We start from the raw sequence: 72,089 nt of genomic DNA on the forward strand, positions 1-72,089 counted from the left end.
ATTTGATAAAGATTTAGGAGGTTTTTTGATGTAATTTAAGACATATAATGTACACGTATGATAAAAAATTAGTCCCGTTTATTTTTTGTTTTTGTTTTAAGTTCCTACATATAAAATAAATCATTCCATATTACAAAATGGACTGTAAAATCTCTGCAATCTGATCGGTCAATCGTCATGCATTGATTTTTACTGATGCACACTGACTGACTGAGCCATGCGTCCAGTAAAATCTGAACGCATATGGCTCATGAAAGTCTTGTATAGTCTTAGGTGTACCGGACGCATGATGGAGAAAGTGGTTGTATTTAATGAATTTACGGGCCCATTTTATAACACAAATGATGCACAGACCTATATTTCGTGGATCAGTGAGAATTGGATGCTCTCGTTTGACTTTGGAACAGTTCCAAAGTTAAACTCGCGCATCCAATTCTCACAGATTCACTCTGTCCTGTGCATCATTTGTATAGTATCCTACTCGGCGCCCTCTTCTTCGAACAGCTCTTCTTCTTCTTCTTCTTCTGATTAAGTCTGCCTCCTTCAATAGACTGAAGATTTTTGCAGGCTGGTGCTATTTACATTATAATACAATTTATTTACAGATATTTACAAGCACATAGAAAATTTGACGAAAAAAACTAGCCACTGTGATCAACCGTTAGACGGTTTCGAAATGATCCCACAGATGGCGCTGAAACAATTTCTGACGACAGGGAATTCCAGTTCCTTACAGTTCTTGGGAAGAACGAATGGCGATGCGATTCAGTTCTCGAAGTTTAACACAGTTTAACACAGTTTTAGCTGAAGATGAACACATATTTATGCTGGCCGAAATTTCTGGAAGTCTCTGAATCATGATGTAAAAACTGCTCTATACGTTCATTTTGAAGGAGATTGAAGTTTTCTCTTTCACAATTCCAGGATTCCACAGAATCGATATAGCGTGTATAATGCAGACGTATTTTGTTACTCACTCGCAGAATCTGCATAGTATCGTCACAATTGCCCAAATGAAAGTCAGGGTTGTATGGCTAGAGTTTCTTCAAGTCATTTTTTGCAGAACTTTATTACCTATTCCTCTACTTTTCTACCCCTCCTCACGCGTCACATTTCTTCTTTTTTTTTTAACAACAAACTTTCGAAGGTCGCTGTCTCTGTTTTATTTTGTTGTCTGTTCTGTTGTCTTCTTGTTGTGCTAGTGTTGTCTTGTGTTTGCATGGCAATTACCCTGGACCTTAAATTCCCCTGACCCTATAACCCTAATCCTAAACCTGAACCTAATCCTAACCGTAACCCAAACTCTAACCCTACACCTAACCCTAACCCCAATCTTTACTCTAACCTTATATCACTAACCAATCTTAAGCCGGGGTTGGGGGGGGGGGGGGCGGTTATTGCCCTGATACGGTTTGTCTCGTATCAGCCTTTTCTATAGTAGTCTATTATTGTCCTAGTCCCGTTTCATGTGATTGTTTTTTTGTCTGTCACTGTCTTTTGAATGGGTCCCTACATTTTCGCAGATTGCATATTGTTTATTTCACTTTGATTAATTCAGTGTTCATACAACTATTAGGTTTCACTATTGTTGCATACTCATTTTAATTCACACTGTTCTTTTTTCACTATACAATGTATATAAACAATTTGTCACATAGGTATAAATTCAATTGAATTCAATCTTTATTTCCGATTCAATATATAGATAGAAAATATATGTAAACATGATCACATTGTACAAACGTGTAGATATAAAAACAATGAAAACATTGACAAAACATAAAAGTATTATGAAAAAAAGAAAAACAAATAAGGAAAACAGATAGCATATAGGTACATAAAAACACAAGCTCATTAACACTGTGTGTGCAGTTAATCAGAAAATGGTATGTGCGTAGAATGCCAGAATAGGCTTGTTATGTCGCACATACCCCGCGATATAATCATTATAAAAATTAACTCAAATGCTATTATGATATGTACCAAATTAATCACAACAAAGAATATACTTTAAACAACGTACAAATAAAAAGAAGACCCATTATCCATATCCAATATATCAATACTTACTAATCAACATCTTCTTATACTGTCTTTTAAAGATGTTATTAAACTGTACATTAAGTTTGAAATGAAATGAATGTTAACAATATTTTTGTTGTAGAATGAAAATGAATTTGAATTAAATTGAAGGATTGAAAATGAAAGTTCTGGTTATACTTCAAGTCTCAACGCACGATGCGGGCTTTGGTCATTGTGTGTATTAGTTTTACTAGTATAAATATAATCAGACCTTCGGAGATTAACCGGTCTCGGCTTGGTGTGTGCCATATTGGTTCTAAATTCAGGGGTAACATATATTATCATGTCTTTTGAAAATAGAAAGTTTTTGAAGAGGATTATTTTCATTTCATTCTATCTATAAAGTCTATATTACGCGAGATTATGTTGCAGATATTGTCAGTATAGTCAATAATAATAGTGACATTATAGCATTGCTTTCATCCATAGCGTAGTCAATAGCGTGGTAGTCTTCCTCGTATACATTTCTGTCCATCAAATTTAATGAGTTATGATTGTAAGTCCCATATACCTTCCGCAAATTAAGTTTTAACATAGATACATAGAAGGATGCATCCCCTATTCTGCACAACAGTCTCCATAATTTATGAACACCGGCCATCTCTTGTAATTTAATACTGCCCGTGAAGTGTTTATTGCCTTTCTGTCTGTGGGTGGGGAGTATATTTGTTTTTCGTTGAAGAGTATGTCAGGCTATCTTGTTAACGAGGAAGATTTTTCGACTGAACCGCAAAATGTGGAAGAAATGGAAATCTTGCCCGAGTATTCAAGTGTCAAGACCAAGGCTTTATCATAGGACCAGTTTGTCACTATGCCGATTCTGTTGCCATTATTTGCCAATGGAACAATGGAGGTCGAATGCTTTTCCAAGTTTAAGAGTGAAAGTCGTCACAAAAGCTTCTTGATAAAACGATTTCTTAATTGCGGAAGTAAAATGGAAAAATAATGCTCATTAAGACTACACTTAAGACAAAACATTCAAGGAGTACTTCAGTCTCGATGAGTCACTGCACTATGATACGAGGTTATAAACCTTATATAAGATAACTTTAGTATAGCTATCAGTGTCGGTGATTAGCTGCCATGCCACATACTGTGAACAGATCTCGTAGCTAAAAGTGACGGATTTGACTGCATTGTGAATTTCTGTCGGAGTTAACAGTGACTGTTAATATCCAAAAGGTTAGTATTAGTCTATTGTTATATTTAAGCACCCTCTGACAAAGCAGTAAAAAGTTCGTGTCATAAGTGTGAACATAATATTTCCTTGTTGAACGTACAGAGAAATGGTTTGACAGAATTACTCTTTGGATGAGAATTTGAATACGAAGCTAACACCACTGTTGTCTGACGGGAATGATGATAAATGCTAGCAAGGAGACATACCAGCTATTCATCTTCTGCCAAAAATAAAGTCTACAACAATGCCGACAAATAAAATCAGAATAAGTTTAGGAAACTAACTGTAAATAATGTGATGCTTTTGATTGTTCAAATATTTATTTTCCAACGAGCATTTCAATAGGTTTATAAGATTAGGAAGCAAAAAAAAGTATGAGAGATTGCATTGCAGTTCTATGGTGGCCTTTGCACAACTACTGGTATGCGAGGAAAGCAAGCATATTAACAAAAAAATCTTATACTAGTACTATGTAAAATCGGAGGAAGAGACAACACCTGCAAAATAAACCTTAAAAATGTTGTTTAAGACTCTTTGAACAACTGCCAGGCCATTGTGAGTGATCTATGCATATTATAGTACTAAAATAAAAAAAATAACATTTCTTGATTTACTTTAATTTTGTTATTTTTACTTGATGTTTAGAATGAAACAACCCACAAACTTGCTCTTTTTTGTGTGTCTATCTTCACAACAGTAAATATGGCTCGGAGAATATCAAAGTCGCAGTCATTGTCACGGTCTCTGTTTCAAACGCTCTGCCTCGCCATTCTAATACAATCATCACGCTCCGCACCTCTCAACGTCTACCTGGTGTCATCCTTCTCCAGTCCCAATCCCAGGCTGCCTTTCAGACTCATGGCTGTAGATAACACTACTGGTGATGTCTACATTGGAGCAGAGGAGGAGATATACCACCTTGGATCAGACTTTGTGTTGAGAGAAACAGTTGAGGTCGGGTTATGCAATATACAGGGATCTCAGTATCTTGGTGAACAGGACAAGAACAGACTTCTTGTCATCGCACCTGCGCCTACAGAGAGACTCATTACTTGTGGAAGATGTGAGGGCTATTGTGAGATGAGGAAATTGTCCAACATCAGCGATGCTGAAATGTATTATGACGATTACTTTCAGATAGTAGTGGGGAGGGAGGACTTGTCTGTACTGGGAACCGTAAGTCTAAACGGAAGAGAATCTCTTCAGCATTACCTTTTCATGGGCATCACACCAGGATCGGGATCATATCGGCCCTTTGTATCAAGTTACCTTATTGGAACTTTTCATGAGGTTCGAAGAATGGATTATGCACGATACCCGAGTGTAAGATTTGTTCAAGCGATACTGTGGCGTAATCAAGTCTTTTATGCATTACAAAAGACTTCATATCCTTATTCATCAGCATTAGGTCGACTCTGTGTAGACACAGAGGATCCCTTATTTGAATCCTTCACACAGATTCGAATCGCCTGCACAGACCATGCTGGATCAAACTACAACGTGATCCAAGCAGCTCACATTAGTCCTGCAGGATCCCAGCTAGCCGACTCCTTGAGTATCAATAGTACCGATGACGTCATGTATGCTGTGTTTACCAAGGAGAACTCATCACCTGTACAGTCTGCTCTGTGTCTCTACAAGATGAGTGATATCCAGCACAGATTTACAGAAGCTGTAGTTGGCTGCATCACATGCTCATCTATAGCTGACTGTCAAGGGCGATCAGTTGAGTACTTGCAAGGCAATAAATGTGGTGTGGTGAGTTTTATACGGCATAATTATTTACGTGTACAAAAACAACATAGGGCCTATACGTATAATATTGCTCATCAACTAAAACACTGACTTTCAAGATAATCACAATTATAATTATAACAATCAAAATTGAGACAGAACTTCAAAAAAAAACTACTCAAAACTGGCAGTGCTATTGCATGGGATAAAGCACACAATATTTTTTTTCATTCCGTCGAGAAATTGTCAAACGCAGAATAAGACCAATCTCTTGATAATTTCAGCGTTTCCCCAATCTTTTTATTGACCTTTTCCTTTTTACTTCTTACAAGAATGCATCAACAAAATGATTATTTTTGATTAGTCAATCATTAATCTTCTATAGTGATTGGTTTAAAAGTTTCCCTTTAAAAACTTTAGTACACTTTGGGGATTGATAGCTTTCCGAAATCCGTCAAAAATGTGTTTACGAGATATTTTCATTTGTATCTGCATTCTAAGCATGCAAAAGGCCCCATCGAATGCAGGGACGTCGATCCTTGAGAATGGGGGGGGGGGGGGGGGGGGGGAGTAAACATGCCATTTTGTCCCCTAATAATTCCAGAAATGAAAAAAAAAAATCTTGCCATTTGATAGAAAATTGTCATCCAAAGTGTGCACGAGATTGCTTCTAATTCTGAAAATGCAAAATCTCTCTCGCGTGGGAGGGGGATACCCCCTCCCGCCCCCTGCCCCGTTCGGTCCTTTTCCTATAGACTTAGTGCACATTTAGAATGACAGGTTTCAAAATGTTTCATTTAAGTGTGCATCAGATATATTACTTCAATTCTAATAAATTTAAAAGTTCCCTCTTCCTCTTTTTATTTACCTTTCCCCCGTTCGGTTCCCTTCCATTGATTTAGACTCTGCACACTTTGGGAAATGACAATTTTCCGAATATTCTACAAAAGTGCGCGTCAGATCGTTCTATGTCAATCCTAACAATGCAAAAGACTCCATCGTGTGGGAGGGCTACCCCTCCCACACCCTCCCCCTTCCACTGACAACTTTCATATGTCATTCACTATGTCTACACCGTGATGTCGCACACGCGGAACAAGAGCTCAGTCATTCAGTAATGTCTGTGAATATTTATTTTTCTTACTTTTTTGATAGAAAAAAATCACGAAAAGTGTGCATCAGATTGCTGAATTTCAGATCTGAAAATGCAAAATGCAATATGGGAGGGGGGATACCCGTCTCCCACGCCCTCCCCTTGCTTGGTCGCTCCGCTCCCTCTCACAGATATTCCAACTCCAAGCCACCCCCCCCCCACGAAAAAGGATCGACGCACCTGCCCCTCCCAGTCCCTTCTCTCTCTTGGTCGCTCCGTTATCTCTCACATATTTTCCATGTTTTGCCCCACCTCCCCCCCCCCATCATTTAAACGGAACGATGCCCCTGGGTATGATTGCTTTAATTGGCTTCAATCAAGAAACTTGAGAAACACAATAGTTATAAGGAAATATCTACTACATTATCACATACAAAGAAATGGATAACCATATTACCATTTTATTGATTTCATTTGCGCATTATGCAATGCGACACATACGTTTTTGAAAGGGGAGGGGTTCAAAATTGTCTGTCAACCAAAAAGAAAAACAAAATAATAGAGAAGGAACAACAAAAAAGTCGTATTTTTGAGGTGTGATTTTCCACCGAAAGTCGGCTAACAAGCAAAAATAACAACAACAACAAAAAGTTCATTCAAAAAAAGTGCAAACATTCGACCCCTGTAAAGTGGGCTCTCACCCCCCCCCCCCCCCCCATCCCACGGTCGCGGTTGCGCCAGTGCGGTTATGGGCTTGTAATCGTGATTGTATGTGATCGATGGTGACTATCGCCGATCTCCCCCCCCCCCCCCCCCCCCCATCCTCGGCAGTCAAAGCACCAGTCAAACCGAATATAACTTTTCGACTAATAATGATTCGATACAAATGGACCTTTGAAACCCATTTAAATAATAGAAAGAAAGTACGGCTCTATAAAAGTTCTCATACCCTTACATACCACATTAAGAAAAGAGGATTTAATGTCTAGGGTCCAGCAGTACTCGGTGTAGTGAATGGAATAAACAAACTCCTTATAACGAAACTCTAGACCAACCTCTAAAATGGAATTGTCAAAATAAACTTAACATTCGATTCCCGACTTATGCCTAAGTTCAGTGCAAACGTCAAAAGTAGGGTTGCAAGTGAAGAGTGTTTAAAGGGATCATATAGTTTTGGTTGAGACCTAACTTCAGGTTTTTAATTTGTGTGTGTGTGTGTGTGTGTGTGTGTGTGTGTGTTTGTGTGTGTGTGTGTGTGTGTGATAATGACAAACCTTTTAAGATATGTGAAAGAGCAGGTAATTCCAAGAGGAATCCGATGAAAATTGGTTTTGAAATAGCTGCGATATCTAAAGCAGAGCGATCCTAATAAAAGGTGGGACCCATTATTCATTACGATCACTTTGTTTTACTTTGTTTTTTGATGTCTCAGCCATTCCAAAATAGATTTTCATCAAATGAACTTTGAATTCCTCTTAGAATGACGATGCTCTGTACGATTTCATGAGTGGTTTCTTAGTATTTTACAAAAAGTTAAAAGCCCATGCAGTCCTCATCTCCACCAATGCTATTCATCCCTTTAAGGGTTTTTCGTGCTCCGAATCGGTAAATAGGAGGAAGTTGTTCGTGAAGACAAGGGAAGTCTTCCTCTTTCCATTCGTCGACATTTTTCAACATGATGAGACATCAATGGAAAGAAGGAGAGTTCTTCCTTCTTCACAACAAACATTGCACTCTTCACAGCTGACAATCATTAAAATGCCCGAGTACAGCCCTGAAACTGAGTGTAATTCATTAAGACCACAGTTTTATGTGAGTGAAAATGACTAGGATAAGTGCGTTATATAGGCCAACGTACGCTTCTTATCTGGAGTATGAAAAGAGTATTCAGAATTTTGTATGCCAGTACAGTTATTCTCTGTTTGTTGTTGTTGTTGTCATTCTATATGCTGACCATGGCAGTTTCCACAAATACCAAACCCAGAAAGCAGACAGTGCCAAGCTACTGAGTGGGGAGAGGTTTTCTATGCGTATGCCAATGGAGTGAACCCTGCGACTGCTTCAGCAGTACTCACTATCTATGATGTGGAGCCTACCTCTATCATTACTATTACAGAGAGAGACTATACCGTGGCTTTCATTGGAAGTAGAGAGGGTGACTTGTTTAAGGTGGGAGCCTTTTTTTCTACAAACAAATATGCATGATACGTCTACACGTTGCCACACGCGTGTGCATGAACACTTTTGATGTACAATAATATATAACAAAAAAAAAAAAAACGTTGAACGTAATTTTCATCCTGTTTTCTTCCTCATTCAGTTATTCATTTTCTTATTCGTTTCCTTATTCATTACCTTATTCGTTTCCTTATTCAACATATCAATTTCATCAAAATTGTGGATTGAATGCCATGTCTGCCGAGCGTCTACAATTACCAGATGAGTAATGAACCCCTGACCTTGACCCAAAGGGAACGGAGAAAAAGTGCGCTAGATTTTGGCGTCAGCCAAAATCGAGAACATTCGGATTTATTAATAACTCCATATTTTACATCCTGGCGATTATTTCTATAAATTACGTTGGCCCCTGAGCATCGACCTTGATCAAGAAGGTCAAGGAGAAAATGGTGCGGATACCGATTTCAGACTTTTTTTTTTTGTGTGTGTGTGTCCACTTGTACAGATAAAAAAACAAACAAACACGTAATAGTTCAACGACAATTCAAGTACAATGTGACAAAATCAGTGATTTCTAAACTTACTGATAACATGTATAGACATTCTTGTTCTTAAAAAAAAACATTGATTAAAAGAAAATAATCGAGGTATCACTTTATAGAGCCTAAAATATAAGGAGATATCAAAACTTTTCCTCAATAAACCACAACTGTATAGACGGTTGATTCTAGAAACAATTTTATTATACCTATTGTTCACATTTTGTACAATAAATAAATTATTAACAATACTTAACATTGATTTAACTGATTAACCTTTTTACGTTGGTTGTTTCTATCCCTAAATCACATTTTAGAACTATTTTGAAGCACTAAAGATGGGTTTTTGTTTCATCTGCAAATGGCAAATAATGCCTTTAAAGAAATAACATACATAATATTATACGCCCTACGTGTAAACATTTACGTACTTCAAGGTGCAAGTGGGGGAGACCGTCATAAGTAAGAAGTGTGCTTGACTGGAAAGACCGAGTAACACAATATAAAAGAATATTCAGAAATCTAATTGAGGCTGAAGGAGCAACAGCAGTAAAAAAAAAACAAACAAAAAAGAACAAAAAAAAAAACCCGCTTCAGTCTAAGTAGAATATGCCTACATGGATGTACATCAAATTCAGCGCATCAAGTTTAGCATATTGCTATTATACAGAGAAGAATACGATCAGGACAGATAAGGGGATGCCTGAAGTAGAGAGAAGAGAAGAAATTAATATTAACAGTGATGAAGGGTTTGGGTTTGGGGCTATATTTTAGTCGAATCCAAGAAATGATAATTACTTGACGGCATATTTGACGATATTCGATGGCATAATTCCGCTTATCAAATCCGTTCTATACAATTAATCATTCTAGTCATTCTTGATTTTACAAAGGTTCATATATTGACTGATTCATCAGCCTACCAGTATGAAGACGTTCCTCTTGGACAAGGATCTGTTCTTCGGAATGTGTTTCTTGATGAGGACATGGAACAAATCACTGTGGCCACAAGCTCTGAACGAGGCTCGAAGGTGAGAGCATGTGTGTCGTAATACCATATGCTAAACATTGTAATGAATTTGGCGAGATATAATTCAAGGCGGGGGGGGGGGGGGGTCAATCTTGCTTACGTGCGAAATGATAAGAGATAGTAAATGAGATATTCTTAATTGCATAGAATGCAGGGCACGACAGGCCTAAGGGCTTAACGCGGATGAAGCAAGTATAACGTCTAAAACCAAGGAGCTTCAAACATAAATGCTATAACACAATGATCCAATGTAATACAATGTAAGTCAGCCTTAAGCCGTTCTTTCTCTTTTACTTTATGACCATGCAGATATTCAAGCTTTCACTGGCAAACTGCAGTAATTACTTGACTTGTGAAGAATGCATCGGACCTCTCGGTCAAAAAGATGGAGACCCATACTGTGGGTGGTGCACTCTCCAAAGCAGGTAAGTTACCATTGTTAGCATATGTCATTAATTTAAGCTACTCGTATATAGGCCTACCGATTTACTTTACATGCTTTAGGGTATAACCACTCGGTGGGCTGTCACTTCCAAAAAGTTGAAATTGCATTGATGATAATGAATATATTTATGATGATAATATTAATGATGATAATAATAATTATGATTTTAATATTAATGATAATGATAATAATGATAATAACAATAATAATTGTAATTATGATAATTATTATTATAACTGTAATACTTTAACTGCTACTATTACTACTTATCATAATAGTAACGGTAATAGCAGCTCTTTATTAACTCAGGGAAACCACTTCAGTATTTACACAGCTCTCCAAAAAGGCCCTGCCATTGATATTTTCATTAGTATTTTCATATCCTATCTTCTAATATTAACTAGAAGCGTAAGATCATCATGATAGCTCATGATAATCATCATAATCATAGCTCTCCATGAGGACTTTCCCCCAAAATAAGATTACGTGATAACATTTGCCTGTGTCTATTGTTGTGCTGTAGTTTGTTTGCCAACTTCTTTCTTTATCCTCCTGTAGCTTATCCAATATTAATCTTGATACTAGATTTGCCACACTGCATACATGTAAAATGATACGGACAGGCACTGCCTTGCAAATAGATTAAACCTGTTTATATCGGCCACTCATAATAAAAGTAATAAACCTACGTAGACAGCTGGCCACTATTCAGGTTTGCGAACATTTTGATTTTGCCGCATGTAGTGGTCATGTACACGTAAAGATGTGAGGATGCATACAGACAGGTGACTGCTAAGACAACTTTGACCGTACAATGTATTTTATTTTCAAAGGTGCACAAGGTTTGACGATTGCCCTCTAAGTGAGCACGCCACTAGATGGTTGCCTCACGATGCTGCGCCATGTGTGTCTATCTCGGATCTTCAGCCTTCAGATAAGATTGTTTATGATCTACCTGAGCAAAGTGTAAGTATATGTCATGCTCAAAAGAGCCATTTGCTGCTGTAGAGAAAGTATTAATGAACTAGAGAAAGGAAAAGTGGATTGTACAGATACATTAAAAATGACCGTGCTTGCGTTTGTAGCTTCGCTGGTTTTAAGAAGTCTTTGCGGGCAGCCATTAGAATAGTTCTTGATGGCTCCGCTTCATAATCTTATTCGGTTTTATTACGAATTTTCTACAAGTGATTTGTCCTGTGGACTAGATGGCTCAAATGCATTAGACAGTCTCCCGGAGATATGTCTTTTGCTTTCAAATGCTCAAGGGTGACGAAATCGACTTAGTCCTAGATTTGCTTTTCTTATATTCATGTTCCACATTCATGTTCCACTTTCGTTACAGTTCCATACATGAATGTCAATGTGTTTTATGAAAAATTTACTTCGAGTTACATGTGTTTCACTTTGTGCACTCAAATGCATCATACAGCTCTACATAAAGGGTGATGATTTGAAAAGACGACAATCCATGACGATATCTTCTTCTGGCAAACTATTATGTTTAGCAGTTTCATCAAATCGCACACCGCTTTATTTTACTTCTCAAAGTGCTTTATCAAGAATTTTGTATTGCAGACAAATATAATTCAGAGAAGCGGGTTATAAATACATTAGACAGTTTAATTCAGTACAGGGTGACCAAAAACGGCGGCAAGGGCAACAAAATCCATTTAGCAAACGATATGCAGTTTACCAAAACGGTATTCCACATTGCGCAGGAGAGTACTGACGTTTGCAAGATAGACTTGCGTTTTGCATTCGAGTGCTCAAATATAATATGAGGTAGTTGAACATAAATGGTGACGAAAAGAGACGAAGTCGATTTACCCCACAATTGCATTCGCTTATACATTATGATATCACTTTGTTGGTTCCAGTTGAATTCATTTCCTTTTGCTTTATGACAAACTTTCTTCAAATGTCTTGTGTTCTCAAAATAGGAAGTTCTTGATATCTAATATCGAGAAGGAAAACTTTGGTAAAGTGCTGTGCAATTTAATGTAATATTTAAGCATATTTGTTGGCCAAATAGATTTCTTCACGCTTGTTGCCTTTCTAGTGCTTCACCCTCATTTTACAGCAGTTTGATGAATTTGAGCCTCTCTGATTCAAATCACTTGTCACTTGAAGAAAATTCTTCATAAAACACATTGAGAAACTCCCAACTGTAACAAAAGTGGCATATCAATGTCATGCATGAACGAAGCAAATCGTGGACTAAGTCAATTTCGTCACCCTTGCCGCCCTTTATTTTTTTTCGTTAAGTGGTACTTCAGTGTGATTCATAAGCAGAGCAAATTTTTGGGCTAATTCGGTTTCGTCACCCTTGCCGTCTTTCCATGTCACGATTTATGTTACACTGCCACATCTATTTAAGAAATCGAATGCAAAGCGTATGTCTTCGGAAGAGAACTTAGTTCGGATGACACATTGGCAATCATTGAAAAACGAAATAGTATGACGATATGGTATATTACTACAGCATTTTCTTTGGTTAAAAAGATTTCGTCACAATTGCCACTTTTTTTTTCGTTATTCGATAATTAAAACTGTCTGATGTATTTTCCACCTTCTTCTCTATATTCTGTTTCTGTTTAATACAAATTCTTGATCCCAGATACGATTTTTTAAATTCATCAGGTAGTGGTATGTAAAGGGTGACGAAAGAATACAAAGATGCCGAATTCGATTAAGCCACCAGTACGCTCAAATGTTTGTTACTTTGTTTGTTCGTGTGTTCATTTCCATCCGAGAAGATGGCTTGAAAGCTCATATTCAGCACGTTAAGCTGGTCTTCCATGGGGTCCAGTTGGATGTGAGGTGGGACCACTTCACCGGGTTAAACACCCTGCTCTTTGCGATGAATGAATGAAGCGGGATCTTTTACGTGCATGAGTTGTTACTCTCTCATACACGGGACCTCCATTTTATGTCCTATCAGAGTGTTTTGCCTCTTGCTAAAGGGGACGGTATGCTTACATACAACATTGCTCAGTCCAGACTCGGGCTCGAACCCGGGCCCTTAGGATCGTGAGGCAGACGCGCTACCGACTGAGCCAACTCACCGCCCTATATCAAATATCGATATAAAGTAAAGCATTACCGAGAGGTGAAATGCTTCTCCATGTTCTATACGATGGAATTTTTTCCCAAGAGACTCGCTTTGAATAGGATGCTTGAAACACATTGGGTGTAATACATATTGTAAACAAAAACGCTTTTCAGTCTTATATATCAAGTTTTTTTTTTAAATTCCAAATGGACACGCGCTTTCTGATTTCATTCCTGAAGCACACAGAGAGTACACAAAACATTGCCAAAGGTCACGAAAGAAGGCAGTAAAGACGTTTTCTCCCAGAAATTTGTGCTTTCCATACATGAATGCTCAAATACATGAGTCAGATTAATATAAAAGGAGGCGGAAATTAATTGAAAAGGCGGCAAACGTGACGAAATTGATTTAGCACACAATTTGGTTTGCTTATGTATAACGATATGTGCATATGTGTAATATGATATATGTATAATAGTATCTTTTAGATTTATAGACTGAAATATCAGACAGTCGTTAGATTATATCGCTCATCTAATTTGCATGCCAATTGAAATTGCAAATTGAAGCATTAAGATGATTCGCACTTTTGTCAAGTCACTCGTTAATCTTTTGACTGAATTTAGGTAAATGCCTTATTTAGAATGCATTTTGGTTTCCAAGACTCTACACCGTCTGTTTGTAAACATTTTGACCTACTTGAAAACGGGTTATGCTCGTTATTCCGAAGGTTCGTTAATCCGAGAAAACAACAACAACAACAACAAACAAACAAACTAAGGTGTCCACTAACGAATCATCGGTATTACGACTTTATTTCGTTTTCTGATCAACGAACCTTTCGAATAACGAACATTTCTTCATTTCCGGATTTGCGAACCTTCGGAATAACAAAACGTATTTCACTTTCGGCATCACGACCCGTCCCTGTAAGAGAAAATTTGCTCATAATGTTTCTTCTTTTCAACTTTTCTTCTACAACAGTTAAGAATCGTCGTAGAACAACTTCCAGATTTGTTCAATGGCAGCCAATACGTATGTGTATTTGAGTTATATGAGGTACCGGCTGTTACCAATGGCAACAGGATCAACTGTGTGACTCCTCCTGCAAAAGTTTTACCCCCGATACCAGATGGAGGTAAAAGTATCTAGATTGTGACACATTCATCCATATTTACCATTGTTTACCTCATTCTTATAATATCATATGATAACTAATGACACAGCAATAGGCTTCGTAAGGTTTCTTTGAAGTATTAAGAAAAGTCTGATTTCTCGGAAGTGTCTGTTTTACTTTTCACTTTTAACTATTCATTCCAACAAAAGCGGATCACATCGTGATGTCACTGGCCATCAAATCAACTGAAACTGGCGTTCTCTTTGCAACGAGGGATCTCTTCTTCTTTGATTGTAGCCGCATTGTCTCGTAAGTTTGTTATTTTTCAGAGTTGGTATCTTGTGCAGTGTTGATATATTTTTGTTGTTGTTGTTGTTATTTTTGTTGTTGTTGTTGTTGTTGATATTTCATACACTAGCTGTGGCCCGGCGGCAGGAGCCCACTCAAAATTCTTTTTGGTGACAACTAAGGTTTTGAAGTAGATTGTTGCGGCCGAACGGGCCACTAGACAAGTGCTAGAGAGAAACTAGTGTCGAGCGCTGTTTAATGGCATTAATTCTCAACTTATTATTCATAAATTGAAATGAATCACCAACCTTTTTTTCAGAGAGTCTATTCATATGCTTCTAAATGTCGAGCATCACTAACTTTCTAAATAACGTGGATATTACATAATATACCAACACGATACACACTTTGTGTGAAAGTTATTGATTCAGATTTTAAAAAAATGGGGAAAATCACGTCCTTTTTGCCAATGTTAATCATAATCTAATGATTGTGTAGACTTATTCTGTTTCGAATTGGAATTCAGACTTGTTTCCTCGTTTTTCTTTCATTATATAAAGATGTTCCTCTTGCGTCACTCGTCCCTGGCCGTGTGATTGGTGCATCTACGAGAACAGATGCACACCTGAACAGTTCAACCTGTTCTGGTGATAGCGCAGTACTGGGGACGAATGTGAGCGAAGTTTTACGCGCTCATTTCATATCAGATTATGTCCTATAAATGCATCATATAGGTCCTTATACAGTAATGGTAAGCTCAAATTGTCACGTTGCAGGAATATATCATAGAAACTATTATCATGATTATCAGATGAATACAATGAAGATTCATATTTTCATCTGCTCTTCTAGGGCGTTTCCAAACTTAAGGTCCCATTGTGTTGGGCTACCAGATAATGAATGATAATTATAATTATAATGATCTAGTGGACTCTTATATAGCGCTCAACTCGATCATGCCTAAAAGATACTCGTGGCGCTATGAAAAACAGAAATGAGTAGGATATCATAAGTTCCAACTTAGTATCATGCAACGTAAGAACAAACGAGCGAATCATCATGAACCTGCTATTTTAAGTTTATTTGTTTCATTCGATTTCTTTAATCTTGATCTCCAATATAATTATGCTAATGTGCATGCAGAAAAATTAGGTCAATGTTTTTCCTTTATGTCCTTTGCTCTATCGATATCACAATATAGAGTCACTTGGTGTCGGGTAACAGAGGACAGGAATACTGTCCCCAGTTGCTCGGTGTCCGTGAAGAAATTCTTTTGCCCGTTGGTGTCAACACGGCTTACACTCTCGTGGCGAAACATCTACCGACAGACCAGGGAAAGGTATATGAAGTTGAATTGGAGGTTATACAGTCATAAGGTTTCCATTTGACAATTATTATGTTTGACAAAAATAGATCCGACTTGTGATTTGGCTTGGACTCATTTGTATAACTCGTGCTGTGACTCTTCTTAAGGTCTACTGATACACGTTGTATATAGATGAAATGCCCTTGACATTTACAGAGGAGTTCATAATGCACAAATGTACACAAATCGTATAAATGCAAGGGGGGGGGGGGGGCACAATCTACAAGATTCGCTTTGCAGTGGGTCCCCCATCTCCATGCATATGTATATATTCGAAAAATAGTACAATTGTCTTTTCTTCATTGTAACTAATTTCCACACGTATTTTGGCAATTTATGCAAGTATTACAAATGTGTTCTGCTTATACATTGTATATACTTTCTCTGTTTACTTTATGGAAATGAAAATAAATCTTAATCTTGAATCTTGAATCCTCTTATTAATCCGTCACTATAATGCTTGTTTGTATGATCCCCTTCTATAATATAATGTACCTCCCTTTTTGTTGATTACTTGTGTTGAAATTCTTTACTTTCACGTACACTGTGCATATATGTTATTGCTTATGTTGCGATGGAGAAAAAAAATAAAATGAACTGAACTGAACTGAATTTTCCCCTTTGCAATGTATGAATGTTATACTGTAATTGTATTTTGTTGGAAATGGAATAAATGAAATGAGATGAGATGAGATGAAATGAAAATGAAATTAACGGTATTCGATTGAATTTGTTGTGTTCGCTATTTGCATATCACATTTACTCTCAAATCTATGAAGAATATGAATTGTAGAAGTAAGCTAAAAGCAAACTACCATAGAAGGGCTATAACTTTTATTTTTCAGGTCAGTTTCTACGAGTGCGTAATCGAAGTTGAGGGCGCTGAACAGAGTGTTAGGGCAACTCATTTCAATGAAAGCCGAGTCAGCTGTGACGGAGCCGTGAGTTCATACTCTTTTCGTGTTTCTTTTCATGAATTCAGCATTTCATGTTTAGATGATGTGATTTAAAGACGTATGCAGTGTACAACTTTAACTGTATCATTCGGAGTTCACAATTTACTTATATGCATGCTATGACGAATTTCAATTTGAACATATCCGCTGTAAGGGACTTACATTGTTTCTTATCTGTCCCTGTTTATATCCGTTTTTCAGTACGCCTACAACGAGGAACTTCTGCTGAAAAATGTTAGCGTGTCAGTGCGCTGGAACGGCAACAAGAACATCGATGACCTCACAGGCACCCAACGTATGTTTCTTATGTAAAGTTTACGATACACCCAGAAGGGAAGGGAATTAATGCAAAGGAAATTCCTTGAATCATGAAAACATATTCTTAAAGAAACTGCGTCCTACATAGACTTCATAACGGCAGTCTTGAAAATGTGAACATTATCAAACTCGTATACGAGACGAACCTTTTAATTGTGGCAAATCCGTAATAACATATCAAACAACAAAGCCCGTACTTGCAGAATTAATGTACAAAAGAGCCTACCATCATTTAAAACAACAACAACATCGTTTAATTTGAAAAAAAAAAAAACCGATCGTGATTATCAGCACATACTCAGATTGTTTTACATGTAGGTGTTAGTGTAAAGCACAGTTACCCTTGATCGACACTTATCGAGCTTACGGTGTCAGAACGGCTTTGATGAGATGTTTATTATTGAACATGGGTTTGAGTTAAACTACTTTATCAGCACAAACGTAAGAGCAAGATGGTATCTGATTAAACCTATTTCTTTTATCTTGCCAGTGACTCTGTACAAGTGCTCGGTGAACAATGAAAGCTGCGGCCGCTGTTTGTCGCCTGAAGTCACCCCCGCCCGACTTGGCTGCGGCTGGTGTGGCCACGACTGTAATGTCGCTGGGAGTGACGTCTGTAACGCCAACGAATTTCTTAACCAGAACATGTACCTCCAGTGCAATGGGCCTGTCATTACGTCGGTAAGTTGTCAACACAAGACATCTTACTTTTGGTCATAAAAATCTCGAGACACGACACATTAATGCCAATTAACTGGTAAGATGTGCATATTCAAAAGTTGACCCAAATCTAGTGATTTCCTCTTCATAATACCGCCTGTAGCTTAACCATGTCGCACTGTTTCACATTTGCTGAGAACGCAGTATGCCTGTTTGATTTCATGAACTAAATTTATTTTCAGAACTGCTATATATATATATACACATATATATATATATATATATATATATATACATATATATATATATATATATATATATATACATGTTCCTTCTACTTCTTCATCATCTTCTGGTATGAGCACGACTGGGAACGTGTAGGAACAGACAGAAGTTTACCTATAGCACCATTCATTAGTTTTACTTTTCCTAGCATTGGCATTATTCCAGCTAAATATTTTACAATGTCATCAATAACATAAATATCACTACACCGTAATTTTTTTCTTCCTTTTTCTGGTGAGGAGAGATGTGGAACGTTATAGCGTTGCTGTGTGTAAAGTTATCACTTGAACTACCCTCGATATTCGACAGATATTTCCTGCATCAGGACCGCTGGAAGGCAACACAAGGTTAGAGATTCAAGGAACAAATCTCGGACTCACTTTCTCCCACATCGCCAGAATAAGTATTGGGGACTCTAACTGCGATTTAGCAAATATGGAATCTTTCTACGAACCCGGCTTAAGGTGAAGAATAAAGAAAAAAAAATGAACTCCTTTTTTTTCCGTAAAAAAGTTGTGATATTGAGAATTAGTTCCGAATATTCAATTTTTATGTATTCCTGCCGTATCAGAATGGTAATTCATTCTGTGTATGCACGTACGTAAATTATAATGTGAACGTACTCATGAATACCTTCCTATATACCTACATGCATACACACACACAGACCCATATATATATATATATATATATATATATATATAATACACACACACATATATATATATATATATATATATATATATATATATTATACATGTATATATACAGATATATATATTATACATGTATATATATATATATATATATATATATATATATATATATTATACGTAATAAACTATGTATCCAGTGCGAGAGATAGTGTTCCCTTCCCAAACGTACGCGGTGCCTCATTGTGGGTGTAGCACATACTGAAAGAAATTAGACTTGAGGCGGACGTTGTTCTCGAACTTGTTCTCTGTTTTAATCAGTCGAGCTTTCGGCCTGTCATCAGGCCTTCATCAGGATCTACCAACAGAATAGTTATCATCTAAAGATTGGCATTATGTATATTGCATTATGACACATCAGGTTATTTAGATAATAACTATTCTGTTGATAGATCCTGATGAAGGCCTGATGACAGGCCGAAAGCTCGACTGATTAAAAGGGAGAACAAGATCGAGAGCAACGTCCGCCTCAAGTCTAATTTCTTTCAGTATATATATATATATATATATGTATATATATATATATATATATATATATATATATGTATAATAGAGAGAGAGGGGGGAGGGGATTTTACCTATTGGCTAGTAATGCATTTTTGGCCAATAAAAATGTTAATTTGAAAAATTTTCGGCATTCCACGCCTTCTTCAGGTGTCTTGACAAGAAGGAGTGGGACGCCGGGAACTTTAGTCAAACAAACATAGATTTTAATTGACTAAATATGCTTTACAAGTTTGCTTTGTAATATTTCTATATTGTTTTCAATTGTGCAATTATGAACAGGCAAAACAGCAAGAATTAAAGGGGGAAGGAAGGATTTTCACTCACTTTATAGGAAAGAGACAATATAAATTGATCTGTTGATAGCTGTTTTCGTCCTACAAAAAAACAAACAAACAACTACTATGTAACATTGAGACTGACAGAGTGCGCCCTTTTTTGTTTACATTTCATTCAAAATATGAAACAAATATAAATTTCTGCTTAAATCTGTAGTTTTTGGTGCTTCCATTAGAACTATCCACTTCTGGGCCTCAGTAAATGATACCATCTTGGTGTCACCTCTGCCAATAGTTTTATTAGAAACTCTCGACGCAATGTATATATCAAAGGTCCAGTTTACCTTTGGGAGCAGTGATTTTTTACATCTTCAAGATGTCACATTTGATGCATATGTGTATGTCTGTTGTATCACAAAACATCCTACCATATGAATTTTTCGTAATAAAGTATAACATATAAGGAGATATCAGTATTTTTCTCAATAAACCATAACTGTAGATGGTTATTCTGGAAGCATTCTTATTATATCTATTGTTCACATTTTGTGTATTTAACAATATTCAACATTGATTATACGGATTCAATTTTTTAGAGTGGTTGTTTCTATCCCTAACTCACATTTTATAACTGTTTTAAAGCACTAATGCTGGGTCTTCTACTTCAGGGTAATTTCAAAGTCATATAGGCCTAACTTTAACTTCTCACAAGGATTCACGCATTGAACAAAAACAAAAAGGTCCTCCTTGAAAAATGCAAATGAACCACAATTTTATTTCAATCCAACCAAAGAGGACCAACCTTCATTTTCCGAAGGAATATGAAAATAAAAATAATGAAAAACATCTGCAGATATTTAGAATTAGTTGAGTAAAAAGCTTTTTCAGGTATCGATAGGAAAAGTCAATATTTTGTAATGCAGATCCCAAATCAAATCCTTCCGCACAAACTGAATTTTCATCAGTTTTGCTCTTGGAAAGCGGTCTAACGTTCATTTTTCAGTGTTGAGTATTTCGTCGAAGCACATACTTCAATACATTCATACGCTGTTTCAAGAAAGGATATGAAAAAAAATATTTTTCCAATGAGTTCTGCTTTTCTCTGGAAAGCTATTATGGGTGCTTAAAAGCGTCACCCATAGATGTTCAAATAGTAAACTCGTCATGTCAGCATCGATTAAGAAAGATAATCGGAATACAAGATCTGGGATCTTGTCATCTCAACGCCCTGTTTTGGAGATGGTCAGTTGAAAAAACTTCGATCTCGATATGTCTACATCGAGTAGAATAGATGATTAGATCATATTTATTTTTCCATTTCCCCCCCCCCCCAAAAAAAAAAAAACCACAATCATAAGAAAATGGATTGAAGCACAACGTAATGAACAACAAGTATGATAAATATTTTCCATTATATACATAATAAGGTCACAAACTGTGAACAAAGTCATATAGAATTAAATGTAGGTGCATCAATTAATAATGGGCAATTAACTAAGCTGTTGGAAGTGGAGAGAACTGCCAGAAAGCTTAGATTTTATATTGCTGTCAGCTCAGAATAACAATCAAAAAAATAAATGTAAGCAGCCTTTGCTATCTAAACATAAAAAAGAGAGAACAAAAAAGTGCTGTGAATGTGCCGCAACCAGGAAAACGCGTCTGGAATGACAATGGTCATGGTAACAACAAGAATCCAGCTTCCTGATTGGCTGTTGCTATGGAAAGTTACCATTTCAGCAAGAGTTGCTATCCTAACATCTTTTGTAAAATGGGCCCTGGTGGTTCGTTTATTAAAGCATCCATACTTAGCTGTTAGCATTTCAAATATCAAATAAGGTCAGGTCTATCCGTTTTGCGTTTGCTGTACAGGATCCCACTGTGACCAGATTCAATCCCACGAAGGGACCCGCAGCAGGAGGGACAAGGATTACGATCTACGGAGAGTTCTTAGATACTGGGAGAAATATCACAGCACGACTTGGCAATTCAAAATGCATTGAGTTGTAAGCAACCTAAATATACTACTTTATTTATCTTAGTGTACAATCTGTACAATCTATTTTGACTAATGCTTTGAACTTAATTCGCTGAGAAGTAGTCCAAGTGGGTAGACATATTCAGTGTACGGTATTCCTCATATAGCTGACAAAGCGCGAAATGTTCTAATTTCACATAACTTTGATGCATTGACAACATTTTCCAATAGTACAGCTTTTGTGAAACTTTAACTGGGAAGTGGCACCTAGCGGAGGAGTCTCTAGAGTAATATACTTGATATATACGTTTGTTTAACCACTTATAAGCCTAACTCGACTATTTCAAGTAGCCTTCAGTACTCTGTGTGTAATGATATTTATCTTCACAGTTTATTAGTGATTATAGACAATTTTTTTTTTTACCTAAAAGAAAAATATAAAAAAATCCCTACATCTGCATTTGGCCTCTATCTAAAAAAAGTCTGTGCAATTACGACTTTTGGGAAGATGTTTTTTCCCTAATTGTCAGAATGACAATTTGAATAAAGACTTACTTTCTAAAAAAAAAATCGAGTGAAAATTTTCACTCTAAAAAGAGTGAATACAAAAAAGAGTGAATTTCGAGTGAAATTGGAGTGAATTTTGAGTGAAAATGCTCATTTTCACTCATTTTGGAGTGACGTCAGGGATCACTCCAAAATCTTCGAGTGATCCCTGACGTCACTCCAAAATGAGTGAAAATGAGCATTTTCACTCAAAATTCACCCCAATTTCATTCGAAATTCACTCTTTTTTGTATTCACTCTTTTTAGAGTGAAAATTTTCACTCGATCTTTTTTAGAGAGTAATTTTAGACGGAACAGTCAGTAGATCAATGGTCCATTTCACCCTTCCCGGAAGAATAGTTATCTCTTTCTTCTTTTTTGTTGTTGCAATAGACAGGAGATATATGACAGAAAATGTATCACAAAATTGTTGCAGGACGTATGAAGGAAGTGAAGCGAGCTGCACAACCACTGCTGTCTCTGAAGGATCACAAAGTTTGATCATGACGTTTGATGGAGCAGACAGATTCTCACCTGGCGCTTTCACAGTCCTAGCTAATCCCGTAGTAACATCAGTGAACAGAAGAGGAGCCATCATATCGTACGTATGCTTCACAGTCTGACAATAGCACGAGTATAAGTTTGTTAGAACAGATGATACTTACCACACTACGAACACAGATCAGAGAGCTGAAATAGACTTGTAATCAACGCTTCTTTTTGTATGTTTCAGGGGCGGATCCAGAAACTCCGTAAGGGGAGGGGGGCACGCACCCTCATTTTATTTTTATTTCTTTTGTTTTTAACAAAAATAAAGGGGGGAGGGGAGGCCCGGTGCGCCCGGGCCTGGATCCGTCACTGTGTTTTGTATTTATCTGTACCTAATATATTCAATGATTTCATTCTTCTATTCGGACAATAAAGGGTAGACGCTGGGAGTTTCAATATTATGCCAAAAACTGTTTCTGCTGATCTCCTGCACGAAGTTTCGATTGGTATAGCTCCCTTTCTAGGACATATAGTTAACAATTATAATGTTCAAAGTGTGATGTCACTACAACATATCGTCATCTTATATTTCCCTGTTTTTCAGAGGAGGATTACACATGCTCGTGACAGGGGAAAGATTTGATGTCATCCAAGAGTCAAGGATCATTTCACACTCCCTCTCATCTAGAGCTTACATTGCAGAGGTCTGATCTTACTACTCGAGAATCTGATTTCCATCGTTCGTTTCATGCCAAATGTTTTGCAAATGGTTATATAGTGCGGCACCTGCCTATATATTCTGATATTCTGTTTTTTAAATATACCCTTATTTAACCGTCAGCGAACTAAATGTCAGGGGATTGAATAAAGTGAATTAATAAAAAGTACAATAAGATATGAATCACAAAGAGCGCGATGCAACAGAAAAAAATTCTTAGCCACGAATAGCGTAAACAATATTAGTGATAAAAATAACGACATTTGTAAAGATTTAAGGCTTCATTACTCGGCAATGACAATTTGTGTGATCAAACCTGATATTTCATGAGGACAGCCCTTCAAACAGTAAGACAGACATTTTCCGATAAACATGTGTGAACAACATTTTGAATTACGTTATTGTTACAAAGTTAACGTACTCTCTAAAAAAAAAATCGAGTGAAAATATTCACTCTTAAAAGAGTAAATACAAAAAAGAGTGAATTTAGAGTGAAATGGGAGTGAATTTTGAGTGAAAATATTCATTTTTCACTCGTTTTAGAGTGACCTCAGGGATCACTCCAAAATCTTCGAGTGATCCCTGAGGTCACTTCAAAATGAGTGAAAATGAACATTTTCACTTAAAATTTACTCCAATTTCACTCTAAATTCACTCTTTTTTGTATTCACTCTTTCAAGAGTGAATATTTTCACTTGATTTTTTTTTAGAGAGTACGATGATAATTATACAAGAGACTCTTTGCCCGATACTGATCATGACTAACCCTGATTCCTGCTGAATAGGTGTGCGTAAACATGTCTCCAACACTGTTAACTTGCCCCACACCTCCTTACCCGGATGGTCAGTCACGTGGGAAAATGACAAGGCGATCCGACGCAAGGGTAGCAAATATAACCTTTGACCTTGACGGTTTCATCATCAGCGGGGGCATCATAACATATCATCCAGACCCGGTTTATTTCAGCATCGCTGACAGTGGCCGTATTGCCACTATCACTGGTAATAGGAGGCTTAATTTGGAGGTGAGTTCGCCATGGCATAACATGCACCTATATTTACCATTGCTTGGGATTGTTCCTGTGAAACTGCCCAACGTCTTAACCATCAGGACGTCAGAAGGCTTTAAATGGGACTGTTACTGTATGGTCAATGGGGGAAAAAAAACCTACTGCTTGTTATTCGCTAAATGCGTTTTGAGATTTCTTGATTCCTTGTGGATAAAAAGAGTAACTATTAAAATCCATGTTTAACATGAAACATTATTCATATTTTCTTTCCCAGTGTTTAAAACATGAATAAAATAAAAGAAACAATCGTCGCTTATTCTTAGAAAGACTTACAGGCTTTCGAAGAAGATGAGAAGTCATCTTGTAAGAAAAAAGAAAACTGCTACTAAGTAATTGCAAGTTGTTTGTTTTTTCACAAAGAATGTTTATTCACTTAACATTCAGGTTCAAAATGTTTGTCACATATGATACATAAAGACAAATAATACAATTTGAAAGGCAGCTACAAACAGCCTATAATATAAATACGATTCCAATTAATATTGAATACACATCCTTTACCTTTTTTAGACATATATTCATCTACTTTCTTTGCTTGCCTTAGAAATTGACAAAATTGACGAAAATCTAATGATTTCTTTTTATTTCTGGTAGAAATCTATAAAGTACCTTCCATACAAATAAATCACATTGTAACACTTCAGGTGTTCATTGTAACCAAGTATAAAAGTACTTTTAGTAATTTGAGTTTGATTCTGTAACATAATTTCCTGTATTTGAGAAATAAATCTTTGTGTAATATCGCATTCCCAAAACAAATGTACAATTGTTGCTGTGGAGCTCGAACAAAACGTGCAGAGGTCTGTGTTAGAAATTCCCATTGCAAAAATTAATTTATCAACACCGATATTTCTCTACAAGATTTTTATCGAAAATAACGAAGTCTTTGATTCAGGGTAGATCTATAAGGAACATTTTATATATTGATCCAGTCTGAATTTGGTTAAACATTCTTCCCATTCCCTTTCAGATTTAGGGGGTTGAAAGATTTTATTGTTTGTTTGTTTTTATTGGGGACGGGGGCTTTGAGGAAAGAAAGCCCTCACCCTTTATACAGTACTATTACTTCAGATTTCTGTTTGTTTTTTAACCTATAATATAACTTATCATTGTTCTCTTATTCAAGGGAGAATATTTAGATACAGTCAGCAACAAAGAAGACGTTCAAGTACTGATAGGTCCCGATGGAGTATGTGATGTTCTAATCCTGGAATTCGACAGTTTGATTTGCCTCGTACCTATCCCACTTCCTGGGGCTGGTGATTATAACGGAAGTCTTGGAGAAGGCTCCACAAAGTCTCTTCCTGCTGTTGTGGTAAAGCAAATCAATTGATTTGTTGTTGTTGTTGTTGTTGTTGTTGTTTTTGCATCATTAGATGAATTATTATGTACATTTGTCATGTTTGTGCATGCTTTATATTCAAAGGCAACAAAAATATTGTTACGTCTCAAATTACACCATGGCAAAATCACTTGATTATCGATTCAATTCAATTCAAATTTTGTTTCATTCTTCGAAAAGAGCATAGCCATTTCTCTTTCCTCAGAGAATGAGGTTACATAAGTAAAAAAAAAAGTAAACTGAGAAGAGTACATAATAATTGTGAAACTAAACTGTGAGAACTAAAGTGATAAAAACGAAACAATACGCAAACTTCGGAAAATGGAGGATCCCACTAAGAAGACAAAACTTGTAGAATCGCTTGATTATGAATGCTCAATACTTAATACTTGAATTAAAATTGTCTCGTTAGTTTATAATTCAATGGACATTTGACAATAAATCATGAACGCTCAATACTTGGTACTTTACTTAAAATTGTCTCGTTAGTTTAAAACGCAATGGACATTTGACAAATACAACATAGTGATTTGGCGTTGTCTTTTCATCAGGTCAGGCATGGAAATTTGGAGTTCCGACCGGGTTTTGTCAAGACACATGTGGAATCAAATATCCTTTCCATATTCATATCGACGGCAGTGATTGCCATTCTCGTCCTGCCGACAATAGCTGTAGTTATCGGATGGAGACTAACAAAGAAGAGGAAAGAAGCAAATCAGATCAGAGAAGAACTGGAATTGGCACAACGAAGACTGAGGTCCAGAATGGAAGAAGGTGTGCCACTAAATGACTTTTAAGAAAACTTCAGTTCTCTTTTATATTTTTGTTGCTGTGTAACTTCGTCGCTAAACTCGATATTCGATGTTTTTGGTGTTTGCTCACCTTAGAGAAAGGCTGAGGTATGGCATGCATAAACTTTTTAGGTGATCCGAGTATCCTCTCGGATCACCTTCTGTATCTGTACTGATTCTTTATTAGGTGATCCGAGTATCCTCTCGGATCACCTTCTGTATCTGTACGGAATCTTTCTTTCTTTGTTTCTGGACAAAATTTGTGCAGAGATTAGCTCAGAAAGTGCGTTGCCTTTCAATGTCAAACTTATACCATATATGTATCGTCTCCCAAAGACGGCAATCGAACTAATATCATGGTGATCAGTCGACCGTGACGTCACTATGACGTCATTATGTGAAAACACATTCTCAATCATATCTCATTAATGGAATCGAGTTTTTCAATGAAATTTACGTCACATATATTTCACGTCAAGTGCATTCTACTCATATTCTCAAAATTCATCTATACCTTAAAACGTGCGCGTACGCGCGCGTTGAAATATTTGTATGCTCAAATCGAGCTCAAATTTTTTTTGCACATGTTTCAGACCATTTGGAGCATTTTTTGAAAAATTGAAAAATTTGGGCGGACGCGTACGCGCGCACTCATATGCGCACGCACAGCTCATATGCAATAGAAATTTCCCGTTTTTTCACATTTATCGGCTGCCTGAAATGTCAAGGAATATTTCTACCAAGTTTCAAGTCAATCCGACTCAATATGACGTCATACGGGCCCGTCAAAGTTGAAATTCCGCGCGCGCGTCAATGGCGATATACAGTGCAACTATGCCAAAAAAATGACAATTTTAAATCCGATTTTACTCGTCAGGATGGACGGTGACCCCCCATTTTCTGTACACATTTTGAAAGCTGATGAGTTGTACATGTCATTTCATGGGGTGGCAATGCTGACAAAATGATTAAAAGATATCAAATTTCTTAATAAAGTAAAAAAAGTAAATTTTCCAAATGACGTCATCATATTTCAAGTTCATTCGAGCGTATCTCACGAGTCTTCTGTCAATTTTCACCCAGATTTCAGTATGATGTATCTTATTTAATTTTCTTTCAAACATAAAATTACAACATTTTGATTGGATAACGGTATCACCTCGTAAAAATGGATTGAAAGTAATCTTGCCAAATTTGACCAGTTTACGTGTTATCTCTATGGGAGTGCAGTTTTTCTGGAAATGAAAATTGACATGACTATCTTTATCGAGCACTAGCTCACTTAAGCTTCGGTAAATTTCTCCCAGATTTTAATATGTTGTAGCTGAGACTTTAGGCTACCGTAAGTGTTCCCCTTGTTTTTTCATACGATGTCAGAATCACGTCAAAAAATTGGGTTGAAATTCAGGCTCATCTCTGATGTATTGAGATATATCTTTCTTTCTGCAACTTTCTTTGCAATAACTCAAGAAAAACGGCCTCTATCACTTCCATATTTTGCACATGTTTAGTTCATGTCATGTGAATTATTTCATAAAATAACAACTACTTGATCGGACACCATCTTGGGTATGTAAATTAGGGTCAAAGGTCATAAGTGTTTCACCCTGTATCTTAGTGAATACATGTCCTATCTTTCCCACATTTTGCACACGCAAAGACCATGTTACAAGGATCATTTCACAAAATAACTACTTTTTACTCAGTTGCCATCTTGTCTGTGCAAATTTAGGTCAAAGGTCATATGTACTTCTTTTTGTGTCTTCGTTATGACGTGTAATCTCTATGGGAGGGAATTTTTAGGTGATCCGAGTATCCTCTCGGATCACCTTCTGTATCTGTACTGATTCTTTATTAGGTGATCCGAGTATCCTCTCGGATCACCTATTGTTTCTGTACGGATTCTTTCTTTATTTCTATCTCCTCAAAAGTTGTGCAGAGGTTAGCTCAGAAAGTGCATTGCCTCTCAATGTCAGACTTATACCATATATGTATCATGTCGCAAAGACGACAGCGCAAGTAAAATCATAGTGATCAGTCGACCGTGACGTCACTATGACGTCATTATATGAAAACACATTTTCATGCATATCTCATTAATGGAATGGAATATTTCAATGAAATTTACGTCACATATATTTCAAGTCAAGCGCATTTTACTCATATTCTCAAAATTCATTTTTATCTCAAAACGCGCGCGTACGCGCGCGTTGAAATATTTGTATGCTCAAATCGAGCTCAAATTTTTTTTGCACACGTTTCAGATCATTTGGAGCATTTTTTGAAAAATTGAAAAAATTGGATGGACGCGTACGCGCGCGCACATATTCGCACGCACAGCTAGTATGCAATAGAAATTTTCAGTTTTTTTACACGGATGGGATGTCCAAAATGTCAAGGAATATTTCTACCAAGTTTCAAGTCGATCCGACTCAATATGACGTCATACGGGCCCGTCAAACTCAAAATTCCGCGCGTGCGTCAATGGGGATACACAGTGCAACTATGCCAAACAACCGCCAATTTTAAATCGGATTTTACTCGTCAGGATGGACGGTGACCCCCCATTTTCTTGACATATTCTGAAAGCTGATGAGTTGTACATGTTATTTCATGGGTTGGCTATGCTGACAAAATGATTAAAAGATATCAAATTTCTTAATAAAGTCAAAAAAGTAAATTTTCAAAATGACGTCATCAAATTCCAAGTTTACTCGAGCGTATCTCACTTATCCTTTGCCATTCTTCAGCCAAATTTCAATATGTTGAAGCTTATGAAATGTTCTTTCATAAATGTAAAAACACAATTTTGATTTAATGACGGCATCACCTCCTAAAAATGGATTGAATGTAACCTTGTCAAATTTGACCAGTTTACGTGTAATCTCTATGGCAGTGCAGTTTTTCTGGAAATGAAAATTGACATTACTATCTTTATCGAGCACTAGCTCACTTATGCTTCGGTGAATTTCTACAAGATTTCGATATGTTGTAGCGGAGACTTTGGGCTATCGTTAGTGTGCCCTTCGTTTTTTCATACGATGTCGGGATCACGTCAAAAAACTTGGTTGAAATTAAAGTTTATCTTCGATGTATTGAAATATTTCTTTCTTTTTGCAACTTTATATGCAATAACTCAAGAAAAACATACCCTATCACCACCATATTTTGCACATGTTTAGTTCATGTCACGAACATTATTTCATAAAATAACAACTACTTGATCAGACGCCATCTTGGGTATGTAAATTAGGGTCAAAGGTCATAAATGTTTCATCCTGTATCTTGGTGAATACATATCCTATCTTTCCCATATTTTGCACACGTAAAGACCATGTTACAAGGATCATTTCACAAATTAACTACTTCTTGCTCAGATGTCATCTTGTCTATGCAAAGTTGTGTCAAAGGTCATATGTACTTCTTTCTTTATCTTCGTTATGACGTGGTATCTCTATGGGAGGGAATTTTTTTAAATGTGAAAATTGACATGATTGTCTTTATCGAGCACCAGCTCACTTACCCTTCGGTGAATTTCTCCTCGATTTTGATATGTTGTAGCTGAGACTGTGCGCTATCGAATGTGTGCCTTCCTTTCTTCATACAATGTCGGAATCATATAAAAAAAACTTGGTTGAAATTAAAGCTTATCTTCGATGTATTGAGATATTCCTATGTTTCTGCAACTTTCTTTGCAATAACTCAAGAAAAACAGCCCCTATCACTCCCATATTTTGCACATGTTTAGTTCATGTCACGTACATTATTTCATAAAATAACAACTACTTGATCGGACAACATCTTGGGTATGTAAATTAGGGTCAAAGGTCACAAATGTTTCATCTTGTATCTTGGTGAATACATGTCTTATCTTTCCCATATTTTGCACACGCAAAGATCATGTTACAAGAATCATTTCACAAAATAACCACTTTTTGCTCAGATGCCATCTAGGTTGTGCAAAGTGGGGTCAAAGGTCATATGTACTTGTTGTTGTATCTTCGTTATAGTGTATACAGATTTGGTACCAAAGATAGCAGATATGACTCCCTTTTCTAAATGAGAATCCAAACATCACACGGCCAATGTCTCTGACCACAGATGAAACCTGCATGGTCATGCCTATTGCGATCAGGACTTGAATCATTGATTAAAAAAAAGATCGGATCACCTTAATTTGTCAGTGATGACAAATTACAATCTCTAGTTCTTCTTTCTTTGTTTCTTTCTTTATTTCTCCTCAAAAGTTGTGCAGAGGTTAGCTCAGAAAGTGCTATGCCTATCAAGTTCAAACTTATACCATGTATGTATCGTGTCCCAAAGACGACAGATCAAGTAAAATCATTGTGATCAGTTGACCGTGACGTCACTATGACGTCATTATATGAAAACACATTCTCAATCATATCTCATTAATGGGATGGAATTTTTAAATGAAATTTACGTCACATATATTTCAAGTCAAGCGAATTCTATTCATATTGTCAAAATTTATATTTTCTCTTAAAACGTGCGCGTACGCGCGCGTTGAAATATTTGTATGCTCCAATCAAGCCCAAAATTTTTTTGCACACGTTTCAGACCATTTAGAGCATTTTTTGAAAAAATGAAAAAATCGGACGGACGCGTACGCGCGCGCGCATATACGCACGCACAGCTCATATGCAATCGAAATTTCCCATTTTTTTCACTGTGATCAGATGTCTGAAATGTGAAGAAATATTTCTACCAAGTTTCAAGTCAATCCGACTCAATATGACGTCATACGGGCCCGTCAAAGTTGAAATTCCGCGCGCGCGTCAATGGCGATAGACAGTGCAACTATGCCAAAAAACCGCAAATCTTAAATCCGATTTTACTCGTCAGGATGGACGGTGACCCCCCATTTCCTTTACATATTCTGAAAGCTGATGAGTTGTATATGTCATTTCATGGGTTGGCGATGCTGAAAAAATGATTAAAAGATATCAAATGTCTTAATAAAGTAAAAAAAGTAAATTTTCAAAATGACGTCATCAAATTTCAAGTTTACTCGAGCGTATCTCACTTATCCTTTGCCAATTTTCACCCAAATTTCAATATGTTGTAGCTTATGAAATGCTCTTTCATAAATTAAATACACAATTTTCATTAGATGACGACATCACCTCGAAAAAATGGATTGAAGGTAACCTTGTCAAATTTGACCAGTTTACGTGTAATCTCTATGGGAGTGCAATTTTTATGGAAATGAAAATTGACATGACTATCTTTATCGAGCACTAGCTCACTTATGCTTTAGTGAATTTCTCTAAGGTTTTAATATGTTGTAGCTGAGACGTAGGGCTATCGTAAGTGTGCCCTTTGTTTTTTCATACGTTGTCGGGATCACGTGAAAAAACTTGGTTGAAATTAAAGTTTATCTTCGATGTATTGAGATATTCCTTTCTTTTTGCAACTTTATGTGCAATAACTCAAGAAAAACATACCCTATCACCACCATATTTTGCACATGTTTAGTTCATGTCACGAACATTATTTCATAAAATAACAACTACTTGATCAGACGCCATCTTGGGTATGTAAATTAGGGTCAAAGGTCATAAATGTTTCATCCTGTATCTTGGTGAATACATGACCTATCTTTCCCATATTTTGCACACGTAAAATCCATGTTACAGGGATCATTTCATAAAATAACCACTTTTTGCTCAGATGCCATCTTGTCTGTGCAAAGTGGGGTCAAAGGTCATATGTACTTCTTTTTCTATGTTCGCTATGACGTGTTATCTCTATGGGAGGGAATTTTTTAGATGTGAAAATTGACATGACTCTCTTTATCGAGCACTATCTTACTTATGCTTCGGTGAATTTCTCTCAGATTTTGATATGTTGTAGCTGAGACTTTGCAGTATCAGGACTCGAATCATTGATAAAAAAAATCGGATCACCTTAATTTGTCAGTGATGACAAATTACAATCTCTAGTTCTTCTTTCTTTGTTTCTTTCTTTATTTCTCCTCAAAAGTTGTGCAGAGGTTAGCTCAGAAAGTGCTATGCCTATCAAGTTCAAACTTATACCATGTATGTATCGTGTCCCAAAGACGACAGATCAAGTAAAATCATTGTGATCAGTTGACCGTGACGTCACTATGACGTCATTATATGAAAACACATTCTCAATCATATCTCATTAATGGGATGGAATTTTTAAATGAAATTTACGTCACATATATTTCAAGTCAAGCGAATTCTATTCATATTGTCAAAATTTATATTTTCTCTTAAAACGTGCGCGTACGCGCGCGTTGAAATATTTGTATGCTCCAATCAAGCCCAAAATTTTTTTGCACACGTTTCAGACCATTTAGAGCATTTTTTGAAAAAATGAAAAAATCGGACGGACGCGTACGCGCGCGCGCATATACGCACGCACAGCTCATATGCAATCGAAATTTCCCATTTTTTTCACTGTGATCAGATGTCTGAAATGTGAAGGAATATTTCTACCAAGTTTCAAGTCAATCCGACTCAATATGACGTCATACGGGCCCGTCAAAGTTGAAATTCCGCGCGCGCGTCAATGGCGATAGACAGTGCAACTATGCCAAAAAACCGCAAATCTTAAATCCGATTTTACTCGTCAGGATGGACGGTGACCCCCCATTTCCTTTACATATTCTGAAAGCTGATGAGTTGTATATGTCATTTCATGGGTTGGCGATGCTGAAAAAATGATTAAAAGATATCAAATTTCTTAATAAAGTAAAAAAAGTAAATTTTCAAAATGACGTCATCAAATTTCAAGTTTACTCGAGCGTATCTCACTTATCCTTTGCCAATTTTCACCCAAATTTCAATATGTTGTAGCTTATGAAATGCTCTTTCATAAATTAAATACACAATTTTCATTAGATGACGACATCACCTCGCAAAAATGGATTGAAGGTAACCTTGTCAAATTTGACCAGTTTACGTGTAATCTCTATGGGAGTGCAATTTTTATGGAAATGAAAATTGACATGACTATCTTTATCGAGCACTAGCTCACTTATGCTTTAGTGAATTTCTGTAAGGTTTTAATATGTTGTAGCTGAGACGTAGGGCTATCGTAAGTGTGCCCTTTGTTTTTTCATACGTTGTCGGGATCACGTGAAAAAACTTGGTTGAAATTAAAGTTTATCTTCGATGTATTGAGATATTCCTTTCTTTTTGCAACTTTATGTGCAATAACTCAAGAAAAACATACCCTATCACCACCATATTTTGCACATGTTTAGTTCATGTCACGAACATTATTTCATAAAATAACAACTACTTGATCAGACGCCATCTTGGGTATGTAAATTAGGGTCAAAGGTCATAAATGTTTCATCCTGTATCTTGGTGAATACATGACCTATCTTTCCCATATTTTGCACACGTAAAATCCATGTTACAGGGATCATTTCATAAAATAACCACTTTTTGCTCAGATGCCATCTTGTCTGTGCAAAGTGGGGTCAAAGGTCATATGTACTTCTTTTTCTATGTTCGCTATGACGTGTTATCTCTATGGGAGGGAATTTTTTAGATGTGAAAATTGACATGACTCTCTTTATCGAGCACTATCTTACTTATGCTTCGGTGAATTTCTCTCAGATTTTGATATGTTGTAGCTGAGACTTTGCAGTATCAGGACTCGAATCATTGATAAAAAAAATCGGATCACCTTAATTTGTCAGTGATGACAAATTACAATCTCTAGTTACATTTTCAGCTTCTTCTCGAAAAAATTAGGACGGATCTTCACCGAACTTGGCTGGTATCATTGAAAAAGAATAACTAGAACCGGAAGTGATATACCTATGTAAATGTTACGAAAAAGTAGACTGGTGACTGTAATTTCAAGTTTGTTCATGGTAGATTTTGGGGATGCCCTAGCCTTTTGTCAAGACCCTCACGCTGTGTGGTGAAAAGAGGCCAGCTGAGTGGGTTGCGCGTGTGGTGCGTGTCGCGCTAGGATGAGCTCTCTCCGCTCGCCCGTTTACAGCGAGAGGGCCTTACAAAAGGCTAGGGTGGCCCTGGAGGCCGTGTTGGGGGGGGGGGGGGGTGCGAGGATCAAATTAAGGCCAAATTTGCACATTTTCATCTCCTTTTTGAAAACATATCGTCAATCCAGATATACTGTATTATTAAGGTGATTTCTTCCTCTCTTTTTTTTTTTTTTTGGCAATGACCTACCTTGGCAGTGCCTGATACTACTCTCGAACTGACGGATGTGGACGAAAGAGTCAAGAAGTACGGCATCCCATTCAGATATCACAACCAGTACGTGACAGTCATGTTCTTTGGTGAACTTGGAGTTCGTCCTGAGACATCCGACCCTGAGGTATGAGAGGCATTTTGTGCTCAGGAATTCAGTACAGTTCACTCCCGTTATAACGATCACGGTTGTAACGAAATTCTTGTTACAACGAAGTAAAACGAAGTAAAACTTCAGGTCCCAAAATTATCATCTATATAATGCTTATCCTTATGTACTTTACTGTTTTGCTACAACGAAATTTCGATATGACGTAAGAAACCGCCAGTCCCTAGGGCTGCGTTAGAACGGGAATGCATTGTATATCATAACAATAGAAGGGCTTTTACAGCTTCCACACCAGTGCTCGTAGATTGTTGCGTCATTGCGCTACGTGAACGATGCGTCCGATAAATCTCTTCTTAATTACCCAGTGTTTCAGAAACACAAGAGCTATTTTCTGTTCGTAGCAGTTAATGCTTGTGATATTCGTTATTCCGAAAATGAAATAAGATTTGTTAATCTGAAACTGAAACAAGGTCCTTGAACCCTGAAGTGAAACGAAGATGCGTACTATAACAACCCTTCGGAATTGCGAGCTATAGCCTTATTTCGTTTTCGGATTAACGAACCTTCGGAATTACGAACCTTATTTCGTTTTCGGATCGATGTACTTTTGGAATAACGAACCTTATTTCCTTCCCAAATTAGTGAATTAAAAAAAACCAACAGAACAGTATCCATTAATATATATACCACAAAGCTATAAATTTTGGACGGAATATACATAAGTAAGAACTGTTTAACAAAACAAGGTTCTTTGTAAACTTATGATCCAATAAACACAACAATGTTTATCCTGTGCCATGTTCTGTGCAGCAATTCCCTTAAAGAACATATTCGGTTTGCAGGTCAGCAGCACTGACAGAAAAACAAGAATGGTATACAATCCTCATAAGTCACTTCTTATTGCAGTATATGGACAACCTCGTGGAAGAAAACTTGGTGTGTTTTAATCGATCGCTGAAGAACGAAGAATTCATCGTGGCCTTCATCAAAACTCTTGAAATGAAATGGCAAAACGAACAACGTACAAGGTAGGTCCATCACAAATATGAATTAAAACCGACAATCCTCTAGAGAACAATTTCCAGAAAAACTGTATTTATCAAATGTATGATATCGTATCACCTAATCTGATAAAATTTGGAAATAGAGTGAAAGGAAATGAAATGAATTCAACCAAGTAGAGCATGCAGAACAGTCTCTTGGACGCTGTTGCCGGTATCTTATATGCAACCGTTTATCTTGATTTATTAATCGACTGTTTTTGAGAAAATGTAGAATAATAAATCATTGTTAAATAATGAGGAGGAAGTTCGAATTAGTGCTTAAAGATCAAAATGTTGTAGAAGACAATGTTATGTTATCATATTTTCCTTATTATCTACAATATTAATAATGATTTGATATCATGGCAATGGACTCACTTTTATTATTGATTTCCTTGACAGGGAACTTATTGCATCACTTCTGTCACTAGTCTACGTGAGTGAGGGCAAGAGCATTTATTTCTCAAAGTAAGTGAGAGTACGTTTTAGCAGAGTAGTTCAGGAAACAAACGCAGTCACAAACACTAAGGATAGGTTGGAAGTCACCATGAGTGACTAGTGGATGTCAAAATTTCCTGAGTAGTATAGTTGCAATGATGACTTTCACAGATGCCAAGAGTGTAACAGTCTAACAGTTCTGTAATGTTATCATTTATTCAGATTTTATTTATGCTTTTTCACAAAAGTTGCCCGTGACAACCATGACAACCACAAAACTTGCCGAAGGCTTGCCCTACTTAGCAACAATTAAGTGAATTCCTGCCTATGAGACTTAAAGGACAAGTCCACCTTCATATACATGTGGATTGAGTGAATGCAGCAATATTAGTAGAACACATCAGTGAAAGTTTGGGGAAAATTAGACAATCCGTTCAAAAGTTTTGAATTTTTAAAGTATCTGCGTAGTCACTGCTGGATGAGAAGACTACTACAGTGTATGATGTCATATGCGTACAACCATATAAAGAAAATTAAAAGAGAATTTCACAAAACTTTACTTTTTGAATAGAGTGTAGATTTCTTCGACTTGTTAAGGGTAATATTATTCCCCTTACCTTCTGAAAGAGAGAAGTCAAGTGTTCTTTTGTTATGCGAGAAAAGTGAAAATATGTTGAATTTTCTTTATTCTTTCTTTATACTCATGTGACATTACAAGCTATAGTATGAAAGTCTTCTCATCCAGCCTTGAGTGAGCAGAAAATTCAAAAATTCATAGATTTTGAACGGATTGTCCGATTTTCCTCAAACTCTCAATGATGTGTTCTACTAATATTGCTGCATTCACTCAACATTCATGTCTATGAAGGTGAACTTGTCCTTTAATGAGAGGGAGGAAGTGACTGAAATGCTTTTTCATAGGCTGTAGGAAAAGAAACCTCCATATATCATACAAATGATGCACAGGATAGAGTGCGTTAGTGGAGGCGTATAGCGCACTCGAGGGTATTTACAATTGTGAAACATGCACGAGGCGAAGCCGAGTGCAAGTTGCACTACATTGTAAATACCCGAGAGTGAGCTGCATCCACTAACGCCACGAAATAATCCTGTGCATCATTTGTTTTATAAAATGGGTCGAAAATTCGAAAACTAACAGCATTTTTCAGCATTTTTCACGTACCTTTGTGGGTCAAAACGTCCGAAGATGTTCGTCCCAAACATTTACGCACGTCGCACTCGGAAATCCCGCACATACAGTATAAGTATGATGGGGGGTTGGGTTTCCGGACACTTAAGTTCCCGCATGAAAACTTACTTATTTTACATAGAATATGCACCCTTTACCTCAAAGACTTGATATAGACTCCTCATATAGGCCTACTAGACAACATACTCTGAAAACGGCGTGAGAATTAACCTGCTAAATCGTTGGATTTGCCCTTCAAAGTGACTCCATGTACGCGCCCGGTCCCACAATGCTTGGTCTACTGTACTGTACGTATAAGAGTACACGTACGCCACACATGTTATGCACAAGGGAAGAAAGGCCGGCCGGCCGGCAGCCCGAACTAGAAGTTGTTTACAGGATTGACAGCGCGTATGCATGCAATTCAAAGGAGCCGCCGCGCGCACAGACGATCGGCAATAGGATTTAACACGCAGTGCGATGGGACTAGAATAACCAAAGCACACGTGACTCATTTCAGCGCTTCCTATTGGCTACATTCTTGAACCCATTTTATAATTTATTGTAATGCATTACAGAAACGGTCTATTGCATGACCGAATGAGCTGCCTTCTAAAATGACACAATGTGATTTCAAACAGGCGCAGCTTCTGAGTTTCAAAGCGATGTTTACCGTTTGGTAAATCTTTATACAGTTATGCCTTTACATCTTATTTGACTATGTTCTTTTGTTGTTTTGGAGGTTATGATGTAGGTGATACAGGGTATTTGCTAGTCTGCATCTCCGAATAATGGTGCCAAATCCCTCTACCGCTCTTCAGAAATTAGATAATGTCTTGAAATAGTTTAGATTTACATTAAGTCATAGCAAGGAGGTTTAAGAGGAGGAGTTCCAACTGGCTGTAATTATTCAAACAGTTGTCAGTTTTCTATTGATGTATAAAAGAATTCCACAGGTGCATTGGTGCCTTTGGTGATCGATGTTCGATGCCGCCGCCTTGCTGAGCAATCCGAGGATTAATTTCGTGCGTTAACATAATATTGGCTACATTTTGCTCGTTCATTTATTAAATGAAATTAAATCTGACTTAATTATAAAGCATATAAACAAAAGTAAATCCAGTCCAGGAATACATGGAAAGGTGCAAATGAAAAACTACATCATGCAAAAGTGTTTAAAACTGTACCCTCCTGGAATGCTGGTTTTTATCACTTTTCCACATAATTCCGACAATTAAAGTTGACATGAAATAATCTTCAAGTATAATTCTCTATTAATAGATATATCAGATTAGTGCCCAGGCATGACCAGTCGAGTAATTTTCATTTTTATTTCGTAATTTGCCCAATTTCTATTCGCGCATCCCGTGTCTCTAACATTAACTTATCTTTTATAAGTAGGGATAGCGAAAAGTAATTGCCATCACAAAGACATATCTTCCCTAGAAAGTGACTGGGAATTATGCAATGAGACACGAGTCGATTGTCTTCGTATCTGCGCAGCAGATCCAGTTTGGCACACGCTTCATGATATTTTCGAATGGCGGCATCGAACATGGCTTCAAAGGAAATACGACAGTTGTGACTCCATTCTCTTTAACCTCCTTGGTCACAGCGACAGTCACAGGCACTCTTCCTGAACAGAAATCATGTTAATGCAATGCAAGTATCGCATCCGCTCTCCTTGTGAAAAGATTTTTCGCTGATAGTCATGCAATATGACATTCGCCTCTATCTAGAACACAACACACACGTTAAAGTTAACAGTCTGACACTACTCACTTACTTCTAGGACTAATAACTTTAACTGCTGAATTGTTTTGTTATGATCAGGTTGATTTCTAGGCTGGTTCGTGACAGGGTTGCTGCAACATCGAGGTCTTCGATCGAAATGGACGCGCTGTTTGGCATGTAAGAGTTAAAGAAGAAGGATACCAAAATATATATGTGGCCTGAGTGAATGCAGCAATATTAGAAGAACACATTTACGAAATTTGAGGAAAATAGGACAGTCCGTTCAAAAATATAAGATTTTATATGTTTCGGTGCCACCATCGCTGGATGAGAGGATACAGCAGTTCGTGACGTCACTGCAGGACAAAGATATAATGAAAACTTTTTTTAAAAATCCACAAAATTTCATTTTTATGAAAAGCGCGCATTTCTTTCACTCGTTACTGACAACTGACGTACGTCAACTGTAATATAATTCGCCCTGCTTTATGAAAGAGGTAAGTCAAATGCTTCATTACGCTTGAAAAATAAAATCTTTCTATATATTTTTAACAGATCTTCAGAGACTCCAACCCCAAGCACCTTCTGATCTGGAGATTCTCCCGCCTGAAACCCCCAGCAAACGGGAGACCCAAGTTTATGTGTGCGAAGCGTGAAGTTCCTAGGGTTATAGATGCTCTCTGGTGCTATCTAAGGCTTATTTTTGCAACATATGATAGCAATAAGTAAGAAATCCTTTCCAACTGGAGACATTGAGCCAGGGCGGGAGAAATTAAATCTCAAACGGGAGAACGGGAGATTTTGCAAAAATGGGTTTTCGGCGGGAGATCTCCCGTCGAAAACGGGAGAGTTGGAGTCTCTGGATCTTCTCACCCAGCCTTCTCATTCTCATAGCTTCTCGTCTCATCAGTCTTAATTCTCATCCAGCGATGGCGGCACCGAAACTTAAAAAATCTTAGCTTTTGAAGGGATTTTCCTGAAACTATGCTGATATGTTCTATAAGTATTTCTCCATTCACTCAATCCACATGAATACAATGGGATACAATTCCCATTAAATTGTGTATGGCAGATGTTTTTATTCTTTTTTATAATCTTAATTGTTCCTAAGAATGTTATTAAGCTTTACATGGGTTTTTCTTAATGACGAAAATCAATGAAACCACAGGCTGACTGGGATAAGAAACGCATCTCCTTTTTTTTTTTGTTTAATGATGAATGATGTAGGAATGATATACTTTGATATCATTTCAATTTTCAGCTATCCTACCCTGCGATTATTGTTGTCTTTTCTTTTTAAGCAAAAGACACAACGAAATGGAAACTGAATGTAACCCATGATAAATAGAGATAATAAGAATTGTTCAGATTGCAATAACAATAAATTTTCGATTGGAGTTTTCATTATCCTTTTACCATTGTTTACCAATATGCCCATAACAGACATGACAGAGGGTGTCATCAATATCAACTTCGCTGTACCTTTACTTGTTACATCTTTTGTTTGCAACAGGCCGGAATCCATCGGAGACAAAATGTTGGCTAATTGGTTTGCCTTGTGCATGTTTCCGTACATCAAGGTAATGATATGTAGTCTTTCAAATTATTTCAAAATCTCTATAGTTTGAATAGTCCATAAATGTAAAAAATACCCTTGCAAAATATTTTGCTTGAAACTTTTTTCTTTAAAAAGTTACCCAAGATTGGTGTGAATTTACTTTTTCTGTTGTATAATACAAGTATGTGTGTGTGTGTGTGTGTGTGCGTGTGTGTGTAATTGTTAGGGAAGGGAGAGGGATAATAAATCGATGTGATAATAATGATTCGCGGTTGGGAAGATGATTGAAAAAAAAAGAAAAAGAAAAAGCGTGTGACGGGAAAAGGATATATTTTCATCATTATGCAGTAATATACGAAATCTTTTTTTTTTTGATTTTCTCTCATAAACAGCATCAAATGCTGTACCCGATGTTCATGCTATATCAGGCTTTGAAGTCTCAGTGTGAGAAAGGACCAATCGATGCTACCACTGGAGAAGCATATTTCACTCTGGATTACAATCGCTTGTTCGACCAGGACATTACCTTTCAAGAAGTAGTAATTAGCTATCGACATCAGTGTTACGGCAATGTTACTTAATATCAGATATGCTTCAATTCCATCTTCATTCCCATATACCTCACCTTCAGAACAACGGCTTCAATTTGGTTATTTACCATTTTTTTTTTAAGCTGAGGGTATTGTTTGTTCCTATTGCAGCCACCGCATACCTATATTATTGCAAGCTAGCTCCACATAAATCGCTTTATTTTTGTGAGACCATGGACCCAGGAGACCAATCAGGAATAGGTTATTCTTTGACAATTAGATGAGCAGCACTGTTGGGATCATAAAACAAATCTCTATCTTTCTGGTCGTGAACTATTTAACTTAACCCGCGTGACTAACATATGCTACAGGCCTGGCTGCGCCCAGGGTCACACCACGTCTGTAACAAGCAACCTACAACGACATATAGGCCAGATATTTGCACTACTAACCTCATTTGTACTCAATTGTGTGTATAGGTGCTATACTTCAATAATTTGTCGATTTACAGCAAGAGTACAACAATCTCTCTTCTTTTTTATTATTATGCTTTTTTTGCAAATCTATAGCTCGGGGAAATTTTGTTGGTCTCGTGATCACTTTGTGACAGGCAGTGAAGTCTTTTATTTCTATTACCTCTTCAATAAACTAGAAACACTGTTTACATGCAAAAGGAAAAGAAAAAAAATAAATGACATTTCCATTCCTTAATGACATGAGGGACTTCTGCTTTGTTTCGTTTTGTTTTGTGTTCTCTTATTTTGAAAACTTCGAATACTTCGCATATATTCAACGTTGAAATATAACAAATTAGTTTGTAGCAATCACTAAACATCAACGCCATTGCGCAATAACCCTAAAATGTCCTCACAGGCCTAAGACAGTTAACCAAAGACAATAAACGCCAAACATCCATAATCACACCCACATAATGATAATACGGTATGTCCCCAAAAAATTACAATCTGATGTCGCAGTGATAACTTCCAATATGATCAAAATGTCTTAATGCTACTTCAGGGTCTTAAAATATAAGATCTTAGCTTTATTTTGCAGAAAACCCCATTTGATTTGGTTAAGTGGTCACAGAGAAATGTGGATCATTGTAAAGAATATAATGGGTCTGATTCTTCCAAATTTAGCACATGGATGTTCTTGGAACTGCATAATGTGTGAACACAATGGACAGAACTTGGAGGGAAGGGATTCCTAACATGCTCTGCAAAACTCCTCATTTCTCTTTGACCACTGAAGCAAATCGGATGGGTTGTCTGTAAGATGTGGGTAATAAGTTATAGTTTCATACCCTGAAATTGTATTTGGATTGATTCACTATTTTTAAAGTTATCATCGTGGAGGGTCCCGTTGTAATTTTTTGGCACATACGGTATATCTGTACACAAGGAAACCTAGTACATGTAACTGGAGGTTGTTACTGGTATATTTTGCCTAGAGGAGGGCGGTTTGTGCTCGGGCTAGTCGTAAAACATGATTATATTATTTTGTAACTGTTAACAACGATGTCGCGTGCTGGTCGGGCTAGTAACATTTTGCGAAGCGTGTAGGCATGCTGCGGCATTTATCGTATGGAATAATCTATTACAGGGTGCTAATTTCTTTTGCACAAGGGTGTAAAGCCATTGGGGTGTAATTGACTGAAGGATAATTATACCAGTTGATGTTGTCTGTGGAACAATAGTACTGACATCTTTTTGGCGACTCTTCTTTCAGGTGCTTTTTGTCGTTGATGAGGACGACAATGCCTTCCTTAGCGTAAAAGTGTTAGACGTCGATAGCGTTGGACAGGCAAAACAGAAAATCTTGGATTCTATGTGGAAAGCTGGATTGTGTCTTCTTCCAAGGAATGGAGACGTTCTCGATGTAGGTAGGTCTTCGGGTAATCTTCGACCATTTGCAGTGACTCATACAATACATGGCGATATTGGCGTATTTCTTGTCTACGTGCACTTTAATCACATAGGCCCTACCAGGATGATCTAGCTTTGTGGAAACATACGCATTCTTCAAGGCTTTCGCTCTTTTTTTTTTGTATGCAGAACTTGACTAAGTGTGTCAAAGAAAGACGAAGAAAGTTTAGGTAAATAATTCATTTTATAACTTCCTTACGAACATGAAACAATGGCGAAAGCGAGCTATCGCAAGAATGAGAAAGGAAGTGTGTTGGGTTAAAATGTGAAGCTTGACTAGAAAGTTTTACTATTAAAATCCTGTGTGGAATAAAGTGAAAAACATTGAGTTCCGTTCTGTATCCTCTCTCGGGACTCGATTTCAGTAGAATTTTGTCGTCAGTAATAACTATTTCACTTTCAAAGTCTGGCTGAAAGACGTCGGGACATACCTGATCTTGCGAGACGAAGACGAGGGAATTGACGGTCATGTTTCGGGGAGAATGAATACTGTAAAGACGTACGGGGTAAGCACAAAAGCATTTCGTGATGGCAGGCCAAGCCGTCTTAACGTGTTGGCATCTCATATAGTGTGTTTTAGTTTCCTTCTCATTGACACATCAGGGCAAGACAAAGGACAATCCAATATTCAGTTTATAGTTATAATGACATGTGCGTGATGTTGTAGATACCGATGCAAGAAGGAACTATAGCACGAGCATCGGTTAAATATGCCTCTGAATTTTTAGGGGCGATAATTGTGTTTTCATCTTTAATTTGATTACTAGTATACAGGTACAACTCTATTTCCATCAAATAGTACATAAGACAAAGTGTACATTTTTCAATTCATATCGGTGAAAAGTAATGCACAAGTCATAGAATATAATACAAAATATATGCACGGATAATCATGTAACGAGAAAGCAATGCACACTTGGCAATGGTAGCAACGAGTAAATAAAGTGATGGAAAAGAGTGATCTACTTGCATTGACATAAGGAATGCCAGATACATCATGAAAACATGTTCAAGATGCCTATGAATATTTCCATTCTATATGTTGTCTTTCTTATGACTAACATAAATAGTTTGATTATGTGCGTATCGCATCTTAGATCAAGTGCAGTACTATCGAGAAAATCTCATCAGAACATCGCATTTCTCTTTTACAAGTTGGATCATGGATGTCGAATTACCATCAGACCAAAGGGCGAGGCTAAGACTGATTCCAGTGGATATTTGCAACTTGTTTCCTCCGGTATTTTGTCAAATAAATGTAAGATTAGCGTTCTCTACCTTGTTCACTTTCATGTAGTCAATTTATGAAAGTATTTATCATAAAATTCGTAAACATATCGATTTCATCAGATCAGCATGAACCGAAAGTTAACATCCATCATGATCAATTTATTTGATCCTTGAAAGTGATTCTTTTGATGAATAATATAATCTTGACTTATTTTGATTCTTGCTTCCAGTCGACTGTAAATACTCTCAAATTCTCACGCAAGGTCTGTTTCATTTTCCCTTTATCTCTCAGACGAAAATTCAACAGCAAATAAGACTTCAACTACCCCTGACACGTCGGCCCCAAAACAGAGCAAACCCGGAGCAACGCACCTAAAGGCAAGGGGTTCACATTCTTCCGGTGTGACTAATTGAACATTTAATTTCCGTAAAGCTTTATGATGGTCACGATGCAAAGTCACATCAAGATATATTGTTCGCTTTAACTTCAACTTCATCTTGGAACGTATCAACATATTTCTCCTTGGGTCTCGGATACACAGGGAAGTTTGTGGCGCATAAATCTTGTTGTAGTATAATTAAGTAAATTTTAGTAGCCATTGCCGGAATGACAAATTGAATGTAACTTTAGATAAATTTGTTACTTTGTGTGATATAATGTCTCACCTAACTAAGGAGAGAGATTAAAAGAAAATAACGGATGAAATCATTCCCTGTTGGTGAAAACAGCGTTGTAAAAAATACAGTTTCTTGTTTTCTTTTTCACAAGAGTATATCAATACACACATTTGCTTTAAACAACATTGTAAAGTTGAGGTTACGTCGTGGAAGTTGCAATTAAATGATTATCTGTCATTAAAAGGAATCCCCACAGCTGAAGATGGATGACACTGCGACTCCAGTCAACCTCACACAGGGGCACGCTGGGCTGGATAGAGATCTCGCTATACCCCACATGCTGACTACAAAGGTACTCCTTTTATACACGTGTATGTTCATGTTCGTAGTTTACCCAGTTACTGATGTGATTTTGTCATAATTTGTGATAGCCGTACAATTTACAGAATTGTGATCACTCTTTTCACTATTATTCCTGTCATTGTAATTATCATCATCATTGCTTCAAAGAATAATAATTACCTCAAAGAATGAAAAAGATTAATGAGAAATTCTCGCCCATCACAGGCTGCGGTCAGTCCATACATGACGAACATTTTGGAATCGATGTTTAAGTTCCCACAAAAATATGCGCTTCCGGTCAAACATCTCTTCGACACCTTTGACGAGCTTGCAAGAGAATATGCAGTTGGCGCGAAAAACGGCATGGCAGAAAGATGGAAAAGAAATTGGTAATGAAAACGTTAACAGTGTGTATAACAAGACATAATATATATCAAATTCTTTATTATTGCTACCCTGCATGGCACACCCAGCGGTGACATGGGTTGCTCTTAAAGTAACTTTAGGGTATGCATTTGGGTCAACTTCCTTTTCATTGAAAGTGTACGTAAAAAAACCCTACAGAAATTAAAGGAGACCTCCGGATGATTTTCAGATTTTTACATTTGAACAAATATGAATTAGTTATACTGGGCATGCTGGGTACAGAGTTTCAGAATTTATAATGATTGGGATGAAGAATAAGAATGTTTTCGAAATTTATAACAAATTGCAATGAACAAGGATGATGACATGGCAGCCTCACCGTAAGAAGCATGAGCTGGGGCTCAAGGAAGCAGAACAAAGGAAGAAGGCATGCAAAGCTTATACAAAGGTGAACTTGCAAGCAAGCGGTATTGTAGAATGACACTGCTACATTTCTGAAATATGTGAGGCTCCTATCATGCCTATATGTCATCATCTTTGTTCAGTGTATTTTGTTTAAGGTTTTTCAAAGTACTGTTTCTTTCCTCAAGAACCACAATAAATTCCACAAATCTGTACATGAAGCTGTTGATTTATGTACTACATGATGTTGAATTATGAAAATCGTCCGGAATGCCCCTTTAAACCAACAGTGAGGCATTACTTTGCATGCTTTCATTGATTGTATGATCAAGTACGTCCGATCTTAATTTGTCGATCTACTGTTTGTTGTTTTTACATAGTCGGTGCCATGGAGTTTTAGATCCTTTCTTTTCTTCCACACGTACACACTAAGAAGTACGGGTTAAAACTTGAACCCCAAAATTGTCGCTATACAACCACCCTAAAGGGTGCAAAATTGCACCCCAATAATACGCTGAATTTTGAACCTGCAGGGGGTGCGAATTTGCGCCCTCAGTTTTGTGCTAATCAAGGGTGCAAATATGCACCATAAACATTAATACATTGCGAATTGAAAATTTGGACCACGACTACCAAGGTTTTACTCGTAAGATCAAACTTATACTCTGATGGATATGTCTGCAACTTTGTAGGTACGAATATAAATATTAAGAGATTTAATTTTCTACTTGCATGATAAAAGGTGCAATTGTGCACCACAGGGTACTGCTATAGAGACAAATAGGGTGCAAATTTGAACCTTTATTTTTTAGTGTGTAAAGGGCAACTCACTGTACATGTATGGGCTCTCATCTTCAAAACCCTTTTTCCTTGTGACTTCAATTCAATTCAACGCAGTTCGTTCTATCTTCTATTCCTGGAAATTTTTGTTGTTTGCATGCATACACACTACATCGGTACATACATAGAATGCATACATACAGAGCACATATAACATAGATACATAGATATGATATACAAGAGATATACGTGTACAACAATAAAATATCGAAATCATTGTCAGAGACACGTATATCAGTGGAGGAAATATTACTCTGTAAAAATTGTATAAGTCAAAATTGCGTTGGGTGTGATGTGCGTGTATGTAGGTGTACTACATCAGGTAAAGTTCATCAACCATATCATGTTGACTTTGGAACTTGTCAAACTTCACATAAATTAAAACTTGGCCGGCAAGTACACCACAGAGTACAGTGCTTTGATATCAATTTAATTTGATTCAATTCAATGCAAATGATTTTATTTCCATATAAAGTAATACAAAGTAATATACATAACGCTTTACATGAGTACATACCAACATCAAAAGGAACTTTCAATCACGTAATTTTCAACAGAACATGAATACAATTATCATAATGATATCCACTCTGATTTGGATAAATAAACAAGTAAGCAATGCAATCTTAATTTATAACTTTACATGGAAAAGAGGAATTCACAAGAAAAGCATAGCTTGTAAAATTTGTGAATTACTCTAGAAGGTGAGGGCATCTCAAGATCCGTCAAGGGCAAGTACCAGGGCAAGTTTATTGACCTTTAGACTTTCGGCCTTGTCGGACTCCACCCATATTCAAACTTGATTGACATTCATAGGGACTGTACCTGTGGTGCGAGCTTGGTGGTCATAGTTCACCGCTGTAGAAAGTTATTGAGAGTACACCAAATTGTTGATGCCGCCACCTACGACGGAGACGACGACGAAAAAGTGACTCATTACTATTCTTGTATAACATTCGATATTCATGAATTACATAATTATCAACTTATAAGTTAGTATATCAGCCTTCAGAGTTTTACAATAGGTCAATAATCTTACTTATAGATATTTCGTTGGATTTGTTTTAGTGACATTTCACATTTGACGGCTGGTAACAATGTTAAAATATCATGGCATTCACCATGTTATGTTATAGGGAAAAAAACAACCTTTAGTGGATGATCACCTTGATTTGATTTGATTTGATTTGTCTATTCTCTGTTTGGCACAATTCCACTCCCCCCCCCCCTGCAATATCATCAAATATGCCTTCGATAACTGTCAGAGCCAAACAGTGTTTTCAGAATTCTATAGTATCGTGCATACTTACATTTCATGTGTTTCAATTTCAAACGTTCTTCATGATTCCCTCCAGCTTGAGACATTTCTGGGTGCGGCTTCTCTCCAGCATCCCTTCTCTGTTCGACATGCCGAGGTCAGGCCCAGCGGACCAATGCCTGAACGTGCTCGTTGATGCCATCTACCACGCCACGAGAGACGAGCCCCCTCCAGAGGTTCGTCTGCCTTGGTGCCTCTATGTTTGTTACGGCAACTCTAAGTTGTGTTGCTAATGCTAAAGAAGAAAAGGGTTTTCCTGGGGGTCTTGAAATGATCATCCTGATAATTCTGAAATTTACCATGAAATTAAAATGAAGATTTGTCCTCATTTGGATATTGCACACTTAACTGGTAACGTAAAAGATATCGAAAATGGTAGTATACAAGTAATCAAACAATATCATAGAGTACTAAAGACTTTCACAGTAGAATAATTCATGGCATTGGCGACTAAAAAAATGGAATATAAACATCATGAACGGAGGTGAAAAAAAATCATTACACCATGATTGTAACGGATAGTGCTCAACTGCTTAAGTTCTCCGGAAAATGTTCACCAGCGGGTTAGGTTTTTTTGGTGAATTTGCGTGTTACCTATGTGCCATTGCTACGTTACACACGAATTGCTTATCAGAGTTTGAAGAAAGTTTCGAGGGTGTTCTGAAATTGACTAAGAAATAATTGATAAGTTTTAGTTCACGATCTCCTTCACCGTCTTGACCCAAGATTTTTCTAAATAATGGAATGATCGTCATTACGCAATAGGGGACTTTCATGGTTTTCCAACACGGCTCCTAAAAAATCCCAAGATGTGTGGTTAAAAAAAAAAAGAAATCGGGGGACCTCATCGAAAATTTTGTGACGACTAAAAATTTGATCCGAATCCTAACAATACTCTAAATCTTGCGACCTAGAATGATAAAATTAACATGTTTAGTACTGTTCGTAAAAATATAACACATGTAGGGCCTGCTATGGATGCGAGACGTTTGGCTGAACTGCATGTAGGGGAGGTTTGTGCTCTTCAAGCTCCATTATTTATTCACTTGTAACAGTTCTATATACTTATTCATACTCTGTACCATCTCATAATCATCAGACTTCAAAGCAACAACCTTACTTCGGGGATTACTCACTCCAAACACGTATGGTGGCCTGCTTTTGCAACGACGTGGCAGGTCTTCCCAGAGTACGCCAAACAAAATTGTTCAGTGCTTGCGCCACGGTAACAAAGGTATTCAAACTTTGAAACCTCGATGAGTTCAAGTTCAAGTTCAAATTCAATCTATTTCATACTTCTCATATATCAATATTACATCAAAAGTAATAGCGCAAGTTCTTGTACCTCGTCAATAATATACAAGCAAACAAAAATATACATACATCATATACACAGTGCACGATTATAGGCCTAACGATAACTAGCCGAAATCGAAATCGGGTTGTACAAAGAGAAGAATGACGGGACCTATATGAACAATGAAAGCAAGCTTGTTTGACTCTATAAGCCCCTAACACTCAGTGTTTGTGAAGGAAAAAAAGGAGAATAGATAGAATTCAGACCAGGTGATTTAATGACACCAAATAAGGGAATGATTTCGAATTGATAGTGTCTCTTCGTGGATACATAATATTTCCTGGGGGATTCATAAAAGTTGTTTCTTTCAATGTTTTCTTCAACGCCGAGCGTTTAAAGCTGGTACAGAGTAAATAAGTAAAAACAGATAAAATCGATGATAAATAAGGGTATACATGACAACAAAATATAACATGCATTCCGCATCTACTCTGACTAAACTCTAAATGTACTAAATTTGGTTCAAATGAACTGATATTAATGCCGTAGTATTGTAACTGTACACTTCTCGTATGAAACAGGAGTTCCGAGGGCACTTCAGCCTCCACGCCTCACTGCTGCAGCTCTTCAACCTGACCAAACACGACCTACAAGACATGATTCAGTGACCACATGAGAGGCCTGGTGTTTGGCTAATACATCGTCGACAAGACATGTTAGGATAGTATAGTTTGGGTGAGATGGAGATTCAGGTTTAAACTTTTTGCGAGATAATAGATTCAATTCAATTCAATAGTTTATTTATTTCTATCAAAAAAGAAAAAGAAAAAGAGAACATGATTAATCAGAACCCATCTTTATGAAGTATTAAAGCGCATACAATTCTCATTTCATTTCATTTCATTTCATTTCATTTATTTATTTCAGCAGACATACTTTTTTTTCAAAACATATACACATGTAAATGAAACAAATATGCAAAATACAATTAGATGAGACAAATCAGAGCAAAAGTAAAAAAAAAGAAAAAAAAAGTAAAAGAAATATTTACAGAAAAGAAAGTAATACATGCTCGGTTTAATTGAAAAAAAATCTAAAGGGAATTCAAAGCTTATTTGATGAAAATCGGTTTTGAAATGGCGAAAATATAAAAAAATAAAACAAAGCGGTTCTATTATATCAAAAGGTGGATCCCACCTTTTGTTAGGACAAATTTGGTTTTTTTAAATATCTTTGCAATTTCAAAACCGATTTCATCAAATAAGCTTTGAATTCCTCCTCGAATTGTTTGCTCTTTAATATTTCATAAAAGCGGTTTCTGCTTATCTCGCAACAACTTTTAACGTGAATACCTATCTCAACTAAAATTGTACCATCGCTTTGATACAATTTGTCCGAGACAAGAATTATCCTCTCGATATCTCTATGATGTATTAAATGTAAATCAATTTAAACATGTGGATTCGTACCTGGCAATGTCAGGGTGATGATAATTGCAAGGACATCGTACTACATCAGTTAAGAGGGTTGTATACAGGAAGACTAATCACCAAAAGACGCAGTATAGTAGCATCCACTAGCAGTATATCATTTTCAGTCCTTCCGTCAAGCGCTGGTAATATTCATGCCATAAAGGTTGAACTCACGCGGGATGCTCACTTCTTGATGCACCAGCATCTCCTTAGATAGGAATATGTAAATACTTCATGTTGTATTTTGCCTCTTTATCACCAGCATGCATCTTTATGCAATCAAGGTGCTTTTAAACACTGTTGCGTGAAAGAGAGCAATCTTAGAATGCCTTTGTCGTGAATGTATACGTATTTGCTGAGTAATCATTAAGTAACAAAAATTGCTGGTGGTGGTTATGAAATCTGTATGAAAGGTAACTAAAGGGGATTTTATTCTGAATGTAATGTGCTATCTTTATAAACTCAGCAAAAAAAAAGAAAGTAAACACTTTTTCGAGGTCATATTTTTTCTAGAAGATTTCGATGAAAATCAATGTATCATATACCATATTAAAGATAATTTAATTGGCTATTAAGCTCATAGGTTAATCAAAAATAAAACTTTACGCATGAGTGAGCACATTCGTTTTTGTCCTCCAAGGCACAAAATTAAAAATTGCAAAAATTGACATGTTTTCATTCATTCGCAAATGCCCTTCACGATAACATTGACAACAAAAGACCAGTTTAACACAATGAGAGACATGAATGAAATAGGAAAAATAAATTTTTGTTCTCTTTATTTGTTTATTACCTCTAAGAAAAACAAAGTGGGAAACTAAAGGGGAAAAATAAGAATTTTCTGTCAAGTCAAACTTCAAATGACATAGGAAATAAAAAGCATAAAGATGATTAAATGAGCGGAATTTCTTTATTTATTTCTTTTAATCTAGTGATTTAAAATCCATGTGACAATTTCAAGAACCAAACATTATTTACAATTTCCTAATTTGAAAAAAAAGCCCAAATTTCTGCCATTTTTGTTAATTGTTACTTCTTCTCTTATTTCATTTGAATTTAGACTTGACAGAAGCGTTATTTTCCTCCATTATTTTTAGCCTTCATTGGTCATTTGGGCTTTAAAGATATCATAGAGATCAAAGGTTTGTTTTTGAAACTTAATTCATGTTTCTTTTTGCGTGAAATTTGTTGTTTGTTCTTATTGTTCTATGGGAGAGCACATACGCATGAATGACAACTTGTTCAGTTTTGCAATTTTTACTTTTGTGCCCCGGAAGAGAAAAACAATGGTGCTCACTCATGCGTTAGATTTCCCTTTTTATTGACCTACCAGGTCGATAGCCAACTAAATTACCTTCAATATGGTATACAATACATTAGCTTTCAGCAAAATATTCTATGAGAAATCCAAACTTGAAAAAGCGTTTACTTTCTTTTTTTGCTGAGAGTATATATATATATATATATATATATATATATATATATATATATATACTGGCATCAAAAGACTTAACCACAACATGGCGGGCGGTGCAAGAACAGTAAATCTATTGACAGCAAATCTTGCACATTAGTAGACGTGGCTGGTGTTGGGTAGCACCCCTTTAATCATCGAGCTTTCGGGCGAAAAGCCCTTCTTCAGGATCTATACAGTCAATGACAACAACGTATAAATAAAATCAACCTAGGTATAAAATCATACTAAACTCAACTAGCCTCATATACTATACATTTCAAAATATACTCAACATAAAACATACCTCAATTCAGCGCATTTTATAACAAAAAACAAATCAACATACTATTACTAAATACAATCGCAAAACAAAACTTACTGTGTTGGTGCTGAGTGTGGTCTTGTAGTGTTGTCTGTGTGAAGATTGTGGTCGGGTGTATCTTATACGTATTTGTGTATATGGGGGGGGGGGGGCGTCCTGTACTAAGGCTCGTTCTCAATAATCAATCAAAAACTACCAATACTCAAAAATTTTCACCATCCAACAATACAGAAAAACTTCCAAATTACCATTACAATTTCTACATATTAATACACCTCTTGTAATACATACAAACATACATATCCGCATACATAATATAATTTATACACATGAATCTATTTATCCAAATACTTACATACTTACAACCACGTTACTTTAACTACAGTTCAACTTTCCCAAAATACATATATCATTATTACATTACCTATTATATATCTACCTACATTTACATCAATCACTAATTCTATCTAACTAAAAATTATTCTAACCTTCTCAAACAATAACATATTTATCATATACTAACATTCAGTTAATCTAACAAATATTGTAATAATCTAAAAAATAACATATTTATATACACTAACATTCAATTAAACTCTTCTCATCTATCTCTATATAATACACCCTCATACATCTATTCAATACTTTCCCATAATTCAAGTAATCAACTGCAAAACATAATATATATACAAACATACATACATACTTACATTTATTTCTACAATTACTCATGTAGGTAGATACCCGACCACAATCTTCACACAGACAACACTACAAGACCACACTCAGCACCAACACAGTAAGTTTTGTTTTGCCATTGTATTTAGTAATAGTATGTTGATTTGTTTTTTGTTATAAAATGCGCTGAATTGAGGTATGTTTTATGTTGAGTATATTTTGAAATGTATAGTATATGAGGCTAGTTGAGTTTAGTATGATTTTATACCTAGGTTGATTTTATTTATACGTTGTTGTCATTGACTGTATAGATCCTGAAGAAGGGCTTTTCGCCCGAAAGCTCGATGATTAAAGGGGTGCTACCCAACACCAGCCACGTCTACTAATGTGCAAGATTTGCTGTCAATATATATATATATATATATATATATATATATATAGAGAGAGAGAGAGAGAGAGAGAGAGAGAGAGAGAGATCTCGAGTTCCTTTATGCACGTTCCAACAACATTAACACCTAAACTAGAATAACTGTTCAAAAAAACTGAAATGACCATATTTTGTTGTGCGATCTAACTTGAAATAAAATGAAATAAAATTGATATGAAAAGAAGTTTATTTACCAAACAAACATTGTCAACATAGTCAAAACAGTCAATAGTTAAAGTACAATTTTGTCAAAAAAGAACCGGCAATAGCGTGCAGGCTAGTCGAGGCCAGTCCTTTCAATAATATGCTCAGTAGATTATAGAACGTATTTACAATATTCACAGAAGCAATGATATAGTACATATTTACAGGTTTTCATATAGAGGATCATTTCTACACTATTTGATAAGAGATACTTTCGTAATGATTTCCAGAAAGCGTTACGGGTGTTCATCTTTTTTACATCCTGTGGAAATCCTCTCCAAACTACACTGCCCGCATATGACATGGAGCGTTTACCAGTTTCAGATCTGATTTTTGTTGGTTTATGATTTATTTTTTTAAACCTTATTTCATAATCATGCTCAATTTTAAGACAGAAATCGGCAACATCGTGCGGTAAGGTATGATGGATTAGGTCAAACATTACAGTTCCAATTACGAATTGGTATATAGTCTATAAACTTCAGTCAACGTGCATAGGTAGCGCTATGCAACACTGCAACACCCTTGACAACAGTCTGACATTTTGATATGCGTCACACAGATACTGCAACAACACAACATTGATAATGTTAATAGAATTATATTTATGGACCTGCTTTGGGATGTAGAATACAATGTAACATTAAAGCTGGATGAAGAGCTAATGACTCTTTGTTTATGTACGCACGTATGCAAAGACTTATTTTTTTTTCTTTTTAACTCGGGGAACTTGCTAATTGTACAAGCACTGCTTTTTGTGAAAGTTCCCTCCATATCCACCCATATTCCTTTATACTAGCGAGGGCTATTTAAACTCACGGTGAATTCATGATGATCAACTACTAGTATGTAAATCACGTGTATCTATATGTGTTTGTAGGTGCAGCTGTACATGTACTATCATGACTGTACTTTTGTATTGTTATTGTTTGCATTTGTGTCAGTGTTTCATGGCATTTCACCTTGTACACGTTGTACAAATCGATTATGCTACTTTTCAATTATTTTGTATCATTTGGATATGGAAAAAAATAAAAGAAATGAAACGAAACAGACCCTCCTAATCTCCTATGGTACAATAGTTAACGAATCATGTATGCCTCGACACAATGTTCCTCAATAGAAAGCAACTTATGATTTTAGCTTCCGTTGTTACGGGTGCTTTTAATAGCTCGAAACAACATTGGACGTTGTTGGATGGAACGCATGGAAACCTGCAGCTTACTGGATTCATCATCTTCCTCTTTTTTTCTATACTACGCTTAATCTATATTCACAATAACAACCGATCGATCCAAGCAAACAACCTGCAGAAAAACAAATGGTTTGTCGCAAGGTTTACGCCCAACAGCAATAGCTATAGAATACAAACTAGACCTCGAATAGTATTAAGTGATTATGATTACAATAGCCTTCGTAATTTAATCAACCAAGCACATTAACCTAATGCAAAACATCAGTCATGGATGGATTATTGTCTCATTCTTGTCATAACAGCAGGTAATCATCGATAGTCTTGAACAAAAATTAATGATCGTGAGCTGCTCGTTAATATTTCATGTTCATGTATCATAATTTTTGAATGCAGTGCAGTCCATTTGAGTGTAGGAAGAGATAGTCATAGACGAGGGAGAAGGAGAGGAGAGAGTGTGTAAGGAGGGAGAGCAGGAGAGGGAAGAGGAGGAGGAAGGGGAAAGAGGGAAGGGGGAGAAAGAGTGAGTGGGGGAGGAAAAGAAAAGAAAAGAGAGTATAGGGAAAGCCAACTGATAACCCGCCAAACTTGTAGCCTTCTTGAATACCCATAGATCATGTCTTCATAGTCAATTTATGCTTATGAATATGGCTCCATACATTCCAGTTATTTTCTGTAAACTTTACTCAAAAGTGTAACTGCTCCCTTTTAACGTACTTCAACCTGACATTCAAATTCAAATTCAAATTCGAACTTTATTATTTTTCACTTTTATTCGACAGAATGTACAAGAAACAATCTCATAAATTGCTCAATATGTCTTTATACTTTCAACGTTTTGCTTGTACTACATAATAATTTATGTTGATTTTGTATAGAATCATGTCGACATTTTGTATAGGAAAAGCGGGTGTGGGATGCGAAACATAAACTTAATTGAATGTTGAACCCCTTAATATATCATGCGGAAATCCGTCATTTCAGTAGTGATTATCTTCTAATGTTCAAATTTGAGTCGGATCCAGTTATACTGGTGTTAATCTGTTATTAGAATGCTGCTAGGATAAGGTTGGTTAAGTTTTCTGGATTGCAAAGGAAAGCCTGTTTTTCTCGGACTGTACATAAAATTGATTACATTTTCTGACTCCCATATCAAATACTCGAATGGCAAGCAACCCATCAAAGGACTAGACAAATAGGATGAAATGTCTTGCCCTTGAACACTATTCTGAGTATACCATTGCTTCAAACGGATTCGAGGGACCTTAGAGTTAACTGAGAGTACGCCGTCTTAGCCACTGAACTATGACGCAATTTATAGGCCAGTGTCGTTGCCCAAAGTATAATCGTTGAAGTATATATGAGTAAAAATGGTCTTACGCGACTTTACGTAAATTCGAAAAGTGAAGCTTAACTCGATGGGAGGACATTATGTGAAACTAGCCTACAATCTATAATCTTATCTATGATCAATGACACTAATACTGTAGAGTCATACTTTGTTGAAGATGTAATTAATTTCAGTTCAGCTATATTTCTGCATTCCGTTTTCAATACAATTTATATAACAAATCTACAAACTCTTCATCAGAATTTAAAAAAGGACAAGTAAACGTGCAAAACGGTTTCAATTTGAAAGTAAAAAGAACTTTCTGACAAGTCTCATCCATTCATGCTCATTTAGCTTTTATATTCCGGAATCCTTAGCTTGGAAGATCAATTCCGGGTATCTCCAAGCTGTTTGAAGGAATGCTTTGTGACAAAAAACACTAAACCGAGTTCACAGGTAATGATTGACAAAGAAGTTCGATTACTTCTTGGTTCGACGATACCATCTTTCAACACACGCACCAGGAGAGTCAGTACACGATTATTAAGAGTCCTAGGTTTGATGACACGATCTTGGAGTCACTGTACTTATAACGAAATGTGAATGCGCTTTTGTTTAAAAACAGAGCCAATGAATAATAAAGGTTTGGGGCACGGGTTGGCAGCTTCGGTGATATTTTGTATGCGTGGACCGCGTATCATAATATACATTGACTTTTGTATAATTCTTGCAACAATCTTGGCATACAATTACCTTTGTATTATGTATATATATATATATATATATATATATATATATATACATATATTCATTTACTGAAATATATTGAATTGAATTACCCTTTCGTATTTTCTCGATGGGGTGTTTGCTGTTTGTCCGTTTTGTCTGACGACATGAGTTACTCTTATAAAACTTGGCAGTGGCACGGAGAAGATTTTCTGTACGCCATTACTATAGTTGAACAGGTGTATTCCGTGCGTGCCGGTAGCTACTGCATAAACTCAGTTCGGCTTATCTTTAAACAGAAAGGTTAAATTTCGGGTTTTTTCTATAATTTCTTTGTATGTTTGCGTTGATACGATGCTAATAGAGACAAAAACTTTCAAATGATGAATCTTTGGTGCTTTATACCAGTATGGCTTGCAGCTGCAGTAAATTGGGTGATTGAGTGCGTCTGCTTGTACATTCATGTGTGAGTGTGTGTGTGTGTGTGTGTGCGTGTGCGTGTGCGTGTGCACTTGAGAAAGTTACGAAACGCAGGTGTACGTGCTGTCTCTAACGCTGCCCGGTGTATCACTGCCCTTTAGTAGACGTCGCACGTGCGTCATCGCTGCATACCGCCTGACTTCGTTTGGCATGCTGCATGGATCATGATGTCTTCAGGATGAGAAGATGCGGTACTTCCGGGACTACGTTACCATGGTAACACCATCTTAAAGGCGTGGAAGAGTAATTGATCCCATGTGACATGGCTAATCACCAGCTACCCCTCTTCTTTCGTCTACACCATATTCGCACGATTCAAACGTGATACAGAGTCGCTCTGAAAGTGTATAACAGGATGAGTAAGAAGTGTTATTTTCTGCTTGCAGTGCCGGATATATTCACCAGTAGGAAATGACTATCGAGAAAGTGTTTTTGATAAAGTATAACTTGGTTAGATTTGAATTTTTACAGAGCTTACAGTTTCAAATCTTCAGAAGATAACTCCGAAGTTGATAGAATGAATGTAAGGTAGTATAAACTTCGCGCAGGTCGACATCACCTATAGTCGACGCCGTGAATTATAGTTCTTTTTTTTTTGTTCTCGTTATTTTACTATACTTTCAAACAACAGGTGATAACTATAAATCCTTTTGGTTGGCACTTCATAAACCATCGAACCTGTTGGTGAGAGTTAGCAGCGGCCGCATTTATATATGAATGTCAGCGTTAGGCAATTTTCGATAAAAGCTATAGTGCATAAGTTTAAAGAATACGCTGAAAGATTTTTGGATGATGAGGGTTTAAAATTCATATTTACCTGAAGAAGCTAATTTGCTGCTTGGGAAATTGCCGAGTTCCTATATCCTTTTTGCATTTTAGGTAAAGCTTGTACATGTTGGATACTGACGCATCTTAGTGGAAATCAGTTTAAAGTATAATTTTTAGACGACAAAGAAAAATAATATTTGAACAATGTTTATGCTGAAAAATACAAATAATTAAACACGAGTGCTGAAATACAAGAACAAATGCACTTTCATACATACATGCTGTGTAGAATAGCTCTGCGATTTAAAATGAGCGTCGAATAGCATCACTGGTCCTGCCACTTTCGTTAGAGACCACACTTCTCTCAGATAATGTATATTGACGTGTGGTGGCGTGCTCCATATTTTTCAACAAGATTGGCATTATGGCTATAAAAATGAGCTTATCACGATGATGCACGTGAGGCATCCCAAAGGCTGTAGGTTAACGACAATGACAACACTCTCAATGTTGGTGATGTCACGAGAATGGAGTACACGCATTCCACTAATTCCTGATTAAAGGTACTGACTACCATTGGGAGCACTAATTTTTTAAAAAAATGGTCGAGCTGTCACATTTGATGCATACGAGTATGTGTAGGCTTAAAACATAACACCTTAGCTATATTATGCAGAAAACCCCATTCAATTTGGTTGAGTGGTCACAGAGATATGTGGATCATTATAACGCACGTCATCTTCCAAGATAGGCACTTGGATGCTCTTAGAACTGCATAATGTGTGAACACAATGGACAGAACTTGGAGGGAAGTGATTCCTGACATGCTCTACAAAACTCCTTATTTCTCTTTGACCACTGGAACAAATCGGATGGGGTTTTCTGTAAGATGTGGGTAATAAGTTATAGTTTCATACCCTGAAATTGTGTTTGGATTGAATCACTATTTTTAGAGTTATCATTGTGGAGGGTCCCGTTGTATTTTTTTTTTTTTTTGGGGGGGGGGGGGGGGGGGGGGACATAGTTACGGTATACAGTTATTCATATTCCCCGGAGTTCCATCTGGCATGCCGCAGCAATATAAGGTTTGTTTAGAAAGTGCGAATCATCTCAATATCAATGCGATTGCATGAAGCGACACAATCCAATGCATATCAATTGTCAAATGTTCTGATAGGGAAGACTCTGAAATTCGGGTCAGCCATGGAAAAGTACAGGTAATGCTGCAATTTGCATTCTATCAACTCAAATAGATTAGATGTAGATGCGTTGTTACGCCACCGCACGTCAGTCATAGGTACTGTTTACCATTGGGAGCAGTGATTTTAAAAACGTTCGAGTTTATTCACATTTGATGCACATTATGTTAGGGCAGTTGTATCACAAAAATCCATATAAGAATTTTGCAATAAAGCTTAAAATAGAAGGATATATCACTATTTTCCCTAATAAACCATAACTTCAGCCCTTTTAATCTAGAAATGAATTTATTATAACTATTGTCCACACATTTTCTCTTTTTTTTGGGGGGGGGGTGGGGGTATTTTACAATACCTAACATTGTTTATACTGATTAACATTTTTACATTGGTTGTCTCTATCTCTAACTCACATTTTAGAACTAAATTGAAGCACTAAAGCTGGGTTTTTGTTTCATCTACAAATGGTAAATTATGCCATTAAACTCGAGAGGGATACAACGTTTTGGGTCACTGACCTCTGAGCTATACTCTTTGATAGTATAAATTATACAGGTTGCACTCTGCTAGGATACGACTGTACACGAGGTCGCGCCTTGCTGTAAACACAGGCACATGCACGCCCGATCAATCGGCGACAAGAATGCGACTTAAAATAACGCGCCACTCTTTAAATCGTTTTGTCCTCGCCAGTGGCATTATTTAAAGAGGTGATTAGTTGACCGTGAATATTGTATAGGTGTGTTATATACGCTGTCTAGGATTTCCTTGACAAGGAGAACAGGCTTCCTGGCTCTGACATAGCTGGGACGTCGGGTCATGGTCAATGCAGACTTAAACCCACAAAACGTTTATTTGGTAAGTTTAGCTTGACATGTTCAGGCAAAAACAAGATATATAAATGAATAAAATAGAATGGATAGATAAATGAATGAAAGAATGAATAAATGAATGAATAAATGATAAATGAATGACTAGATAATAAATAAATAAATGAATAAATAAATGATTAAAGGGAAGCAGTCCTGAGATTTTCACTGTACTGATAATTAAGAAGAGTAAAAAATATAAACTTTCACCAATTTATACGCTTGGACATCAAAAATTGTCTCCGTACGCGATTTTTGAAAAATAATTCCTGCAAGCGATCGTGAAAGAGCCGGCAAAAAGATGCTACGTAGTGCATGCCCTACTCACCAAGTTGACAGCCGTGCCTCTAAAAACCAATTTAAGTGTTCAAATGATTAGTTGCAATTTTATCATATAATGTGAAAGTTTGTGGTTTTATAATTTTAAACAAAATATTTCAAGCATAGATATATATATTTTACGAAAAATTAATATTGTAAACATAAATTTATATGTATTTTTAAACCAAATATACCATGAACTTGACATCAAATAGGCACGGTCGTTTTCTAGCTTCCGTCCGTGTTGCATACTTCTTAGCGTAGAAACCACTCTCGCGCGCAAATCCTTAGCATACCAATGTATACATACACAGTACACTCGACTCCGTCCAGTCGATTTTGGCATTCAAACCGAAGATAACCTGTGCATGAGAGTCGAATTCTTCAAAGAAAATATTGTTTGTATCTCAATATTTCTGTAAGTAGTCAGATAATCGCCTTTCCTCGAAAAAAAAAAAATATGACGTGAGCCGGGAAGGGTAAACACAGGGGTCGTAGGGATATGATTTCGCTCCACTTTGCCGTGCATGTCCAGTCGGCACTGGCAGCAGCTAGCTCAGTGGCACTGTACTGCAGTCCAACCCCGGCTGCAGGCCCACGGTAAATTAAACATAGCTAGCCACTTTCCTTACCTCTCTACGCTTTTTTCCCTCGGTTCTCTTCGAAGTCGATGCTCGAGGTGTTTCTGTTTTATAACTCATGTGAGCAAATGGTCAGGATTGCATCTGGTTTCAGGAGTTTTCTCGGTTTATAACCGAGGGCCACAGCCTGCCGGTCCACGTAAAAACATCGCTTCACAAATTGTCCACGCACAGGTAGGTCACAACACGATTTCGAGATTTTGTAGGCCCTAAGTTTCTTATGTTCGGCATCGTTGTACCGATATTTCAGAGCCATACAGCTCACCTTTCACGATACTTTTGTTGGTCTGGGACGGAAAAAAGGATTTTCCTGGGAAATTTTCTGCACGATTCGAGCAAAACTACTGATGTAAGATAGCCTGACCAGACGACGCTGAATGCGGTCGCCCCTGTAGTGTACTAGCAGGCCTGTGTAGTATCGTTTCTACCTAGTACCTACAAATATGTACACTGTGTACGTACTATAGAACATGCATGAGCGGCGACAGGTAGGGCTGCAGCTGCGCTTGAGACTGGAAAAGTGAGAAGGGCAAACCGCGTACGGGGTGCGTACGCGTATCTACCGTAGATCTATCATCTAGTTGTACCGTCCACACGTGCGAATATAATACACAATACATACACACACACACACACACACACACACACAACGTAGAAACAATGTCAAATACGAGTCGGAGTAGCCACCGACGTCTTCATGCATCCGGGTAAACTAGGGAGCGTACGGATAACGAGCAGAACACGGCTGGGAAGAGTTGTGCATCGACGACGTATGACTCTCCGCCAAGACTTGCTCATTAGCATATTCACCATGCAGAGTCACACTTTTTCAACCAAAATGTACGAGCTTATTTGGTGATTTTAAAGTTTGTTTTTGGTGAAAGTAGTTCATTGGAGGTACCAACAACAACATATTTTTTTAAATTTCGTGAGGACTGTGTCCCTTTAAATAGATGAATAAATACATAAAATAATGAATGAAAGAATGAATAAATGAATGAATAAATGATAAATGAATGACTAGATAATAAATAAATAAATGAATAAATAAATGATCAAATAGATGAATAAATACATAAAATAATGAATGAATAAAAATAAATGAAAATATAAAGCAGAAAGAAGTATACTCGTTCTTTTCAAAGATCCTGTCAGAAATGACATCATCAACAACAAAATAAACTCTGGACGCAATGCAAGTCACACCGTCACTGTTACAATTATTTTCCTCTCTCTCTCTCTCTCTCTCTCTTTGGCTTAAATTGAATACTAGTCTTACTTAAAAACAGACAAGTATATTTAGACTGTTCTTGCATTATTCGTTCATGGAAAGCGTTTTTCTCCAAGATGTTTTGAAATACATGTACTACACGTTAGCTAGAATTAGCAGAAAGGGAAGGGATCGTGACTGAAAAAGCGCTTCTTTTCATAACATTTCATCGGTGCGTGACACTTATGATTAGGAGAAGGCATATAATCATGCTAATGCTTGCACAAAATTGCCATCTTTCTATTACCACTTTGTAAGTAAGTATATTATGTGTGTGAGGGGGAAGGGGAGGGGTAGTTGAAGAAGAAGAAAAAAAAACAGGAAAGAGAATTGCTTATCATCTGCATGACGTCCCCTAGGCAACACGTGCTGCCAATCATTGAATGTAGCTACAGCTGTGGTGAAATGTAGAGAGGTGAGGGACAAAAGGGAGGTATCAGCCATTTTGTCTAAATTGATTACAAACCGAATCGACACTCGGAATGGATTCGTGTCGTGTGAGAAAATTAATTTAGAATGCCAAACCACACCATTATATACCAGGATGTTGGCTGCGATGAGCGTATAAAGTAACGTCAGATAGAACAGAATTCTAGGAGTGTTGTCTAAATTGGGAGTAAAAGAGGAAGATTTCTTAAATGGAACCGGTAGAAATATACACAGAATGTTAGAAATGTAATCGAAATCGGACATAAAAGAAGAGATTTTATAGCTGACAGACATGCTAATAATCGATAAAAGTAATAATAATAAAAGTAAGTAATTCATCCTTTCATCAAATGAAATAAAGACTATAAATGCCATATCCTCCTCATCAAATTGTCCTGTTGTGAGTTAATGACGTCATCATCCTATCTAATTAACATAATAATGTTACCGTCAATGTCATCGTTCAGTAATTAACAATATTGTGTGGCCAATCTAGATGAAACTATACCTTTCTACTTGCTTGATTTTACTCAATGTATTAAAGCCACCATTATGACATTGAGTGGCAGTACTCATAATGCCGGTTGCATTCGTATACTAGTAATACCCTCATTGTTTAACCCTTTCTGTGCCAATAAGTTAAATGTGCTCAAATTTCACACACACGAACCTATGGGGAGGAAATTAATTAAACTGGCATGCAGAGTGCTAAATGATCAACACGGTATGGGTGTCATAATGTCTGCATGAACTACATAGCGTAGCTCAGTACCGTGTATAGTACATTGATTCAAATTTCAAATTATTCATTAGAAAGCGCTTGCTTGCCAACTTAACCCGTTCCTCGCGACTTTTTCATTATCGTCCCAGACTTTGCACAACCTGTACAAGCTTCCAGTAGCAATAGGTATGCCCTGTTTGAAAATACACTGCTAAAGAAATGAATGCTATAACAACATAACTACTTTTACACATTCATTAACTTTATCTCTGCATGTACATCCTCTTATGCCAATACGATGGATTTCTAGGGTCTATGCTCTAAACAATGATACACAAGTGAATGCATCTTTTCATCAAGGTCATATGACGGGCTCATATACACGTTTGCAGTTACGTAAATCATGTTTCTGTCAGCGAATCTTATTTCCATGGTAGGACCTACACAAGCATTGTGACGTATTTTACATAGGCGTTTGGATTTCGGTACCGGCTTCTACACGGTTTGCTAACCTCAATGCAATGCCATTGCTGCACTGAGGATACATACAGTCATGTGTAATTGGATTTCAATTCAATTCAATTCAATTATAGTTTATTTTAAACCAACCAGGGAAGCAAAGTATACTTTAAAGCATCATCTAAAAAAATCATTTTGTTTCAATATTTTGTCAGAAACACGTTTAGTAAAAGGTGAATCATTAAAGGACAAGTTCACCTTCATAAACATAAGGATTGAGAAAATGCAACAATATTAGTAGAACACATCAGTGAAAGTTTGAGGAAAATTGGACAATCGATGCAAAAGTTATGAATTTTTTAAATTTTTGTGTTGGAACGGCTGGATGAGGAGACTACTACAGCTTGTGAGTCATATGCGTACAACAGTATAAAGAAAATATAAAAGAAAATTCAACATATTTTCACTTTTTTTGCATAATAAAAGAGCAATTGACTTGCCTCTTTCTAAAGGCAGGGGGAATAATATTACCCGTAACATTTATCGGTAACGAGTCAGGGGAATGTGTACTTTTTTCAAAAGATGGAATTTTGTGAAATTCTCTTTATATTTTCCTTATATTGTTGTACGCATGTGACATCTAAGTTATTCATACACTGCAGTAGTCTTCTCATCCAGCGGGTACTGCACAAAAACTTCAAAAATTCATAACTTTTGAACGGATTGTCTGATTTTCCTCAAACTTTCAATGATGTGTTCTACTAATATTGCTACATTCTCTCAATCCTTATGTTTATGAAGGTGAACTTGTCCTTTAAGTGCATCATGAAATATATGTACTAAACGCATCGAATGATACATGCAAAACACATACTTGTCAAGTTTTACAGAAAAATAAATTTTTGGAGATGGAAAAGAGTAATCTAGCGAAGAGCACAGCTTGTAAAATGTGGATTACTCAACAAAACATAGTTAGACAGCGTATCATCCAAAATCGATTTATTTGTAAATAGAATTGAAGTGCAAATTTAAATTCGCATCATGTTAAGTTGGTTGAAGAATTTAAAGGCATAATTTACCTTTTGCAGATGAAGGATAAACCCTGCATTAGTGCTTCCAAAAAGTTCTAAAATGTGAGTTAGGGACAGAAACAACCAATGTAAAAATTTGAACCTGTATAATCGTTGTTTAGTATTGTTAAATATACAAAATGTGAACAATAGTTTCCAGACTAAACTGTCTACAGTTATGGTTTAATGAGAAAAATACAGGTATCTCCTTATTTTAGGCTTTATTGCAAAAAATGTTATATGGTAGGATGTTTTGTGATACAACAGACCTATACACATACGCATCAAAAGTGATGTCTTGAACATTTTTTTCAATTACTGCTCCCAAAGGTAAACAGGATCTTTACAATCAAACAAACAGTGTGGCAGATGGTAGAGGCTAGGAGATGATATTGAGTTTGGAGGGGTTACCTATACATACCGGATTAACGATAAGAAAGTTATGAACTCCGAATTTTCGCAGTGTTTTCACAATGTGTAGTGATATCATAGTCGCAAATATATTTTCGAATTGGCAGACGCAAAACAATGTCATATCAAAAATTTATCACAATCTTCAATGAATTTCAATTTTTGACACGAAATAGGTAAGAATATGATGCATTCTTCTTGTTCAGTATTCATAGTTTTGCTAAAAACAAACAAACAAAGAATAAACAAACGAACATACAAAAAACTAGCAATAATCAGATAATAAAATCTTACTGCGATTGCCGAGTGTTCTGGAGATTTTAATACATGATTACGTAGACATCAACCAAATGGAGGAATTGCATGCAAAGGTGATGTCATGATTGCCTCTTCATCAGACGTTTTAGTTGTAACGCGTAAAGCTTCAATAACTGCCTCCTTTCAATTGTGATTTTACGCAAATTTATCGTTGTGATTTTACTCTGTGTAACTCTGCAAGATTTTACTCTATCTACAATAGTCAACTGAACATGGAGAGAATTGGCCATGATTGCACAGTCAAAGGACCAATAATATATGCAAATGTATATGTTGACTTGTGTTGATATTCAATGCCCTGGTCACTTACATGTAGCCCTCCCCCCCCCCCCCCAAAAAAAAGTGTATATATATATATATATATATATACATGAATATGCCCCATGTATTTTTGTGCTATTTTTCTTTAGATTACTAGTACTTGGATACTCCCACAAAAAGCTTTCCAAATCAAGATTGTGTCGATAACACTCTCTGTCAATCACTGCCACAGTACTAATATGATTAAAAAAAGACATAGGGTCCTATATATTGTACGTCCTCTGAAACTGAGCATAACTTGCATGCGTCCCTGATTAATATAATATAATTAACAAAAGGCATTGCATGGAAACACGCTAGTTATGCTCAGTCTAGGGGAAAACACACTCCAATGTACGTGTCTTGCCAATTTTTCATTAGTACTTAAGCTGTGATTGACAGGATGTCATCCCCAGTATCTTGGTTTGGAAGGTGTTTATTTTTTTTGTGTGGACACATCTAAAATAGTAGAAAAAATACATAATTGATATACGACACTTGAAATACTTGGATAGGCCCTATTATTTTGGCCACGTAAGTGATGATCGGGGTATTGCAAATCTGTGCAAGTCAACATGCATTTGCATCGTATAGGTCCTTTAAATCAGCAGGATGCGTCACCTCAGGTTGACCCTGGGGTCACATAAAAGTGTAAGTCCCATGCGACCCTTTCTCCGAGGGCTCTCCACTATAAGATCCAGGTCAAGTCAAAATTCTCCTTCTGTTGCAATAAATGCATTTTCCACACAAGTTTGCCATTGGATGTCGCGACTTGATGGTGGTTCTTCGATACCTGCAGACGTATAGTATGCACGAGGAGGTGTACGTGGATCAGTGGTTATGACCGTGGATTCTCAATTTTGAGGTTAGTGGTTCGCGTCTGCAAGCAACACCGGTTTTGCGTTTGTGTGCTTGTTGTCTTCACTGTGTAACTCGTCAATGAAGTCTTACAACAGTCGGTCACATGCTTCATGCTTCTATATCTATTTTACATCTGCAGCAGCCATATGAAATATACATCCAAACTCATATCTTAACTTCACTTTCAATCGAAATGATGACAAAGCAGTATAAAACTAGATGAGAAGGGGGACCACTTCAGCTATCAATACCTACTATAGATCTTTGGTGAATACACAGCAGTAAAATCTGACAAAGAAAATATGAGAAATCTGGTTAAGATATGACATGAAGTATGGAAGTCATGGAATTTTAAAGTTTCACGTATTTTCACCAACCATAAGTGTCACTCTCTAAATTCCTTACATTATAGATGAGGGGCAAATCCAAAATTTCATTGAAATCTCAATCTCATAGATTTAGAAGTCAATCGAATACATGTATTTCAGTCTTATTTTGGATTTGCCCCTAACCACAATCTCATAGATTGATTTCCAATCTAAGGAATTTAGAGAGCAACCATAACCAAATGATGCAAATTACCTGAACCACTTTATTCTGATTCCCTCGCAGTTCATTCATCGATTTGTACGTTGCTTGGAGATCTCGCAAACAGCATGTTTAGGTCTACAACGTACTACAACTACAAAAGTTTCATTTTAAACGATATCATGTGATATTTGCCGACTTATTGCAACTCTATGCAGGTCACCATATATTCTTTTATGTTTTCATTGAAAATAAGCGTATTCAAAGCGTATTTCTACGCGGGACAACGGGAGAGTATACTTGTTAGACGTACGATGATATTATCATTCATGTAATTTGCATAAAACTTTATTTTGAACAATAAGATTGCTTTTTAAACACAAGTGGCTTTGAAAATTCAATGCTTTCCTTATTTCTTATTCCTTATTATTTATACTACATCTTCAGATTTTTCCAACCTTTATCTAGCTATTGAAACTGAATTAATCAAGAACATGCGTGGACTGCTACATTTTGTAAATGGATGAATGTTCTTTAATCTTTGAAATGGAAGAAATGTTTCTCTTCACTCTTAGTTTTAAGCCTGCAGTGGATTTATTTTTTCTTTTGGTTCTCTTGGTGCAGCAACAAAATAATATGATGCAAATATGCCAGGGAAGTAGAAGATACATATCAACATAACATTTATTGTTCATTCCGCAACAATACTGTCTCAAACAAAATATAACATAGGAAATTAGCAGCATTGCATTTTCATTATAGTCAAACGTATATAGGGAGGAAGCAAAACAGGAGATCGCCTTCATAAGAATAAGCAGAGGTTGGCTTGGATTTGGCCCACCTTCAGTTGTACAGTTACATTAGGCCTACTTATCACCATTTATATTTGCTGCTAAGTACATTATGTTCCACACAGGTTTGACATAAATAATAAATAATCAAGTAAGGAAATAAGTTAGTAAATAAATAAATAAATAGATGAATACATGAAAAGATAAACTTACATATATATATATATATATATATATATATATATATATATATATCTGTTTGGAAATCACTTGACAAAGGACATGCAAGGTGCCCGAAAATTTGTGTATTGAAAATAAACTGTTAGTGTACAGCATGATAAGTTTCCGCCGGAATTTTTCTGTTCTTCTGCTATTGATAGGACCTAATGTTTGACTAACACGTGGACTACGAATTACTGAATATAAATGTATATATGTAATATATATATATACATATGCATTTATGTATTCATGCTTGTGTGTGTAGTGTGTGTGTGTGTGTGTGTGTGTGCTTGTATTGATATCATTATCTATAAACTTGAGAAAAAGTCCACTTCTCTCTTTAAAATGGAGTTTGCAGGTGGAAAAATGCTTGACCTTTCCCGATCCAATCATATCGAAATCGAGGACAAAATGGCTAAGAATGAAAAAAAAAATGCATCACGCGTGCTTGTTCGTGCCTATCGTGTTGCTATGTCAATACACACACACACGAAGAACGTTACTATTCACTGTACTAATAACTACGTTAATCACTCTACTGGCTGTATCACTTCCCGCTAAGAAGTGGAGACGCAACCTTGGACTTTATATCATTCAGTGTCACTAATCACCATCCGATAGTCGCTGTGCTCTTGATGATAATGTCTGGGGGTAATTTTTGTGTCCGACCCACGTAAAGTGCATTGCCAATTCCGTTAGGTACACATCGCAGCTCCTCACCTGTTCGCTGGTATAGCAGTCCTTGTGCAGTTGAGAGGCTCTATACATTGTAGAGGGGGAAACAGCACTGACTGTCGATCGGACCCTCGTTTCAAGTACATCCCATTTTTCATATGACGACTGATCTCAATCCGCACCTGGGAGCATCAGCCAGAAATCCTCCTTCTCTCCCTCCCTCTCTTCCTCTTTCTCTTCCCCTTCTCTCTATCTTTCCATCTCCATTTCTCCTCTCCATCTCACCATCTTTGTTTATCTATCCACCTCACCCCACTCTCCTCCCTCCTCGCGCTGGGCAAACTGCACGTCCGCACCGCCAGAAGACTGCACTGCCACCAATGTGCAAGTAATACATACCCCTGCCCTTCCTTCGCTTTTTTCCTCGGGCTCACACAAAATGGTACAACGTTGACGCACGCTTTTCCCCCCTCTCTTCATAACGCTCCGTTTCCAACATCCAACACCCGACGGAGCGGCAGACAGCACTGACGTTGTCAGTGTGGTTGTCAGTGTGATGTACCGAAGCCGTGGCTAACGGATGGTTAAAACTTCCTCCCGTTTCCTTCTTGTGTGGATGCTCAGTTTGAGACGATCTCTAGTTCCTCCTATTCGCCATCGGTGTTCTCAATTCCCACACCAGGGGATCGGGGGAGTGCGTCCCTCCATTATAAGATGTTGTCTACCAGACGGATTTTGTAAAGCTTGTCACGCGTAAAGTTAACCCATTGTTTTGTCTGATCTTCAGTGAGGAAAAAGTCCCCGGAACAGTAAGTATTTCTACGTTTAACTTCTTCAGTGGTTTTTTTTTTTCATTGTTTTTCTGGAAACATTTGATTCTGAGTTAGTCGCTGTGGCCGTTTTAGTCCATCTTTTAAGTGCGTATACTAAGTTGTTTGTGTGTTTGTTTGCTTGTCCGCTTTTTTGTTTGTTTGTATGTGAATGTGTTTGTGTATGAATTTTCAGCCGGCACTGTTTTCTTTTTTATTCTTTCTTCTTCTTTTTCTGCGATGCATTACAAGCCAATCAAATTGTGATCATTATCATATCAATTACCCTGGCTGAGGTTGTGGGTACTTCAAATTATCAAATTATGGACAAGGCCCGCATAACAGGCTGACAGGTTGACAAATCGTTGGTAATTATTGCAACCACGAAACTTCTTGTAAAACGTCATGTTCGATCATATTATTAATGGGGTGTTTATTCTCGAAAGACAGGAAATATCAGAACGCAATTATCCAAAGGAAGGCATCTATCATCATTTCTGAGCTAGTCAAACTTTCCTCAGCTTTGCTCTGTGGGTATGAAAATTTAGATTTTATATGTTTTTTCATATACAATTTGCGTGAGAATTGTGGCTCTTGCTCATCTCATAAATCTCTTTTAATACCTTTTTGTACATCTCTTAAAGTGATCTCGTTCTTCGCTCATAATTTCATCTAAAATGTTTCAATTCTGTTTACATTTTGAAGACGCGTTTCATTTCTTGCTACCTGCCTGTTCCATGTTTTTAAGAAACTACATTTTAGCAAAGAAATCATAAACGTTCTAAAGGAGAGCGATAGCTGTATGCGGGCGATTGATATTCCAGTGCTTACAAAATTATGCCTCCTTTCCGTTTCCCTCCCACCTTTCGTGTGGTTTAGAAGTTTTAGCGCTATATTTGCTTTTATTTCTAATAGATAGGCCCTACATAATTCTTCTTCTTTTTTTCTCCTTTTTTTTTAAAAGAAGCATATATTTGTCTCATTACGGAGAGCATATACACTATGATAGATCAAATACGGTAATTGTCGTCGGGTCTTAGGCCTCGGAACTCTTATTCCCGTTTCATGGAAGGTTAATTGAAGGATTACGCTTTAGATGTAGATGAAAGTTATGGGTTAATTGTAAGATTAGGGTCAGGGTGAGGGGACTTGGTTGCTTAGTTGAAGATGGGGATGTGTACATTTTACGCTCAATTTGTTTTAAGGCGACCGAAGATTGGATGATAC

The 72,089-nt window shown here is 36.8% G+C and overlaps 2 protein-coding genes across 2 annotated transcripts in view; both read left to right on the forward strand.

Annotated features, from left to right (window-relative positions):
* The first annotated feature begins 14,465 nt into the window (after positions 1–14,465).
* On the forward strand, positions 14,466–50,581 carry LOC139743023 (plexin-A4-like). Its single transcript, XM_071653528.1, has 28 exons — positions 14,466–14,471; positions 15,940–16,077; positions 16,950–17,045; positions 17,262–17,355; positions 17,869–18,059; positions 18,633–18,787; positions 20,055–20,076; positions 21,688–21,821; positions 22,776–22,940; positions 23,433–23,532; positions 24,332–24,571; positions 25,743–25,931; positions 26,510–26,732; positions 34,959–35,098; positions 35,987–36,108; positions 36,526–36,591; positions 39,584–39,661; positions 40,998–41,064; positions 41,435–41,581; positions 43,304–43,457; positions 43,906–44,006; positions 44,656–44,758; positions 45,023–45,108; positions 45,593–45,700; positions 45,916–46,079; positions 48,654–48,792; positions 49,716–49,850; positions 50,495–50,581. Exons 1-28 carry the CDS (start codon positions 14,466–14,468, stop codon positions 50,579–50,581), a joined length of 3,450 nt encoding a protein of 1,149 aa, XP_071509629.1.
* Positions 50,582–70,620: 20,039 nt separating this feature from the next.
* LOC139743031 (soluble guanylate cyclase gcy-31-like) overlaps positions 70,621–72,089 on the forward strand; it is a 204,556-nt gene continuing 203,087 nt past the window's right edge. The window contains exon 1 of the mRNA XM_071653535.1: positions 70,621–70,862. The gene's annotated coding sequence lies outside the window, so the exon portion shown is untranslated. The remainder of the gene's footprint in view (positions 70,863–72,089) is intronic.

The sequence above is a fragment of the Diadema antillarum genome, unplaced genomic scaffold (assembly GCF_040938485.1).
Source record: "Diadema antillarum isolate AM-2024a unplaced genomic scaffold, OU_Dant_1.0 seq00001042_RagTag, whole genome shotgun sequence".
NCBI classification, from domain to species: Eukaryota; Metazoa; Echinodermata; class Echinoidea; order Diadematoida; family Diadematidae; genus Diadema; species Diadema antillarum.

What these genes read in the sequence shown, in the direction of transcription:
- LOC139743023 (XM_071653528.1), top strand. An exon ending in CAAAACGAACAACGTACAAG is followed by an intron (nt 36,109 to 36,525) that starts GTAGGTCCATCA and finishes TTTCCTTGACAG; the next exon opens with GGAACTTATTGCATCACTTC. An exon ending in GAGACGAGCCCCCTCCAGAG is followed by an intron (nt 48,793 to 49,715) that starts GTTCGTCTGCCT and finishes CATAATCATCAG; the next exon opens with ACTTCAAAGCAACAACCTTA.